General features: G+C 32.6%; 1 non-coding gene across 1 annotated transcript; it reads left to right on the plus strand.

Annotated features, from left to right (window-relative positions):
- The first annotated feature begins 28526 nt into the window (after positions 1-28526).
- Positions 28527-28598, plus strand: Trnaq-uug (transfer RNA glutamine (anticodon UUG)). The gene has a single exon. It is a non-coding gene; the product is annotated as a tRNA-Gln (tRNA).
- Positions 28599-72089: the final 43491 nt, after the last annotated feature.

Below are 72089 nucleotides of genomic sequence, written 5' to 3' on the forward strand. Positions count from 1 at the left end.
ATGATAATGATGGTGATTATAAGAAAGACAACAACAGTAACAATACTACGTCTACTACTACTACTATAATAATAATACTGCGCGAAAAATTCGTATCCGAAAAAGAGATCAAAATGAGTAATTGCCGTTTAAAAATCTGCGCTTCCATCTATTTGATCCAGATACAACTTTTTCAGAATTATTAAAAAAATATTTCCAATTTTACAAATGATCTTAAAACATTGAATTTAGGTAAAATATGTGACAAAAAAATCACCTGGCGACCGTAACTTAATTTTGGCATAAAGTGCAGATACCACTTTTGTGCTTTGCACGGCAGATTAATCTTCTATCTTCTATCTATCTATCTATCTTCTATCTATCTTCTATACATATAATAAAATAAGATGTTTGTGTGTGTGTGTGTGGCGCGCATCCCGGGAAAACGGTAACGCCTAGAAAGATGAAATTTGGTATACAGGTGCAGTTTTTGCTGAAGATGTGCACCTCGGGCTTCGATTTTTGATATTTTGATTAGAAAAAAAGTTATTTAATGTTTTATGTGATTTTTAGCACTTTTTAGTACTTTTTACCTCACAGTCCACGAACTAATCGCACCACACAAATATTTTTTGCACTATAGTGTAGGAAATTTAATTTTAAATATGATGAATGAAAAAAAATTTGAAGATAGAGCAATCTTTGTATTTTTTACGAATTTTTGAAAAAACCTTTAATTTGCATTTTTTCCCGGGTTTTACTTTTTTCTAATATCATCCTGCGAGAAGTATCAAAGCCCCATTTCTAAAATTTAAGTTGGTAATAGTAAAAACATTTCGCCCTCTTCAGAAGAAAAAAGTTCTTAAAAATACGCAATAGCTTTTTTTTTTTTTTTACAATTTTTTTAATGCTGAACACTTTATGTCTCTTCACGCATCGGTCGAAAAAAAGCGTTCTTCAATCTTTTATGCCTCTGACGTCACTACTTGGATTTCGATTCGATGTGAGGCATCGAATCTTAATCGCTAAATTGTAATTGGAGGAACGAATTTTCTTTGCATTATGTCAAGCTGTGCTTTTAAGTTCTTGTGTTTTTTTATTAGCGATGTTCTGAAGTTGGCCATGCTGTGACTTCGTCATTGCTAAAGCTAAGATTTTGATCATAAATATCTTTGATTATTAATATTAAAAACTGAATGCATTTTTTGTTTCATTAATTATTTTTATTTGGTTTCAGTTGATACATTGTTGTGTAATATAATTCAGCTCTTTTTCTTTTAGCGGTTTGGTACATTAATTTGTTTTATAATGTGAATAAAAGTTTTTTTTTTTTTTTTTTTTTTGAATTTCAATAAAAACAATGATTTTTATACTTAGGTAAACTCCGGGTACCACAAAGACATCAATTTTTTGTGCATTTTAATAAATAAGTAAGCGCGCTTTTTTTGCATGATTTTCTTTTTGTTAGGGAATAAGATTGGAGGTTATATCAAAATAAATAGAGATAGATGAGAAAATTTAGAGATGGATCGAATAGGTAGATAGATATACATTGAGTGTACAAAAAATGTTTTTTTTTTTTTTTAAAATTTTGTTCTCGAATTAATACTTTTTTTCTTTGAAAAAAAGATTGTTAATTACTATCAGAGGTAAATTTCCATGGATCTAGAAAAAGATAAATCTACAGGTCGATGTACAGTGAGAGATAGACACACCCCGTTATTTAAAGAACAACAACGGGGTTTGGGGGGGGGGGGCGCCGCTGCGATTTGAAAACATTGTTAATTACTGTCAGAGGTAGATACGCATAGATCGTATAGATAGATAGATTGATAGATAGACAAATGCAGAGGTCGATATAGTAGATAGAGAGCAAGAAAGAGACATGCCCGTTATTTAAGGAACTTCAACGGGGTGTCAATGCCCCCCCCCCCACACACACACCATGACTTTGAAAAAACAATGCTTTCAAGTAAAAGTGGAAGTGTTTTTTGTTATTTTTCGACAAAATTTGCATGAAGTGCAAGCAGTTTCTCCCCTCCCCCTCCTTTAAAAATATTCCAAACGACGGAACTGGAGATAGATCTAGAAAATATTTTATTTAAATTAATAATGATATAGATATAGATCGATTGATACCGCCACGAAACTTATTTAAGCAGCCGCCGAAGGCGGCAACACTGACGTAAAAAGGCAGATGAAAATATTGATATATAGAGAAAAACATTTATTAATACCGTCGCTAAATTGTCTATGCAGCCGCCGAAGGCGGCAACCCTGGCGTAAAAAGGCGGACCAGCTGGTCGCCGAAGGCGGCTAGTAATAAAATAAGATGTTTGTGTGTGTGTGTGTGGCGCGCATCCCGGGAAAACGGTAAGGCCTAGAAAGATGAAATTTGGTATACAGGTGTAGTTTTTGCTGAAGTTGTGCACCTCGGGCTTCGATTTTTGATATTTTAATTAGAAAAAAAGTTATTTAATGTTTTATGTGATTTTTAGCACTTTTTAGTACTTTTAACCTCACAGACCCCGAACCAATCGCGCCAGACAAATATTTTTGGTATTATAGTGTCGGAAATTTAATTTTAAATGTGATGAACAAAACAATTTAAGATAGAGCAATTTTTGTATTTTTTATGAATTTTTGAAAAAACCTTTAATTTGCATGTTTTCCTGGGTTTTATTTTTTTCTAATATCATCCTGCGAGAAGTATCAAAGCCTCATTTCTGAAATTTAAGTTGGTAATAGTAAAACCATTTCGCCCTCTTCAGAAGAAAAAAGTTCTTAAAAATAAGCAATAGTTTTTTTTTTACAATATTTTTAATGCTGAACACATCATGTCCTTTCACGCATCAGTCGAAAAAAGCGTTCTTCAATCTTTTATGCCTGTGACGTCACTACTTGGGTTTCGATTCGATATTTACGATGGAATCTTAATCGCAAGCAATGTTAATCTTTTTTTTTACTATATAGCTTACTTCATTTTCTGACGTGATGACCACGTGTTTTTTCGGCAGCGCTTGCTTTTTTTCTTTCTTTCTTTTTTTTTTTTTGTTTTATTTAGGGATTGCATTTATTTCTTTTTCCACCCCTCCCCCCCAAGCTGGACCTTTCGCTGTATCTATATTACGTTACATTTCATAGTTGTGCGCATTAATTCAATAAAAACAGCGAGATTTTTTTTATCTTTGTCAAACGCTACTTTTTGCACACTACGGGGAATTTGAGCTTTTTTTTTTTTTGCTCTACTTAAATAAAAAAAAAAGCGGTTTTTTGAGTGTTCTTTGTTTTTATTAGGAAATGGGCGAGGAGGTCAAAATAAATAGAGATGGATAAGAAAATGTAGAGATAGATTGTAAAGGTAGATAGCCGCCGAAGGCGGCAATCTTGGCGTAAAAATGTGAATGGCACAAAAAAAAAGATAGAGATGGATTGATTAATACTGCTGCCAAATTTATTTAAACAACCGCCGAAGGCGGCAAACTTGAAGTAAAAAGGTAAATGACAAGTTAGCCAAACAGCCGCCGCAAGTGGGTGCTTGCACATTGGGTGTCAATGCCCCCCTCCCTCCCTCACATACACCATGACTTTGAAAAAACAATGCTTTCACATAAAGTGGAAGTGCTTTTTGTTATTTTTCGACAAAATTTGCATGAAGAGTACGTAGTTTGTGTCTCCCCTCCCCCTCCTTTAAAAATATTCCAAACGACGAAACTGGAGTCAGATCTAGAAAATATTTTATTCAAATTATTAATGATATAGATAGATATAGATTGATTGACACCGCTACGAAATTCATTTAAGCAGCCGCCGAAGGCGGCAACATTGGCATAAAAAAACGAATGATAATACTGATTTATAGAGAAAAACATTGATTAATGTCGTCGCTAAATTGTTTAAGCAGCCGCCGAAGGCGGCACCCCTGGCGTAAAAAGGCGAATGGCGTAAAAAGGCGGACCAGCTGGTCGCCGCAGGCGGCTAGTACATATAATAAAATAAGATGTTTGTGTGTGTGTGGCGTGCATCCCGGAAAAACGGTAAGGCCTAGAAAGATGAAATTTGGTATACAGGTGTAGTTTTTGCTGAAGTTGTGCACCTCGGGCTTCGATTTTTGATATTTTAATTAGAAAAAAGGTTATTTAATGTTTTATGTGATTTTTAGCACTTTTTAGTACTTTTTACCTCACAGTCCACGAACCAATCGCGCCAGACAAATATTTTTGGTATTATAGTGTCGGAAATTTAATTTTAAATGTGATGAACAAAACAATTTAAGATAGAGCAATTTTTGTATTTTTTATGAATTTTTGAAAAAACCTTTAATTTGCATGTTTTCCTGGGTTTTATTTTTTTCTAATATCATCCTGCGAGAAGTATCAAAGCCTCATTTCTGAAATTTAAGTTGGTAATAGTAAAACCATTTCGCCCTCTTCAGAAGAAAAAAGTTCTTAAAAATAAGCAATAGTTTTTTTTTTACAATATTTTTAATGCTGAACACATCATGTCCTTTCACGCATCAGTCGAAAAAAGCGTTCTTCAATCTTTTATGCCTGTGACGTCACTACTTGGGTTTCGATTCGATATTTACGATGGAATCTTAATCGCAAGCAATGTTAATCTTTTTTTTTTTACTATTTAGCTTACTTCTACATTTTCTGACGTGATGACCACGTGTTTTGTCGGCAGCGCTTGCTTTTTTTCTTTCCTTTTTTTGTTTTATTTAGGGATTGCATTTATTTCTTTTTCCATCCCCCCCCCCCCCCAAGCTTGACCTTTCGCTGTATCTATATTACGTTGCATTTCATAGTTGTGCGCATTTAATTCAATAAAAACAGCGAGATTTTTTTTATCTTTGTCAAACGCTACTTTTTGCACACTACGGGGAATTTGAGCTTTTTTTTTTTTGCTCTACTTAAATAAAAAAAAGCGGTTTTTTAGAGTGTTCTTTGTTTTTATTAGGAAATGGGCGAGGAGGTCAAAATAAATAGAGATGGATAAGAAAATGTAGAGATAGATTGTAAAGGTAGATAGCCGCCGAAGGCGGCAATCTTGGCGTAAAAATGTGAATGGCACAAAAAAAAAGATAGAGATGGATTGATTAATACTGCTGCCAAATTTATTTAAACAACCGCCGAAGGCGGCAAACTTGAAGTAAAAAGGTAAATGACAAGTTAGCCAAACAGCCGCCGTAGGTGGGTGCTTGCACATTGAGTGTCAATGCCCCCCTCCCTCCCCCACATACACCATGACCACTTTATGTGAAAGCATTGTTTTTTCAATGTGAAAGCATTGAAAAAACAATGCTTTCACATAACGTGGAAGTGCTTTTTGTTATTTTTCGACAAAATTTGCATGAAGAGTACGTCGTTTGTGTCTCCCCTCCCCCTCCTTTAAAAATATTCCAAACGACGAAACTGGAGACAGATCTGGAAAATATTTTATTCAAATTATTAATGATATAGATAGATATAGATTGATTGACACCGCCACGAAATTTATTTAAGCAGCCGCCGAAGGCGGCAACATTGACATAAAAAAACGAATGATAATACTGATTTATAGAGAAAAACATTGATTAATGTCGTCGCTAAATTGTTTAAGCAGCCGCCGAAGGCGGCACCCATGGCGTAAAAAGGCGGACCAGCTGGTCGCCGCAGGCGGCTAGTTAAAAATAAAAATAATAATGCTGATGATGACGATGACGATGATGATAATGATGATGGTGATAATGATAAAGATTGCTAGAAGGATAAGAATAATAGTTTTAAATAACACCACTTCCGTCATCATTATTTTTATTAATTATTATATGTATAGATTATTATAATTTAATTATTATTGTAATTAATATTATTATTAATTTTTCTATTATTATTTACTAGCCGCCTGCGGCGACCAGCTAGTTCACCTTCTTACGCCATTCGCCTTTCTGTGCAAGCAGCCACCTACGGCGGCTGTTCGGCTAACTTGTCATTTACCTTTTTACTTCAAGTTTGCCGCCTTCGGCGGCTGTTTAAATAAATTAAGCAGCAGTATTAATCAATCCATCTCTATCTTTTTTTTTGTGTGTGCCATTCACATTTTTACGCAAAGATTGCCGCCTTCGGCGGCTATCTACCTTTACGATCTATCTCTAAATTTTCTTATCCATCTCTACTTATTTTAACCTCCCAGCCATTTCCTATAAAAACAAACATCACTCAAAAAACCGATTTTTTTTTATTTAAGTAGAACAAAAAAAAAAAAAAAATCCCCGTAGTGTGCAAAAAGTAGCGTTTGACAAAGATGAAAAAATCTCGCTGTTTTTATTGAATTAAATGCGCACAACTATGAAATGTAACGTAATATAGATACAGCAAAAGGTCCAGCTTGTGGGGGGGGGGGGATGGAAAAAGAAATAAATGCAATCCCTAACTAAAACAAAAAAGGAAAGAAAAAAAAAGCAAGCGCTGCTGGAAAAACACGTGGTTATCACGTCATAAAATGTAGAAGTAAGCTATATAGTAAAAAAAAAAGATTAACATTGCTTGCGATTAAGATTCCATCGTAAATATCGAATCGAAATCCAAGTTGACGTCACAAGCATAAGATATTGAAGAACGCTTTTTTTCGACCTATGCGTGAGGAGACATGATGTGTTCAGCATTAAAAAAATTGTAAAAAAAAAACTATTGCGTATTTTTAAGAACTTTTTTCTTCTGAAGAGGGCGAAATGTTTTTACTATTACCAACTTAAATTTTAGAAATGAGACTTTGATACTTCTCGCAGGATGATATTAGAAAAAAATAAAACTCAGGAAAAACTGCAAATTAAAGGTTTTTTCAAAAATTCGTAAAAAATACAAAAATTGCTCTGTCTTCAAATTTTTTTCATTAATCATATTTAAAATTAAATTTCCTACCCTACAGTACAAAAAATATTTGTGTGGTGCGATTGGTTTGGGGTCTGTGAGGTAAAAAGTACTAAAAAGTGCTAAAAATCACATAAAACATTAAATAACTTTTTTTCTAATCAAAATATCAAAAATCGAAGCCCGAGGTGCACATCTTCAGCAAAAACTGCACCTGTATACCAAATTTCATCTTTCTAGGCGTTACCGTTTTCCCGGGATGCGCGCCACACACACACACACAAACATCTTATTTTATTATATGTATAGATTGTAATAAATATTATTATAATTTTATTTGTTTATGATTATTGTTAGTTTTAATATTATTTTGAACTAGAAAATTGCCCTTCATGGTATTTACTATTATAAAATTGTTTCTACATTTGAACGAAGCAATTACCTGTTTGGTGATATTTTGATAGTTGAAGTTTTAACCTTAACACCAGTGGATTAACCCCTAAACTCCAGTAGATAGCGTTAATTGTTTTGGTTTCGTCGTTTTCCTAAACTGAAAGTCTTACCAGTAAAACAATGAAATTGCCGGATCCAGTTCAGCCTTGTCACAATAAAACCTTTCCCTGCATGTTAAACATTACCAAAATATATCATCAAATTATCATGCCGTGGCGTGAGTATTATTGTTATAACACGCGGGTTACTCGATCATAGGCTATTATTTATAAAGGGTAGTAATAAATATTATTCCCTTTTTATTTAACACTAGAAAATCGTCCATCAAGGTATGACGGGTGAAAATTGCTTCTACTCTTCTGCATTTGAACGAAGCATTTGCCTGTTTGGTGATATTTTGATGGTTGAAATTTTAACCCTAACACCAGTGGATGAACTCTAAACTACAGTTGGTAGCGTTCATATTGTTGACCATTTTTTCGTTTCTTCATTCCCCTGAAATGGCACAGTCTTACCAGTAAAACAGTTAAGTTACCGGATCGAGTTCAGCTTTGTCACAATAAAAACCTTTTCCTGCATGTTAAACATTACCAAAACACATTATCAAATTATCATGCCGTGGCGCGAGTTTCATTGTTGAAACACGCGAGTTACTTAGATTTTGCATTTGGCTATTATTTATATGAGGATTATTATCATTTTTATTGTTATCAATTTCGTATTTACTTCTAATAACTCTAAAGACTAATGAAATTTCAAACATGATTCAAAATATGTGACGATAAAAACAGAAAATGCTACTACAATGCATTCAAAAGCTGAATTAATCCGATACAAAATTGCAACACAATTTAGTGAAGTCAAATAGTGTCAGTTTTCAAAACAGTTTCCAGTTCGAATTCCAGGTACTAATAACACAAACCTACCCCTAATGTTAGCAGAGATTTGAATCGACATTTTGTTTATTTCGTAATAAAAGAACTAATGTGAACTGTGGTAGATTTAAAATCAATTTAGTTAGTCGGTTTTTACTTAATTAAAATATGTGAAAAGAAATAACACTGAGATGATTAATTTAACTTGTTGTAACATTTTACCAAGCAAAATAATTGTTACTTCAGAATTAAAAGGTTTTCGGCATCAGTGGAGGAACGATTGAGCAGAACGTACTGTTATTTTTTGGGTAAAAATATGCTGCAAAAAATCGCTGGGCTTTAATCCTCTTTAATGAAGCATTACTTAAAAATTTAATTAGACACTACAATATTAGTGTGTGTGTTTTTTTCAGAAACAACATTAAAATTCAAGAAAAAAGTTTGAAATTTGCAAAGAGCGCACTTTTTAGCTAGTGTTTCTATTAGTGAAGTTTTTGCACGTCAGAGGTCTAATTGAAAGTATTTTTTTTATGGATCTTTTTTTTCCTGCTCTCAAAACAACACAAACATTTTGAATAGACACTTTACGCGTAATAAATAATTTTTCAAAATCATAAATGTAGCTCCTTTTTCTCTTTCGAAGCCTCGAGGAAGTCACGGATAATGTTTTTTCCAACTGCAACCAGCCATCCGAAATGTCAGATATCCAAACTTGGCATCTTAGAAGTTGGACTGCCGTATAATGTGGGCGTGAGTTTTGTAAACAGCATTATCCCTGAAAACTTCCACTAATGCTATGTGACCCTTGATTCTCCGAAAACAAAAGGAAAAAAAAAAAGTCCTCCACTTAGAAATGCATAAGGTTCTCTATCTGCGAATGATTCAACCCATGCACAGCCTTTGTACCTCTAGTGGGTGCTACAGGTTGGAAGGGTCAACTTGAGGTCACAGCAAAGAGATAGTTCTTTAAGGTTGGGTAAATTGTTGAGGATATAACTTCCTATTTTTCCTGCATCCGAACAAGAAGATGAAGTATTTCAAACAAAGGTGTGTTCCTTCTGATGTCAGAGGGGGTGGAAAAGTCTTGATGGTCTCATAGATAGGAGAGACTTCTTACTGACGATTTGATAACACATGGCAGGATAAGTGAATATTAGGTGCTGCATGAAGCACTTCGATTAGATAAATGTCTGTGTTTAAATGATCAACATTTCAAGCAAAGCATAAAAGTGCAGCTCTGTTAGAATTTTTAATATTTTGAAATTCTTCAGTTAACAAACAAATCTCCTGATTGTGCCTATCTGTGGTTTGGACTACAAAAGATGGTTAAATTATTTTACTCAAACAAACTTTTCTGTACTTTTATTGTTTTTTATTGTTACATTGTTTCATTATTTGAACACGTTTTTAAAGCTTATTTTTAAGCTTAAAGTTTATTCTGGCAACACTTAACTTTTTTTGTAAATTATTATTTCTATTTTAAGTATGATAGACGTCAGTGCAGTGTCCGTTAAAATTTCGAGTTACAAGCTTCTTCTTGTGAGTGTGATTTTTGGAAAAATTAACGACTTTATTTGTAATACAGTGAAACCTGTCTATAACAATACTGTCTATAACAATAAACCTGCCTATAACGATATTTTCCTTGGTCCCAAGCAGAATGGCAGCAATAAATAATCAAGCTGTCTATAACGATAACCTGTCTATAAAAATATCATTTTTAGGTCCCAACAGTATCGTTGTAGACAGGTTTTACTGTACTAGGTAATTCATTTAGTCATATTATGCTTTGAAAGCATACCACGCCGCATACAAGCCGTGATAGCAGAAAAAGGTGGAGTTTCTAAATATTAAATAAATATTTTTTACCTATTTATAGTATCAGTCAGAAGGTACTTCACGTTCAATATGTTCAATTAATATTTTAAATAAACTCCAAAATGTGTTCAAATAATAAAACTATGTAACAACAATAAAACACAATTAAAATACAGAAAAGTGTTTTTTAGTATAATTATTTGGCCATCCTCTGTATTGTAGGAGAATTTAATGTACTCTAGGGGTTTAATTGCTGCTATAAAGATGATTGAATGATTAAACGTTAAAATAATCCTTGATCTGATTTTCTTTCACCACATAACAAAAAATAATTCTTTTCGTTTTTAAATTCAAAAATACCAGGTAACATATTTGTTCACTAATCTTTTCTTCTCGATTAGAGACTACTCATAAATTCATTAAAAAAAAAAAAAGATTAAACTTTAATGATATGCAGCCTATGCATCAAATAACAGAAACATAATTATTTCTTCTCCAATCCGTCTCAAATATATGTACGATCAGTATAAATATATTTCAATTTGACATACTTCATGTAAACTTATTTCCATTAATGTTAGTCTATTCCGCTTAATATTCTACTTTACGTTCTTACAGTTTTATTACAGACATTCTAACGCGTGATAGATTCAGTAGGAGATTTCTACTTCCAATGGTGGTCAAAAGATTAATGGTATTTTCTTTTTATCTGGTTGATTTCCATAGAAGTCCAACTTCTTTGGAAGTGGTGTTTTTGCTTTATCAATATCAGATAATGAGTGGCTAGCTTTTGGTCGTTTTGATAAGTGTGTGAAAAGTATAATCACATTAATCCTTGTGGTATTCCTGGAGGCGTCAAAGGAGTAATGATTGTACTTTGTTTTTAATTTTATAGAACTGACACCTGCATGGAGTGCTCATTTTTTACTGAAATTGATTAATCGTTTCGAAGTTTTTTTGTGTGCCGGTGCCGATTAAATGGACCACCTTTGGAGTAGTAACTTTCGCGTCCCTTGTATTAATGATAAAAAATTCGTTAACTTGGTACTGGTGACCGAAATGTAGTAACACGAATGTGGGCACCAAAGAGTTAAAAGCGTGTGATATACAAGTTTTTTTCAACCTTTTTTGACTCACGGACAGGCAAAAGCTTTTGAAAAATTTTGCAAGCAGGCGATGTTATTTTCCTCTTTTCCCACCTTATCAAAAAAAAAAAAAAAAACTTGCATTTTTGGATGATTACAAATATGCGATTTTTTTAACGAACTGATGAGGTTTTTCCCATTTTTCTCCTTCGCAAAAAAAGAAACTTTCCACCCGGGGACCATCAAATAATTAAGAAATATTTTTGTCGAAGGCTGACAGTTTTCTCTCTCTTTTTTATATTTTAAATACTAATGAGAATGAATGAATAATTAAATTTTTAAATAATACTTTTTTTTAGTGTTAAAGAACTGTTACAAAAAATATTTAAATGTTTGGAATAAAGTAAGAATTAGTTGTTATAATTATGCATTAGTGATAAACATTGCTTTAAAATCCAAAGTAACTACTAAAATTAATCACAACACTCACGTAAAAAATATCATATTATGATGTTTTCTTTTTTCAGTAAAGGAAATTTTGAACGTGGACGAACAAAATTTTTTGTGAAATTTTTTTGTGGGCGGACCACCGGTTGAGAATTACTGTTATGTACTATATCTACACGCATGTACTTTCTCTTTCGTTTTCAACATCGCGATGACCTGTCAGTATTAAGGGGCTGTCTATAGATAAAGTCATGCTTCGAAAAAGGAGGGCACAGGGGAAATTTACGACAGTTTATGATAGGGGGAGGAGGTGGAGATAAGAACTGTGACAACACATACTTTAGTTTAAATAAAAACGTTAAAAAAGACACATTGTAATAATTAATATACATGGTAGGATCCAAAAGCCTCCGTTTAGAAAAACATATTTATTGAGTTTATCGGTGCAACTGACTAATTTTAAAAATATTCACATCCTGCAACAATGCACTTCTGTAGGCGGCTTTTCCAGGGTTCAAAGGCCTCCCTGAAGTCCTATTCCGGGCAGGGGCGGCATTTCAACATTTCATTTGGGGGAGGTCGAGTTTTTCAAATGTGAATTATCTCAGTATGGAATAAAATGCATATTAATTAACAGCAAGGGATCATAAACATACTTTGTTTTTTAAAGTAAGGTTATTAAAGTTATTTAACTTTTAATGACCACAGTTGAGCTATTTCACAAGATATCTTGATACTACCGTTACGTAAATTTTAACGTGCGATTTTCGAAACCTAGAAGGAAATCTTATTACTGTATCTCTTCAGTACCCTATGTCATGCTCTTTTGACAGTATAGCTGAAGATGAAAGTCTTTCTTGACCCATTATGCACCGAAGAAAATTCTCTAATCGCCTGAGACACGAGAATGATCTTTCACAGCTAGCTGAGCTGATTGGAATGGTTGAAAAACAATTAAAGCAACAAAGTAATACTTCCTTTTAAATTTTTCTCTTTAAAATAACCCACGCAACTTTAAAATTTGTGCTAGTCATCGTTTTTCATCATTGAATGGTTGATTGGCGCAAGAAAATACTTTTTTGCTTCTTACAATAAATTGTACTTGTAAGGGAAATATTTGTCTCTCTTGCTCAATAACCGATCCCTATAATATCGAACTTAATACTAACAAAACAGATAGATAAGTATTTATCATCAAATCTTGTGTTAATTTCATTTGAAACTGAATGAATCTATTATTATATGCAAAATATTAATTCAATCTTATTACTTTGCGTCATCATGTGGGTTTTTGTCCCTTAAAAAGGAAAAAAAAAATTAAATAGATCCGTTGTAAGGTCTGAAAAGCTCTGAAAATGATTCATGAATTTCTAAATTATTATCCAAACAACGAAAAACACTTGTTCGTGTCTGGAAAAGTTTCCAGCTTCATCAACTTTTACTGAGAACCAGCTGGAGATTTTCTTTAAAATTTCTTTTTACATATGATCATCAATTTCTGCGTTACGTAAATTTTCCCCGTTTTTTTTTTTTTTTTTTTTTTTAAATCTATATGCGCAAAATATTTAGGGGTGCAACTCCCTATTTACCACCCCTGGTTCCCGGGTATCTACAAGGGCTGCTTTGACATGTGCTTGGATGTCCTAGATGAAGTCGAAACGTTTTCTTTTCAGAGCTGGTTTTAATAGTGGAAACAACAAGAAGTCCGGAGGCGACAAGCCCTCTGACTTTAGGAAGGCTTGGGCAGCACGGGAACGTTGACTCGGACCTTCTTCAGCCAGAACTTTTGCTCAAGATTTCCACATTTGCAACTTTTCCGTAACAATGCGTACCGTTGTCTCCGATAAGTCCAGGGCTTTTGCTACTTGATAGAGATTCAAACACCAGTCCGTGTTCAAAAATTCACACACTCGTTGCGCATTCACGTCAGTACGGACCGACGACGGGCTTCCAGACTGGAATTCGTCAGTCACTATTTCCCGGCCTTATGAGAGGCCACATGCCACTTTTCTACTTGCGAATTGGACATAAACTCAGTTTCAGGGGCCGTGGTAGCCCGATCGGTAGAGTGTCGGATTCGGGGCCGGAGGGTCCTGAGTTCGAACCTCGATGGTCGAAGATCCACCGTCGTCATTAAAGGGGACTGAGCGACGTTAAATATGCTCGTGGTCTCAATGCCCTCCAAGTGAAACGATACCTCTGGGGGTGCTAGCACCAGGTAGCTATTAGCTCCTGGTCTAGTTCTAAATTCTCATTAACTGTTCGATCCGGTGATGGTGCCGCCATCTATCGGTATAAAAAATAATGGAGGCAAGGCACTTAGTATGCAGTCCTCGACATAAATACAGTTGTAGTCAGTTGTGACTCGGAATCGGACTCAGTTTCAAACGTCTTTTGAAACATTGCGAACGTTTGGGAAGGAAACCGGAAGCAAAATTTGATCGCTTGGCTTTTGGATCGCTCTGGCGAACTTTCTATATCGTCGTGTCATGCACCTCCATATAGGGGTTACTGTTAAAGCCGATGGTACCGCACCGAAAGCTGGGAGGCAACTGATCTGCTTTGCGCTGTGAAGCTAACAACCCCCACCACTATCGCTGTCATGCGGAGCGAGCTGCAGGGTGTGCATGCGTCAGTATAACGTGATGCTCATTACTTTTGGATCATACCTTGCACTTTTCTCTTCTTGTTGGAATAGACAAGATTTTATTTTGTTGTGATGATTTTGCATTCTGATTGGTTTTATTTTGTTTCGCAAAGCATATGATTAAGGTTTAAGTTAAGAAGAAGTTAAAAGTTTAAATTCCAAAAGAAATCTTCTTGGGCATTTGCTGCTTTAAGAGAAAAAAAAAGTGATAGTACAATTTCACCAAATTCTGAAGCTTCTAAAAGAGGTAATTTAAAAATTATGAGAAAATAATGTAACTGAAGCAAAAGAAAATAAGAAATGTTTAAGTACATTTTTCCTTGAAAAGTAAAGTTAGATAACAGCATTTTATCGCAAAAAATTTGCAGATTACTGCTGACGCGTGTGTCGGGGTTTCAGGAACCCCTTTTCACGTCTCTGCAGTAGCCTGCAAATTTTGTGCAATGAGACATGGTTATGTCTTATTTTTCTTTATTTTACAAAAGTAAATAGCTCAACTCTGACTTCCTCTCACTCTTGTTTCGATAAAATCGACAGGAAACAAGTAAACATATTTAACAAACAATTTAATTTTTTACAATTTTTTCCACAATTCAAAATTTAATAAAACTCATATTAAGCCACCTTTGTCGCATTAAAATAACCTTCATGTTTTAAATCTATGAACAAATTTTTGTTAAAAATCAAAAATTCATTTTGAAACGTTCTTTTAAAATTCCATGCTGAAATGTTTAAAAGTTTCTATCCTTTTTCTTCTTCGACGGTTTTTTGAAGCTTAATAGAAATAATTTTGTTTGTAACCTTTTCAAGATGCAATGATTCAAATTTGACCCTGGGTTTCTTTTCTTTTGAAAACTAAATAATCAAGAAACCATAATTAAAAAGCTTTTTAAAAAGCAATGTTACATTAAATCGAAACGTTTTTTTTTTCTTTGAATTATTAATTCAAAACATTTATGGTAATTGCCTTTTTCAATCATAATGCTTCCTTAGTCCAAACTTGTCTAATGCTCTGGAAGTGAAAAAGACTTCATCTTAACTAAAAATGTTAATAAATAGGAGTAATAATTAGTCAGCTACAGTCGTAATTATATAATTTTATCACAAATGAAAAAAATTGACCAAATGAATGAAAGAAATTGAATGAAATGAAGGAAAGAAGGTATATCATCAGATCACCTGTTGCATAAAAATCAAAACAGAATTAAAAATTTAAAAAAAAAAAAGAAAAAGGAGAAGGAGGGACATTTTTTTTACCCTTTCTAAAGTCGAAAACAATTTTTCAGAATAAAAATATAATGAATTGAAAAACAATAATTTTCTTTTTTTTCAGCTATTCTTTCATTCTTTCTTTTTCTTCTATTTTTGAATTTTATTTATTATTTTCTGAATATTTAAAAAAAGGCAATCAGCTCGTTATACCCTAACTAATAATATTCCCAACCTTCTCACTAACATGCTATCAGCGTTTTAATTTTATCAAAGTTATTTAAACCCACGAAAATTCTCGAAAGGACTTAAAGCACCATATATATATATATATATATATATATATATATATATATATATATATATATATATAAAAAATTTTTCGGAATTCAACAAGTGACGCCCCCTAGTTTTGTGACACTATAACAAAAAGTAACGTGTGCAAAATTTGAACTCGATCGGTCAATAATAACACGTGCCCCTAGGCCGTTGAACTTCAACACTTCTGATAATTTTCCCACAAATCTTCCGAGTTTTTGTTTCAGACCCAGTACATCGTTTCTCCTAGGTTTACAAAATATTTTTACACTGAGGTAGCACTAAAATTAATTTTTTAAGTTACTTTATATCATCTAAAGATTTTACGTTGAATAAGAATGAAATAATGCTTTAGAAACTTTCCTTAATCGTACGCTTTTCTCAATGTATCTCGAAAGTGTGTATTTTTTCCGATAGTCTTGGACAGTCTGTAAAATAAATTGCTTTGTGACTCATATTTGGTAAATTTGTTGTGAAATTCTTCTATTGATATTGTGCTCTTCTTTCAGTTGTAACATTCACAATTTTAAGTATTTTAACGATCTCTGTTCCCTTTAAATAACTTCCTTCACTTTGCCGTGAATCAGGATCAAATAGGAAAAAATCTTTTAGTATTTGTAACTTATCAAACAGTTTTATTGACTCGTAATTGATTCTATGAAGAGGAAGATCTTTAGTAAGAAAGTATTCCAAATCATCTACTGTTATCTTAAACAGTCATCAGGCAAGTCTTCCTTATCACAAGCATTTTTTGGACTAGTCTTTTCCTAGCTTCAAAGTTAATTCCTTCATCCAATCCGGACAAAGCTACTAGTTTATCCCCTAAATACCATAAGTGATTTATGAATTTTCCAATCACTGCTTCTGCTGTATGTTTGTCGTCATTTTGTACGCTGCTAGTTTTTCAGACATATTATATTATTCAAAGGGACCTCGATTGGGTTGCTGTGAAAAACCATATCTTCATACAGCATTTAATTGTAAAACAGCATTGAAAGGCTTTCTTTTCATGTAAGTTCAATTTAAATTGTTTCCTAAATATACAAATTTTCAAACAAAAATTCCTTTTGCCATCCATGTGGCTCAGGGATAAGCTCCAAGTTGCCGAAAATATATCCCTGCAGGAGGAAATTCACCAGGAAATATTATTACAAGTTAAGAGAATTCTCTGTAATCTTTCTCAATTCCGCTTTTTACAAACAATAATATGCCATCAACTTCGTCTTTTAGACTTTAAGTGGTATGTGTACTTGATTGAAATGTTATAAATTCTGAATGATGGAGATCTTTCCGCAAAATTTTGAAGCGCTTAAATAATTGAATATCTGATCTAGAACTAAGAAAGGCAAGAACTTCTTTTAGGACACACTCTGCAGTACGATTTCAAGTGCATGATGATTGCAATCCAAATGTAATATATATCCAAATGTAATGTAATATAATTTTTATTTTAGCTATGGAAAACACAGTAAATTTTTATGTTAGGAGTAATCGAATTAGTTAGGAGGATTTTTCGAAATTTATATTTTAAAAATTAAAAATTGCATAAGCATTTAGGTATGTTTATAACTAAAAAACAGCGGATTAAAATATAATTGCAATTACTTATATTTATAGCATTGAAACCTTGCGACTCGATTTGCAACACCTATTACATACACAGGGAATTTTGTAAATCAACACCATCAAAGCCTGGAGGAGGCAATTTGTTGTTGTCAAAGATCATTCATTAATGGCCTATAGAATCCCTTGTGTCCATCTTGATGGGAAGAAACGTTCCCCTGCCGCTTGGTTGGAACTAGCGCAGAAGAGCGGTACGCTTGACCCAAGGCCATTGGTGCACATTTTATTCTCTGTAACATGTTACATTTTACAGAATGAAAGTGAGAGAATGATCGGTCTGGAAGTAGCAGCACCTATTGAGGTTCAAATTTACTTTAAATATAAAACGTTAGAATATTTTTACATAAAAATGAGGAAATCCATAATTTTTTCTTCGAAATTCAAAAAAGGGAGCCCTAGGGGCACGTGTTTCATGGATTGACTTTAAATTTTGCAAGGATCATTTATTTGTACAATGGAACAAATTGAGGGGGCGTCGCGTAAAATATCTGCAACTTCAAAAATAAGGACCACCCTAATATATATATATATATATATATATATATATAACAAGAGATACAATTTAAGACAAATTTAAAATAGAAATTCAAAGAAATTGAAAAATCAACGACATTAAAAAAACTGAAAGAATAAATACAAAAGTGTACCGTAATGCAAGCGCAAAGCTGCTAGAAACAAAAACGGTACAAACATATTCACACAAACAGTCAAAATACAAATGAAAAAAAGCAAATGAAAAAAGCGATGAAAATGAAAAATTCCCTACTTTTCTAATGTAGCTTAAATAAAAAGATTGAGGGACTTTATTATAGTCTAAAGTGCTTTTCATTAAATTAAGATTTTTAGAAACAAAATCATTTCTGTTGCATATAGTTTTAATTCTGTTAATTTCATTAATCAAGGTATTACGAAAAACTTTAATAGAAATATTTGAATCCCATGAAATGAAACGATTAACATGGAATTGAAAGGACATTCGTTTATCAAAAAGATCAATATGCACAGAATTATCCGAAAGAGAAATGTTAAGATCCAGGAAATCAGATTGATTGATATTATTATTGGTGTGGATAAGTTCTAATTCGGGAGGATAAATACTTTTGGAATCATTAAAAAAGTTGTGATAATTGAAAATAATGAAGTCATCGACGTATCTGAAAGCCCTAGGAGTGGATAAGGTGAAGTTTTTTTCAAAGTGGTGTAAGTACAGGTTGACTAATACTGAAGAGAACTTAGATCCCTGAGGAATACCGTTGACTTGCAAAAAGCAATGTTCACCATTGTAAATGTAGTTGTTAAACAAACAGTAATTAATTAAATCGGACCATCCATTTTCATTAATGTCCAGCGTGTTGCTAAAGTCATAAAAGTATGACATAAGAACTTCTTTTAAACTAGAAATAGAAATACTTGTAAAGAGGTCTTTGAAATCAAAAAAATAGATACATTCGATTGTATTATATTTCAGAAATTCAAGAACAGGTTTATTATTCTTAATGATCCAAGTGTGGCCGTCATCCAGAATTTTATAAAAAATTGAGTTTAACAAGTTAACAAAAATTTTTCCTGGGGAATTCATATAAGAGTTGGAACCACATGTTATATAACGGAATTTTAAAGGATTTTTATGAAATTTGGGATATATGGTGATATACGCAGCCAACAATTTTTCAATTATTTGTAAAAAATTCTATCTCCAATTATTAGATGAAGAACTTAAGAACTCCTCCACATACAAAAAAGTTAACGCTTCGTATAACACCATTGCAAAAAAGGTTATTGCCCTCAACAAAAAAGTTAATATTAAACACTCTAAAATTATTTTTCCGTATATCACCATATATCCCAAATTTCATAAAAATCCTTTAAAATTCCGCTATATAACATGTGGTTCCAACTCTTATATGAATTCCCCAGGAAAAATTTTTGCTAACTTGTTAAACTCAATTTTTTATAAAATTCTGGATGACGGCCACACTTGGATCATTATGAATAATAAACCTGTTCTTGAATTTCTGAAATATAATACAATCGAATGTATCTATTCCTTTGATTTCAAAGACCTCTTTACAAGTATTTCTATTTCTAGTTTAAAAGAAGTTCTTATGTCATACTTTTGAGCCATTCCATTTCAGATCAGGCAGGGTCTGTCACATGACCATCCCCGATTTTTTTGAAAAAATTACAGTAGTTACAACTAAGGGACATATGAAATATCCCAAAAGGATTTTGCAAGAAAAAATTTTTTCCTTCAGTTACAGCCTATTAAAATTCTGAACAAAATCCGCCATTTTGGAAAAAAACGGCAAAACACTCCATTTGAAAGGGACACTATTTCAAAAGTATTTAACCTACTTGATTATTCTTTTTTCTAAAAAAAAATAAGGACTCATATATCCTCTAGACATCGTTTTTGAAAGTTTAGTTAGGTTTTTTGATAAAGAAAAAAAATCATTTTTGCGACAAAAAAAACTGCATTTTTACCGATTTTATGATTTTTTTCTCCATGGAAAAAAAGTTTTTTTTACTAAACGGAGATGGCAGTCTGAAGCCCTTATATGATAGTTTCATAACATATTTTATTTTAATCCTTGGATGCATACAACCTCGGAAATAAAATTTGAAATTTTGAAAATTTTCAAAAATTAGCGATTTTTGAAGTCATTTTACTCAAAAATACCATTTTTTAAAAATCTAAAAATTGGCTCATTTGAACCCCATATAATGCTTAACAAGGGGATAGACACCGCATCCCGTATTTTTTCCCATAAAATGTTTTATGATTTTTTGAAAGTGATCTTATCGCCCATTGCATGCATGTAAAATAAAAATGTCTAATAATTTCAGTAAGTGAAATTCTGACTATATTAATGCCTAATAGCTACAATAACGGTGCACTTTATCAGGAACAACTAAAATCTTACTGACTTTTAATAATATATCAGTAACAAACCGCTTTTGATGACCCAGTCAATTCGTCTTTTTGTAAGACTCTGTCTATAGTCTTTAGATAGAAGAGCCTTTAGTGATTATATTAATGTCTAATAGCTACGATAATGATGTACTTTATCAGTAACAGTTAAAATCTTTCTTTTTTTTTTTTAATAAATATTAGTTTATTTTGTCTCCAAAGCTATGCATTCACCGTTACTTTCATATTCAGCAACGAATCATATTTTTTCTCTTTCAATACTCTTTCTCTTCAATTCAATTACGCGACAGGGGAAACCATCAAAGGGAAAAACAATACAATGCATTTAAAACGATTAATTTTAATTTCGTGCTTTGGTTGTCATTGGCGAATGTTGTCCCTTATTTTTTAGATCCTACCTCGTATGATTACTTTTATACGTAAGAATATGTATACTAAATTCAAACCGCAAAACTCACTTGTAGTTTAAGAATTTAAAAAGCCCACCTGTTTTATGAGAGAAGTAATCAATTGAACATGGTTGTAAGTTGAGGTAACCAAACAGATCACCAAAGGTAGCTATTATAACCCGGGGTCCAATTTTTAACAAAAGAAGTACAGGATCCCTATAGTCTTCAAAACTTATTTTAATGCTTAAGTGGCCTGAACTCGGTCAAAAATACAAAATTTTGAGTGAAACAAATAAGAAAGTATGGGAGCTCAGCTCCCATAACAATTAGGCGCTGATCAGAAGAACAATACATTCATATAACGAAGCACAAAAAGACGAATTGACTGGGTCATCAGAAACGGTTTGATTCTGCTATATTATTAAAAGTCAGTAAAATTTTATTTGCTGCTGATAAAGTGCACCATTATAGTAGCTATTAGGCATTAATATAATCAGATTTTCAGTGACTGAAATTATTAGAAATTTTTATTTTACATGCATGCCATGGGCGATAAGATCACTTTCAAAAAATCATAAAACATTTTATGGGAAAAAATATGGGATGCGGTGTCTATCCACTCGTTAAGCATTATATGGGGTTCAAATGAGCCAATTTTTAGATTTTTAAAAAATGGGTTTTTTGAGTAAAATCACTTCAAAAATCGCTAATTTTTGAAAATTTTCAAAATGTCAAATTTTATTTCCGAGGTTGTATGCATCCAAGAATTATAATAAAATATGTTATGAAACTATCATATAAGGGCTTTAGACTGCCATCTCCGTTTAGTAAAAAAACTTTTTTTTCATGGAGAAAAAAAATTATAAAATCGGTAAAAATGCAGTTTTTTCGCGGCAAAAATGAATTTTTTTCTTTATCAAAAAACCTAACTAAACTTTCAAAAACGATGTCTAGAGGATATATGGATCCTTCTTTATTTTTAGAGAAAAGAATTATTTAAATAGGTTAAATACTTTTGAAGTAGTGTAAATTTCAAATGGAGTGTTTTGCCGGTTTTTTCCAAAATTGCGGATTTTGTGCAGAATTTTAATAGGCTGTAACTGAAGAAAAAAAATTTTTCTTGCAAAATCCTTTTGGGATACTTCATATGTCCCTTAGCTGTAACTACTGTATTTTTTTCAAAAAAATCGGTGATGGTCATATGACACTTTTCATACCTGCCTGCCTGATTTGAAATGGAATGACTCTTTTATGACTTAAGCAACACGCTGGACATTAATGAAAATGGATGGTCCGATTTAATTAATTACTGTTTGTTTAACAACTACATTTACAATGGTGAACATTGCTTTTTGCAAGTCAACGGTATTCCTCCGGGATCTAAGTTCTCTTCAGTATTAGCCAACCTGTACTTACACCACTTTGAAAAAAACTTCACCTTATCCATTTTTAGGGCTTTCAGATACGTCGATGACTTCATTATTTTCTCACAACTCTTTTAATGATTCCAAAAGTATTTATCCTCCCGAATTAGAACTTATCCACACCAATAATAATATCAATCAATCTGATTTCCTGGATCTTAACATTTCTCTTTCCGATAATTCTGTGCATATTGATCTTTTTGATAAACGAATGTCCTTTCAATTCCATGTTAATCGTTTGATTTCATAGGATTCAAATATTTCTATTAAAGTTTTTCGTAATATCTTGATTAATGAAATTAACAGAATTAAAACTATATGCAACAGAAATGATTTTGTTTCTAAAAATCTTAATTCAATGAAAAGCACTTTAGACTATAATAAAGTCCCTCAATCTTTTTATTTAAGCTACATTAGAAAAGTAGGGAATTGCCTAGCAGAGTGAAGTATAGCGCAATTGTATTATTGCAGTAAGGTCACCTAAGCTATGAAGGTCTGCCAGGAGCTATCCTGAATACTTCTGATGTAACTTCCGATCCAATTTCTACTCCAGGTTTTTTCAACTCCACGGTTTTCAATTCCATGTCCCGCTACTGACGTGTCCTAACTGCATCTTTGCCTGGCACGTGCAGGTCAATTTTAATTTCAATGTGCTCATTTTAGCTCTTGGACTAGTTCTAAATTCTCATTAACTGTTCGATCCGGTGATGGTGCTGCCATCTATCGGTATATAAAATAATGGAGGCAAGGCACTTAGTATGCAGTCCTCGACATAAATACAGTTGAAGTCAGTTGTGACTCTTGAATAGAATAGAATAGAATGTGCTCATTCCGTTTGGATGCACTCCGGAACTTTCTTGTGCTCTTTTATCTTAAGGTATGTTCTCTGATTCCTTTCTCTTCTAAGGCTCTCGGGGAGGTTAGCAAGCTAATGGGACCTTCCCTCTTGCTAGACAGAAAGGGCCTTGTGAACTTTAGGAACAATCCCCCCCTTGATAAAGTGTTGGTCCTGGGTTCACCTTTTTAATTTTCCATTTTGATGTTCTCGCTTTTTTTCATTTGTATTTTGACTGCTTGTGTGAATATATATATATATATATATATATATATATATATATATATATATATATATATATATATATATATATATATATATATATATATAATATACATATAAAAGTGACTTATGCAAAAATTCCGAATTTCTATAAATTAAATGATTAAAAAAAACTTATTAGAACATTTATTTAAGAAATTTCTCATGCCCTTTTTTTTTTGGATTTACGAGGAACATCTCTTTCGCAATAACAAACACTGAAACAGTTGCCATAGGCATAATTATTGCAAATGGGCTTCGTGTTGATTCGTAAGTAACAGGAATTCCGTCTAAATATGTAAAAATTCCAATAAATATGCAAAAAACGTTAAGGAGTTGAACTCCTAAGAGACCCAATGCAAATCAAGCCTTAAACTATATAATTAACATTATTATTACGATTCCAAGTTCAAACTTTATTCGAACTTCAATGTCGATTTTTTATCGATCTCATTTTTTGTATGCATTAAAAATGTGTGATATATGTGTGTAAAAGTAGGTTTCGATAAGAATTTGCGCAGGCGCACATACTCTCGAACGTATAGAGCCGGGGTGACCAGATCACGAGGCGGAGTATAAGAGTGGCACGTGACGACTTATCAAGAAAATTCAGAAAATTGTGTCATTTTATACACTGTTAAAACTACAGGTTGCATTCGGCACCTTTCAGGGGTGAAACGCTTGTTCACCAGCGGCGCCTAATACGGAGCCGAAATTGCACTTCTAACTAGGGTGAAAAACAGGCACCTTTTACAAAATAGGCAGCCGGGGTGAAAGGAATGAACCTTCGGAGAGAGAAATGGCACCCTTACTGTAGATCCCCTCCCCCGTATTGTGTGCGTTTTTGAATACAGTTGTGTATTTTTTTTTAATAGTTTTGTTTTGATTCATGATAGTCTACGTTTTGCACACGTTTCACATTGCATGAATTCAGTACTGGAAATGATTAAAACTTGTAATTACAGCATTTGATCATATTTCAGAGTTTTCAACATACACAGTCCAGTCACATGAATGTGACCATCTGTCCAAAGCCAGAATAACCACCTTTCGCAGAGCGGACTGCTGCGAGACGTGCAGGAAGAGAGTCACTTAGGTCCCTGAAGGTGTTGTCTGGGATGTTGAGCCATGCCGACTCTAATGGAGTGGCCAGCTGCGCTGGATTACGCGGTTGAGAATTCATGGCGCGAACCATTCGATCGAGATGATCCCACAGATGCTCGATTGGGTTTAAGTCAGGTGAGTTTGCTGGCCAGGGGGGGGACGGTAAACTCATCCTGGTGCTCTTCGAACCACGCACGTACACTGGCAGCTGTATGGCACCTCGCATTGTCCTGCTGGAAGATGCCATCATCCTGAGGAAAAACAATGCGCATGTAGGGGTGGACATGGTCCGCAAGGACAGATGCGTACTTGTATTGATCCATCGTGCCTTCCACAATGATCAGTGAACCCAGATAATGCCAGGAAAACATTCCCCATACCATAATGCTCCCGCCTCCAGCTTGGACCGTTCCGGCAATGGTTGCAGGGTGGTTCCTTTCAGAGGTTTCACGCCTTATACGCCAACGTCCATATGTCCGATGGAGCATAAAACGCGATTCATCTGAAAACGCTACCTGTCGCCACTCAGTGGACGTCCAGCTGCTGTCCTGGCGTGCAAATTCTAGCCTTCGTCGTCAATGAACAACAGTCAGCATAGGTGCACGAACCAGGCGTCTGCTTCGGAGGCCCAGACGCAGCAATGTTCGCTGAATAGTAGTTTGGGAGACACTTTTGATAGCCCCTTGGTTCATTTTGGTGATCAGTTGCTCAACGGTAGCCCGTCTATCTGCCCGAACGCATGTCCGCAACCGTCGTTCGCCTCTGTCATCTATGGCCCGTGGTGCACCACATTTGCCACGTCGCTGATTTTGGACAGTCCCATTTTGCTATGCACGGTACACTTTTACCACGGCGGCACGCGAACAGTTCACAAACTCAGCCGTTTCGGAAATGCTTCCACCCTTGGCCCGAAAGCCAATGATCATGCCCTTTTGGACGTCGGATAAATCGCTTCGTTTCTGCATTACGCCAACGATTGAAATGTTTTCCGAAGCCCTCACATACCCTTTATATACTCTCAACTGCACTGTGCTGCCACCTGCCTTCTGTGATTGGTTATTTAACTCTGACGTGGAAAGTACGTGGTGGTGGTCCAGTCACATTAATGTGACTGGACTGTGTAGTTAAGAAGTGTTCATTGCTTTAATTCATCTGATCGTTCTCTACATCAGTGTTTCTCAACCTCTTTTGGCCCACGGGTCGGTAAAAGCGAATGAAAAACATTGCGGACCTGTGAAATTTTTATCATTTTCTTAAAAATAAATAAAATAAATAATAATAATTATAATAACTCTCGGGACGGTAAAAAACTTGTGAAAAAAATTCTGCGTACTGATGAGTTTTTTTTTTTTTTTTTTTTTTACAAAGTAATATTAAAAATGAATAAAACAATAAATATCTACAGACTTTATTTGGTATCAAAGAGTTGTCACAAACATATTTAAAGTTAAAGACGAGTAATTATTTGAATAATCATAGTTAAGTTAATGATCATTTGTGAGAAATAACCGCACCGAAAGTAAAGTGTAGAGGTACTTATGAATTATTTACATAAAGAGCCAAAAATATTCTGGGACAGTAAAGTTACGGAAAAACAAATTCGTTTCTCAAACTTTCAAAATTTCAATCAAAATAACAATAAAATAAAATGCGCATAAAATTTTTCGACAGTTTAAAATTTTAAAGAAATTCCTAACGCTATCGAAATATTAACCGCTTAGCAGGAAATGATTCAAACACTTGAACGAAAAAGCAAAAGAAAAAGCTAGACGGAGAGAGATTTCTTTTTTATTTTTTGCGCTCGCTGTTGTGTAGTAATCTACGAAGCACAAGAATCATTTTTATTTAGGTTCTCACTTGTTGATTATGGATAATCTTATTCCGGTTATTATTTTGGTGATTAAATGTTGCTTATTGAGTACTCAAGAAAATAATGATATATATATTTAGTAGCGTTTTGAATGATGGAAATTTCACGACAGTAACGGTAAACTGAAAATCAACAACTAACGGTACTACGGTATCGTAACGGACTAACGGTAACTGAAAAGCATTAAACATACTTTTAACTATTTTTGAAAGCCCTAAAAGCTACAAAGTGATCAAAAGCTGTACTTACTTGTTATTTTAAAGAATTATCCTAGAAAAGTTGAGATTTAATCCAATAGTGTACTTCATTCAATGTGAAAGACATAGAAGCCACGATATGTCCATAGATGCAATATATCATTCGTCCGCCATATTGAAGTGGTTGAATGGTGAATGTATGCCGGAAGAGCATGCGCCAGCACGTCATTTTGCGTGCTGTTTTGGCACCCCTGTCTACGAATGTCTGCTGTTTTCGCAACCCTGCTCCACTTCCTGCCTAGTATGGCACCCTTGGGCACCATGCTTTCACCTTACGGGGAATATATTCACTCGTCTGGAACCTCTGGTTATAACAGTGCAGGAACTTTCTCAAACTCTAAAACACTACTCATATTTGAAGAAAAACCCTAGTAAAATCTAACTTGTGTTTCATTTATACTTAATTATAAATATAATGACGTCAAAAATCTGGTTGTTACTATAGCTTTATCAATATGGTCATACGCTGCATAGATCACATTGGCAAAGATATTGGCCCGCGAGCTTTCTGAACTACAACGTTGTAAGTACTAAACATTAGCTTTGAATGAAAACTGTGACATTGCAGACAATGCGTAATTAAGCATATTTGTGAAATGATGATTTCGAAAGAGTTGAAGAATTTCTTAATTTGAGTAAACTAAATATTTTCAGTTAAAATGTAAGAACTTTATTTTTAAGTACCTAAAAAATTTAATTGAAGGTAATCTAAGCAAAATGGACAGTATTAGAAATTGTTTGCAAATTATTTAATACATTGTACTATACATTCAAGAATCTCTTTGCACCAAGGACTGAAACTTGTCTTTTGATGATGATAAGAATAACATTTAGTTATGAGATTTAGCTGTTCTCACTGTTAATATAGAAATCGAGTAAAAATAACATAATTAACCTATAATTATTTTTTCTCTCCTTTTTTATATCTTTAAGTATGATGAAAAATTTTTCGAGTTGCGCGCATAAGTTTTCTTTTAGAAAGTGACTCTCTTCCCAAAAGGATGGCCACCTCTGGTATAGAGAGAGAACATTCACTGTAATCCGTTAAATTGACTACAAAATGAAAATTCGTGTTATTAAATTAGATTATTGCAAAAATTAAAAAGAGTACAAAAATGTAAAGAAAATACTCATAAAAATATTTAAAAAAACATCAATTAAAATAATTTTCTTAAATCTTAGAATAATCTACAGTATATTTTGTATTATTTATAAAATTTAAGTGACGATAGTGAGAAATATTTTTTTGTAATCGTGCTTTCTAGTTAATGTTTGCTACGTAGCTCTGTACAATAGAGAAATGTGGGGCAAAGTGAAATAACGAGGCAAAGTGAAATGGTGGTTGTAATAATCGTTTTTTTTTTTTTTTGTGGTAAGTCAAAACTTATTTTTGTTTTTATAAATAGAGATAAAAATCTTGTTATTATTTAATCATTCATTCACTTATTTTTTTATTCATTTACAATTTCATTCACTCATCTATTTTTTCTCATATATTGATTAATTCTTTTATTCCTTTATTTTTTATTGCTTCATTGTCTATTCATTTCTTCATTCATTCTTTTGTTTACTCATTCATTAGATTAAAAGCATTTTTTATCATCAAACAGAAACTATTTCATTGGAAAAATATTTTACTTTTCTTTTCGCTCTACGGAAAAAAAGAAATTTTGCACTTCTCTTTGAAGGTACAAATTTACTGCCAAAAATTAAAAATAATGTTTTGATTCAAGTTTTGTAATAAAATGCATTGATCTTTCTTTATGTACCGTAATTTTCAAAACAAATTTCACAATTCATCAATCTTGAGAAAAGTAAAAGTTCTTACTATTTTACTTTGCCCCACATTCCCCTACTAAAATTAAAAACATGTGTTCGCTGTAAAACAATTGGCTATTGTGCGATACATGACCGATAGATGGCAGCACAACAAAATATGAGAAATTTTGCCTTGTTAAAAATATTTTCAACGAAACATAATATTTCAAAGAGGGAGAGAAAAAGTGTTGCTCTTTGCATGAAATGTGTTTTGTTGTGTTTTTTGTGAATGTATTTGCTATCGTTGTTGCTCTTATATACTTAAAAATTACATTCCTAATACTAATCTCGGACTTATAGTTTTATATTAAAAAATCTTCCTCGCGCATACGGTCCCATGGTGTAATGGTTAGCACTCTGGACTTTGAATCCAGCGATCCGAGTTCAAATCTCGGTGGGACCTGATAGAACTGTTTTGCCCCTTAATATAAGGGGCAAATTTTCTTTTGTCAGTTCTCTGAAAATTGTTTGATCTTACAGCCTGTTCACGAAATAATTCTCACCATAATTCCTCGAAGGAAGTCATGGAATGCTGGCGGTCGCTATTGAAATGAAACCGCGAAAAAATATTTCCACTAATTATTGGACGTAGCATGATCAACCGAAAAAAAAAGGAAAGCCAGAAAATATTACAGTAGGTGAAAGGAGTTCAACATTCTATTCAACAGAGATGTAAAAGTTTTTTATTTAGCCGATTCGATTTCACACCAAGTTTCAAGACTCTCATATGTATGAGTGTTTTGAAAATTTGTGTGTATGATAGGAGAGATTTTGGCTTTGTTCTTTTGGGGATATTTCGATAATTGGGAATCTGGTGCGGTCGTCTCATTTTTAGCGTAAATAATTTTATTTTGGTAACCCTGCTGATTTATGGTAGCTCTATGTGAATATATGTTTCCGATCTCTTTGTTTGGTTTTGCAAAGAAAAATACCTCTCGCGCAGGCGATGAAGCCAAAAATTGACGCCAATGAAGAAAGATCGCCAGATTCCCAATTATCGAAATATCCCCAATCTTTTGATAAATACAAGCCCAGATCTACATACCCGCAGACCCTGCAGAGAGAACGAGGAAGAGGGGGAAGGGGTACGTCCTTAAGGGGCCCACCAGTTCAACAAACTGATACAATTTTTTTTTAAAAACTAGCACTAAGAGCTTTTAACGTTGCAAATATACACTGATGGCCCCTGGGGAGAGGCCACACAAATTTTGCTGCAGGGGGCCCAAAATTTACAACTCCGGATATGGATAAATACATTTAAATTGGAGTTTGGTGTTACCTAAAATTACTAATCTTTTGTCCGAGCGTTACTTTGTCTTCTTCCTGTCATCCCTAAACGATGAAATCGTAAGTATTCTTCATTCTTGTGTAGTCAAGGTACCATTTGAACCAAATTTCGCTAATTTGGAAAACGAACAGCCCAAATTTCGGAATGAATTGACAAAAACTTTATCACATGAACCCCTTTTAAAACTCATACATAATAACTTAAGGCATACAGGCATTAACATAAAGGCTATTAATTATTTTATTTTTTATGCCGTTTTAAATTTTATAATAGAATCACTGTCAGTATTCTGGATTTGAGTAAATAACGAACCTATCATAACTTAAACGTTTAGTTCATAGGTGTCAGCACTACACAGATAAAATATATTTCACCTTTTTCTGTTGACAGTCATGCTGCCATCTGTTCTCTAAAGTGAAAAACAAATTTCAACTAATGGAGTTGCAACTTTAAAATTTCTGAAAACATTTCTAAAAGTAAGTTTCAAATAAATTACAAGAAAATATAATTACCTTTCTCAGCGTGTACCATTTATGATAACTGCTCAATTTTTTTCATATTAAAGTTTCAATTGCGTCACTAGTCAATTATAACGATGCTATACAATTTACGTTTAAATAATTTTTAACTTATTGAAGATGTTTATTATATTTAAGTAAGAAATATGAGTTAGAACTTTTTTTTTAGAATTGTCTAAAAGTAAATAAGCTCCATTAACTTATAAATCTTGTGAAGTTAGGATTTTCATGTTTAGTTATTAAGTTCAAATGGAAGACGCTGAGTGATAGCTGATCAAAAATCCGCATTATCAAATAAAGAAAATTATTTCACGTTTTTTAACCTAGCGTTTCGACTAAATAATGAGTCCACAGAGCGCCTTTCGATCGATACGTTCAACACGTCAGATAAGATGATTTAGATTATTTATTTTAACTTGAGAATAAAATAACGGTAGGAAAATAATTTTTACAAACTGGTAGGAGGTTGTTATTCGAATTTCAGGTAACTTTCGTAGATATAGTGTTGTATGCTAAAGATATGAATCTTTTGAGTTGTAACGCTTTTATTTCTTTATTTTTTCTCACATTGTACGTGATTTTTTTTTTCTTCTTTTTTCATTCATTCTTTCTTTTTTTTTTTTTTTCTTTTAATGTTAAATTTCAGGTTGAAGGATCCAACGTTTTTGACTAATGATGTTCTGCAGTGCTCAAAATTAAGCATTACTATTTTATGCTGGAGGTTAATATTAATATTTTTAGTTTTGAAATCAAATGTTGAAAGTTTTTTAATTGAAAATGATTTGTAAATTCAAATCCGTTATTAAGTATTTTTATCCTCGTTTTTCACTTGAATTTTTGTAATTATAAGCCTTTACATCAGAAAAATTAGACTAGAAAATCGCTCGTCAAGGTATGATGGTTGAAAATTGCTTCTACATTTGAGTGATGTTTGGTGATAGTTTGATAGTTGAAATTTTAACCCTAACTCCAGTGAATTAACCTTAATATCCAGTAGATAGCGTTCATTGATGACCCCTTTTTCGTTTCTTTGTACTCCTTAAATGACAGTCTTACCAGTAAAACAGTTCAGTTATCAGATCCAGTTAAGCCTTGTCAAAATAAAACATTTCTCTGTATATCAAACATTACCAAATAATGTTTTCAAATTATCATGCCGTGGCGCGAGTTTCATGGTTGATGACGTCAGCGTTACTTGATTATTGAATTCGCTCTTATATAAATGAGGATGTGTGTGATTTTTCAATGAGTCAAGCTGTGTGTGAAACTTAGTACTGAAAAATTAATTTAGAATTATTATTTATTTTTTTTAATTATACAATGCTAAAACACTCGAACTCTAAACAATACTTTATGTGAATTCGAAGCTTGTATTTATCAATTTATGACAAAACTAACAAAGCAAACGATTTCGGGCAAAGCTAACTTGGCAGCATTTTAAACTCTACGAAGACTCTTACCGTGCAACTACATACACGCCAGGCTAGGTTTGAAGCAACTATAGTAGATTTCTTTCCAAATGACTTTTACAAAGAAGAACTGAACAAATAACATTGAAAACCCAAAATGCATTTGAAGCAGTGAGAAGCAAAGGGCTGTTAGTGGACATTTTCACACTTTTAGTGGACAGTTTCATTTTCAAGCACTTTCAAGCTCAGTCTCAAGCTTGACATTTTCAAGCTCTACTTACTACTTAAAGATAAAGTAGGCTTTCATTGATTTTTTTTTTTTCAGTCATGCTGTGTAAAAGAACCTACCAAAGCTATAGCACAATATCTTGCCCGATGACAGAGGAGAGGTTCACCTACCATTTTCACCCGTTATCTCCAAATTTTTAATTTAACAGCTTACATCTCTTTGCTTCTCACGGCCACATTTCAGGATTACAGCGACTTGAAATATGTATTACAAACAGTAGGGTTTACTGGCCTTGGTTGCTCTGCGGTAGAAGCTTCGCTTCGTATGCCAGAAGTCCAATGTTTCATTCCCAACGCTGCTCTTGGTGTTATTTCCTCTCTGTGTATGGTAAATATTTCTTATGTTGTCTTTTCCGTGCATAAATAAAGAATTCCATCTCTCAAGATGATCAATTCGTAATGTTTGTTAGCCATAGACACCTCAACAACAACCAGTGGCGTAATCAAAGGGATCGAGGGGGTCAGAACCAGCCCCGCCCTCCCCCCCCCCCATGAGGCAAAAAATTACGCATGCATTGCCTGAAATTGGGCTTTTCAGCCTTTAATTTGAAAAAAAATCACACGAAACCCCCCTCCCCCATGAAAAATTTCTCGCTATGCAACTGACAACAACAAAAAGAGGATTTTATAAAGGAAAAGTTATAATTTCACTCCTCAAATCAACAAGTTATTCTCGGAAAACGAGGTAGGGAGGATAAAATTTATAATAACGGTTAGTGTTCTAATTATGCGAGTTGAAAAAAGAGATTTTTATTTATTTTCCAATGAAAGTACTTTTTTAGCTATCTAATTATAAAAACTCTAACCAATGTGGTGGATATCGAGATCATTGATTAGTGAAGCAATTTTTATATAACTATTTTTATGAGTTAAATAATTTTTTTTTTTTTTCAATTTTGGTTCAATTATAAAACATGGACACAAGAAAAACAGCAAAAACAAAATATCATCGATGTTAGAAAAACATAACGCTAAAAATTGAAATTGCATTCATGTTTGAAAACGTCAGGCATCGTTGCTTCATGCCTTCTTTTAAAGATTTTCATACAATTTGTGACTATAACTTTGCTTGTCATATCCACAAGTTTTTTTTTTTTTTTGTGTGTGTGTGTGTGTGTGTGTGTGTGTGAAAACCAGATGCTCATCAATCAAGCGTGCTTATAGGAGCCTAGTTTAAACCTTTCTGCGCATGCGTGAATTTTTTTTTTTTCCCTGTCTCTCAATCGTCACCAGATGCTCATCAATCAAGCGTGCTTATAGGAGCCTAGTTTAAACCTTTCTGCGCATGCGTGATTTTTTTTTTTTTTTTCTCGTCTCTTAATCGTCACTCACTGGCTGGTGGAGTTTGTCTGAGTTAGTGTGTAGGGCTCTCGTCGAATATTTTAATTTCAAGAAAAATCGCGGAACGATTGGAACAGCGGACCTGCATCATTTTTTTTTTGTTTTGTTTTCAGAAATTGGATGACAGTCAAGGAGATACCATTCACAAAATGCACACAGCTCTCTTTTACGATTTCTCAGCACATATCTCACGCTTAATTTCGAAACTTTTGACGAAAACCATATTCCTGTAGTTCAATGGGCTCCATACTAACCTGATATGGCCCCTTGTGACTTCTGGTTCTTCCGCAAACTCAAGAGGCGATTTAAAAATTATTGCAGCTTCAATCATTTCGTCATGTTATTTGAAATTAAAAAAAAATAATAAAAAAAATACAAGTGCACTCTACTTTACGTTAATCAAACTCCGTTTGCTAGCGACTGACACTATTGGCAGGCGGGGCATTGCGGAGAAAAAAACGCAGTGCACGAAATCACTGGAAAACGAGAAAGACAGAAAGCGAGAAGAGCGAATGTGTGTTTTTCTGCCACGCAAAGAGTAGCTCAACCTAATATTTTACTTATATTTTGTCCCTGTAGTGCATTCACATTGAAAATTTCCCAATTTGTGTAATATGCTTTGCGTATGCTGATTTGATTTTGTTTAAAAAAAAAAATCACTATTGCTTTCCTTGGTCTGCCAAGCTCGGTAAGACTGATTTACATCACCAAATAAAATGAAGAAACACAATTTTGAAATATGGGACGCTTATTTTGCTATATTACAACTCATTAGTTATTCAATGCAATATATTGCATTGAATGAAGTATAGACTTCAAATAAATTCGCTTAGAACCAATTTAAAATAATTATTCCAAGCGTTCGAACCGTCACACATATTACGAACAACAATCTTCATGAGTAGTTTTTCATGGCTTTCCAATGATATCAAATATAAAATGATACTGCTTTTTTTTTCATGGTAGTTTTTTTTTTTTTCATGGCCGTGTATTTCATGTAGATACTGCAATTGTTTCATTTAAAAAAAAAAATTCTTTTTCTGAAAGTTTAGAATTTTAAAACTAGATTTCGATCACTTCGGATCATTTTAAACTTATTTTCTTGCATTGTCATGCAATTGTTAATTATTTTTTAAATTTCTAGCTTCTAGCTCAATGAAATCAGTTAAAAATCCGTCACAAGATTCCAGCCGAACAGACACCACACAGATTTTGTAAAAACATCATAGTAAAAGTAAGGAAACTAATGATGTAGCTTTACCAGGTGTGCATCATTGGGCACTTTCTATACCGATCGAGTACGTTCGACGTCAGAACTAGTTAAATGCGTGAGCCCGAAAGTCTTGCAATCGGCCGCTAGCAGTTACCATTGGTGAGGTGCTTGCTAGCGATTTTCAATCCCAGTCAGAATTATGTCTGTGGAGGGGATGCTACTATCTATCGAAGTCAAAGTCTCCTCCAGATTTGGGGACCTCACTCTCAGGAGTAGATCTCTTTTGCCTTTAATCCATACTTGCTGCGTGAATTTTGTTTGAGACTCACAAGTGGATATAATAACAACGCAGCATAAGCTTTTGATCGATAGGAAGCTCTGAAGCGTTAAAGAAAAAGATAGCAAAACTTTCAGGAAAAAATATAACCTTCTTATGTATCCTGAAACAAAAATGGTCTGTGAATTTTTATTTTAGACTAGTGGTACCCCGCACGACTTTGCCCGCAGTTGAAAATTAAAATTTCATTCGGTTCGCCTGTACATTTACAAATAATGGATGACGAATTTCTCGCCAATTGGCTATGTTCATTCGCTCTCCCACTCCACGTCATGATAATTTCGTAATTTACTCGTTCATCTTATGATGGTTTTGTTCCGGAAAATGTTCTTAAAATTGAAATAGAAAAAGAACAAAATCGAATTTCCGAAAAATCGTTTCGAGGTGCACACCCCCATGCTACAAACTAACTTTGTGCCAAATTTCATGAAAATCGGCAGAACGGTCTAGGCGCTATGCGCGTCACAGAGATCCAGACATCCAGACATCCAGACAGACTTTGATCCAGACAGACTTTCAGCTTTATTATTAGTAAAGATATTAGAAATTAAGCCCATTCCTAAATGACTTGCGTTTTTTGAAATGTTAAGTTTTAATTTGGTTCTAATTCCTACCTGTGAGCTTTTATTTGGATAGTAAAAAGTTTCACATTAAAAAGTATAGAAAGAAAGAAACTGTCTTCTTTGATTCAAAGAAATTAAATTTCCTTGAAATATAAAGAGTTTAGTTCATGGTAAAGTAACATCGCTTCCTTCCTCCCCAGTATTACGCCTTTTACCATTTAATACCGTTAACTCATTGCTACTAAATTGCTTAACGAATAAAGAAACAAAACTCATGCTGCTGATCAAATTAAGAAATCAATGACGCATAAAAGTAACAAATTATTAATGTTTATGGCAGAATTAAAAAAAAAGCTCCACTTTTTTGGTTTTGCCAATTGTTTCACTTATCACTCGACTCCGGATCGTATGCTCTAATCATGAAATATGCATGCATTTATGGGCTAAAAATGCCTAAAATATGTACTAAAAACTAAAAAGTATGTGATAAAAGATAAAAAATATACCCTTTTTTTTTACTCTTGCCGAGAAAGTTGTCACGTCTGAATGAAAAATCGCTTTTGTATTTTTATTTTGTTACCAAGGTCTTAAATACATATTAAAGCAAATATTTACCCTGAAAGTGATATGCACATTAATTACTTTAAGTGCAATAAATCCCAACTTGTTTTTTTCTTCTCTCTCTCTTTTTTGTTAAAAATTCTTCCTAAAAATGAAAATATCCTTACAGTTTCAAAAAAATGCATTTTTAGCAAAGAAGAATCTTGTGAAAATTGCAGTTCTATGATTTATTCATTTTTTTAAGGCATTTTTATGCACTGAAGACAAAATGATTTATAATAGATTTCATATGTACATATGCATTTGCATATTACCTGGGTTACTATGAATTACTTATTACTTAAATTCAACATTCTTACTTATCAACCGTAAATTAATGACAATGGAGATGACATCAAATTACTATGGAAGAAAAAAGAAATCAGTAATTTACTTTCAAAAGTTACGAGCTGAACTGATTGCGTGCACAAGAAAATCCGCATTTCGGATTGGGTCACATATTTCCGTTAATGTATATCTGAAACTTATTCCATTTAGTTCACTGCGTTATAAGTAACAAAATACTTTATCATAAGGGGGGGGGGGAATGAGTGACATAACTTTAGGATTTTTAATCTAAACGGTAAAATCCAACAAGTCAACTTATCTTCTACTGCGAATTATATCACTTATTTTTAACAGATTGAGGCTTAAATTTATAATGATGTGCAAATATTATGGCACTTGTGTGAGTCAGAAAATCTGTAATACGAATTTATATCACTTATTGCTAATAAATTAGGGCCTTAATTTATCATAATGTGCAAATATTACGGAACTCATTGCGTAAGTCCGACAAAGGCGTAGTACGGATTTTGTCACTACTTACTCCTTGTTAGTTGAAGTTACTAATTGTATCAGTTAATTCTCATTAATTATGTCTTAAGTTATCATTCCTTTTAATGTGAGCGAAAGTTAGGAATCAGACATGTTTTAGTTTTAAGGATTTTAGTTTATATAACAGAAGATGTTTTCACTATACAGTGGAACTGTAGAGTTTTTTTAATCTTTAACATTTAGCACCTAATTACTTGAATTTCACACTTAATAACCAGGTTATACTGAAAATAACATTCTAACGAAACATGGACTTTGTCACTAGTTACCTTTTGCTCATTAAAGTTACTAATTTCATTGAATTATGTTGTGTGTTATCAAACCTTTTAATGTAAGAGAAAATTAGAAATCAGTCACGTTTCTCTTTTACAATTTCAATTTATGTCACAGAAAATTTTCACTGAGCAGTGGAAGTGTTAAGTTTTTTAAAAAAATTAAGTTTCTTGAATTTCTCACTTAAGAAATGTGTTATACTGAAAATAACATTAATTTTGAAATACGGACTTCGTCACGAGTTACCTCTAGTTCATTGAAGTTACTAAGTTGTGTGTTGTCAATCCTTTTAATGTGAGCGAAAGTTGAAAATCAGACACGTTTTGGGTCATTTCCCCTAAACAGCGCAATTTGGACAATGTAAGGAATGGCATTCACTGTGACAGGGGAATGACTTTTAGAAGAAATAATGCATTTTACTGACGGTATTATGATTTCTGTGGGAAAAGGAAAGACTATTTTTGTGAAATTTAAGAAGATCCAATGTGGTTGTGTTCAAAAAGTAGTTATTGTGGTCATTTGTTTCCCTTGCATATGACAGGGGAATGACAAAAATTAAAGTTAACTTATATATTATCATAACTGGAAACAACAAAAATCAATATCACAAAACTAAGGTGGAAAAACTCTATACAAACAAGAGTCAATCACTCATTAATTATTACAAAATTAACTTAATTATCAGAGACAGAGTAGTGACAATCATTAAAAATACTTAACAAGATGTAACTTGAGATCACTCAATTATACTTGACTCCGTGTATTTTTTCAAAAAGAACCAATAAAGATTATTTCTATAATGAGACTATAATTAAAAGACTAAGCAATGGGTTAATAGAACTATTACCAGATGTGAGAAACATTCATTCCAATATTCGACAGTGGAATGACAAAAAAAATCAAAGGACATTTTTTCTATTTTTTTCAATGTAGTACAAACCTTGAAAAGTCTTGATTTTTCTATTTTACAACATTGCATAACCGTTGTTAATAGGCTAAACAACAATTTCTTTACAAATATGCATGGCTTCCTGAGTCTTTAGAGCTAATTTTGCCTTAAAGTGGAGGTAGGGATACGCAGGGAATGACATTTATAATTTAAAAAAAAATATTTAAATGCACAATAATAATAGTTTGGTTTAGCGTATTTTACAAACATGAAAAACATGTTTAGGCATTTTGGAGTCCATTTTATTTCTATACAAGTTAATTTGGTATTTTTGAAGCAAGGAAAATAAATTAGCAGTTTAGAGAAAATGACCCTTTTAGTCTAAAGGATTTTAATTTATACAACCGAAGATTTTTTCAGTGGACAGTGAAACTGTTGAGTTTTTTTTTTTTTAAATTTTTTGCTGTTTCTTGAATTTTACACTTAAGAATCAGGTTACAACTAAAAATACTATATCTTACAACTGTTTAGTGATAAGAAAATGCAATTATTTTTTAAGGCTTTTATTTCGCGAAAGTAAGACGTTCTGAAATCGTTCAAGGATTTGTTTGGCATCAAATACAAAACTGCTTCGTAACAAATACTAAGAATGAAACCTGATACAATCGCCAAATTTTAAAGTTATTTTAAGTTACAAATTTACTGAATTTCTGTTGCGAGCTTGCAAAAATATAACACAATTTACAGTAGTGCAGGATGTCCGAAACGTCCTGGACAGATTTTTAAAATCATGGAAGAGCAACAAGTTGTTGTATGAATATGGGTTTGTATGAGAATAATTCACACCATTAAATGCCCATAAATTAAATTGTCCTGTGAAAAAAACATACCCCGAAATATTTAATACTTCAGTGAAGTTAACTAAAGATTTTGCCAGTTTTGCTTCTTGAACCCCATGTTTATTAAAACGACTTTATATCTATGTAGGTACTTTGCAAAGTATTTAAATACTATTAATCAAAAAGTAATCTACTGAAATATACTTTGAGATATTACGAGCTCAAATGGGGTAAATACTAAAATGTGTTTTCTGGTTCTGCATTTTACTAGTGCAAAAGTGCTGCATAATGAAGTATACAGATCTTTTGCAACTGAATTTGCTTTCAAGTTCATTTCTTGAGTGAGACAACTTTGTATTTTTGTTGATACTCAGACTAGTAAAAAGTTTCTGTAAATTAATTACTGTAGTTGAGTAAATCTAACCTGACAGCATTGTGAAGGTTTGAACTATTGTCAGCTAAAATATACACTGAGATATTTATTGTTTGAATTGGTTTTTGAAAAGTTTTGTTTAGTAAAACCCGTGTTCATTATGATTTTTCTAAACTAAAGCTCGTGCGAACTAACCAATGCTGTATTTCTGCAGATACTTTAGAAAGTATTTACTACTTTTATTAATTACATTATTATTAATTTGAGGGATTTGAAGAGTTTGCTGCATTTGAATTTTCCTTATTTATTAAACATTTGAGACTTAGAAAAGTATTTGAATGACACTAATTTAGTAATCTGTCAAAATATCTACAGAGTTAGTTATAAGGTGTTGAATAAAGAACTAAAGATAAACTCAATGTGCAATTGAAGAGTTTGAAATAGCCGAGTCTTGCTTAATAGACCCAGGTTAATTTAAACGACATTGTATGTCTGTTGGTGCTTAGAAAACTATTTAGTGTCACCATACAAAGTATAGAATAGCAAAAAATTAAATTCTTTCGAATACTTTACGAAGTTTCGCACCCATTTACCATCAGTGCACTTCGGAAATGTTCGCTGATTAAATCATTTCAATTAAGAAAGGATTAATTAAAGATTTAAGTTTTCCGATAAGGAGAAAGAATTTCTCGAGACCCTCCCTTTTATCAAAGCTTTTCAGAAAACTCCTTCTTAAAAATTAATTTAAGAACCCTGTATATATAATCAATCTGCGAACCAGAATTTGTAATTAGAAAGCAGCCTTTTTTTTCTCCTCTCGAAAAAAAATTCTTTGAAAGTTTCTTTAAAAAAAACTTTACCATTTTTTCTGATACTTTTAATTAAAAATAACAAAGAGCGGCACTTGCTTTCATAAATTAAAAGGAGCATTTACTTGAATAAAAATGAAAATTTGCTTAAATAGTATAAGTTTCATCACAAATGAACTTAGAGGATGTGTACATGTTTCATTTTAATTGATGTAAGAATTAAAAATCAGTTTTGTACAATGGATTGAAAATCTTAATGAAAGGTTAGAGTTGCTTAAAAAAAATCCATAGCGAGCTTTTTAAGTTAAGCTCTTGTAGTTAAGCAGTAGAATAGTAAAAATGATTGTCATTCTCAGGAGTGTTGAATACAGAGAATTAGAAATTTGCAAATGATTGTTTTGGGGGCGACTGTAATATAAGAGAAATGTTTCGAAATATTACTCTTTATACCGCAAAACTGTGGTTTAATGTCGTATTTTCCACTAATTTGATACTCCGGCGAGCAAATTAATAATAAATAGTATTAAAAAAATGAATTTGCTTCTGGAACATTAGTTTCCTCAGTAAAAAAAGTTAAGGATGGCAGTTTCGAAATATTTTCCTACTTTTTCTATTTTAACATTATCTTTTCTCATCTCAAATTTATGTGCTCTATAATATAGTTGATTGTAATAGTTTTGTTCACTCATATTTTATCATTCGGCAAATTTCGAAGTTTCATTCAGAAAATTGAAACTGTCCCACTCCAAAAAAAAAAAAAATGTTCTGGGCACCCTTGTGTACAGCGCTAGAATGGTTTGAAATGGATAACGTTTATACAAAAAAAAAGGATTCTGTGCAATTATATCAGACCTTCAAAACTGCAAAAGAACAAATATAATTTTCCAGTTAATAATTGCCAAATCAGTTAAAAGTATTCTCTTTCAAAGCTGCGCATTTCCAATACACTCGGTTTTGCTACAGTAAACGGAGAGACTACGCTAATTTTTTTTTCTTACTTCCCCTTTTTGCCAACCTTAATCCTACCTCATTATTTTTCTGAAAAGTCTTCTGGGCAACCGACTTTTTCTTCAGATTATTTTGCTGGATTTCATTGAAATGGGGTTTTTCAAAAAGCCTTTTGATGAGTTTATTATTTTGCGGCTACATCTTTTCTGTAATGAGGCCGGGTTTAAGGAAGTTTTTTAAATCAAAGTTTAAAATTTCCTTAACGAAGCACTTAAAAATGACGAAAGAAAAAATAGGTTAAAGTAGTTATTATCTTTATTTAGTAAATTCTATTATTTAATGATAAAAAGTAGGGAAATAAATTATCTATTCGTGTAAAAAAATGCGTTTGTATGTACGTGTTTCCCATACGCAAATTTATATTATACACCGGACCTTAACCAATTTCGGTTTATTGTGTAACTCTCCTAGGCAGAAACAAAGGATTTTTCAGTTAATATAATGTTACTATTTAAAAGTAAGTTACCGCCCCTAAACCAAGGCTAGGACAGAACTTCACGCAATACAGTTGATTCGTGCTACAACGCAATTCGACTTAGGCGAAATGGCTATAACGAGAGTTTTTCACGGGGGACGAGTTTTATTGCTAATGCGAATTCCTCTCCCACAACATGAAACTTTTCCGCAGAAAGCAGACGATTAATTTATCACTCTTTCTTCTTATTTTCTTCCCCTTTGTTTTGACGAGTATCCTGATGTGCATGCGGTGTTAGAAGACTGCTAACTATCTGATCGTGCAGCATAAATCATTATCATTTTTTAAAGTTATAAGTATAATTACCATATCTAATGTACAGCACTATTACAGTGCAGCCTTTTATTATTACAACATACTGTACGTACCCCATACTGTTTTATTTTATCTCTCTTCCACTGATTGTGATTTTCTGCATCGTAACAACATGTTATGTAATAAGATCAGTGCCGTCGTTACGGGGTTCAGTCTTCCCCGGGTGACACCCGACTAGGGCGTGACCCCCGAAATGGAATTGCAAGTTTTTGTAAAATATTCATACTTTGATTAAGAAAATTGACCACAATATTTAAAATCATAGCTACTCTATCAAATGCAGCTGCATCACTACGAGGGGGAGGGGGGGGGCGCTTCCACTAGGAGACTCCTTTTGAAGTGGGGCTGATATCAAGTTGGTCACGGCTTTCTGAAGAGTCGTTTAATTGCGTTTTTGAGTTTCTAGTTCGGAAAATTGTCGGACCTTTCTACGGTTCTAAAGATGGCCTACAAAAGCGTTTTTAAGATTTGAGTTCAAGTTAGAAAACTCCCAGAGTGGACTCCCGAATCTCTTCATCCCCTAACATTATCTGGATCAAATATAGTCTAGAATGCCTTTTTAAGACTATAAATTAGAAAATTTTCCGGGGGTGGGCGCTCGAACCTCCAACATCACCAAGGATTATCTAAGACCGCATTTTAAGAGCTAAAAATTCCGGGAGACTCCCCCCCCCCCCCAAGCTCCTTTTTCCTAACATACATGGAGATAACATTTGCGTTTTTAATGTTTCAATTTCGAAAATTGAACGTGGGAGCTCTTGCGAACCTCTTCTCCCCTAGCGTTATCTGAGCTCGTCTAAAATGTTCTTTTTAGACTATAAATTTGAAATTTTCCCAGCCCCTCCCCCTTTCCCGTTTTTTGACCACGGAGAGAGTATTCTATTCAGGATTAGGTTCATATCGTCAATACTTAACCTTTGTAGTAACTTCCTCTTAAATCAAAAACTGAACTCCTGTTATCTTTTCCTGTGTTTGAGATACTTTTGAAATAAATTGAGTGGTCATCAATTTCATGCATCCCTTTACTTTTTTGACCTCTCGACGGCCAAAAGTTGTTTCTGAAAATTGTATGAATTTCATGTTTTCATGTACACATGCAACCTTTTTTTTTTTTTTTTTTTTTGCGTTTGGTTTGAAGCGGGTGGTGGGGGTTGGGGGGAGCGATATCCCAAACGAAAGCCTGGGTGTAACCCATGCAAGGTACGCCACTGATAATATAGTTTTTTAAAATACAGTTAAAATTCAGTAAGTTGTTTAAAGGTTTGAGAGTTGTTTACAAATGCGTTAAAAAATTAGGTATGTATATAAACATTGCGTGTACATGCCCTTTTCCACAACGTGAAATTTCGACTTACGCGAAGGGTCTTGAACGCATCCCGCGCGTAAACCGAGACTCGACTGTGTACCAGACAGCCCGGTTATCACATCCTGAGACTGCAGTTTCGTTCTTATTAGAACCCCTCAGTCTGGAATAGTGAACCAAAAGTTTTATAGAGCGGGTTTTTTCATCCTGCTAGAATGTGACCGAGTTAATCTCTCGGGTTACAGTGTGGCGAGATCTCGAGACTCTACTGTATTTTGAAAGACTTCTTTATGGGTTTACTAACGAATGCTGATTTGAAGTTGTTGAAATCTCATGCCTTAAATTGTAGTATTATATGAAAAAAAAAATTTGAGAATTTTTTCATTTATGTTATAAATACATAGTGTTTTCCAGACACTTAAAAATACTAATTGTCTGGTTCAAAGTTTCGCTCGTCACATTTTTCACATGGTTCTTAGTTACCCTAAGTGGCAGAATATACATTGAATCAGGTTAAAAATTCATTTTAAATGGTTTTTATAATAATTATTTCTTATTTTGAAATAATTATGCAATACTGAATAAGATTTTATTCAGTTTTATGCATAGATAACACTATTACTGAATGATTCGGGGAGTTAATTTTGGGAAACATCTGAGACAAAGTTAATTTGAAAGACGAAGTGATTGGTAATATTCAAGTTTAAATTTTTAATAGAATCAGTGACGCGCATAGAACGTTTGCAACAAAAAATTTCGTTCTTTCGCAATCAGTGTAAAACCAGCTGAAATAAAAACATAAGGCAAAAAACTGAATGCAATTAACCCCAGAATGTACTGATAAAATCATTTGAAGTTTCGATAAATGTAACCCCTTTACATACGTCTGGAAAACGGTCCACACTTCATGTAGAACCCCTATAACTGGAGAGGTCGACGCAACCGCCATTTTGGAGCAAGCGTACAACAGGGAAAGCTACCTTTATTGGCAATCATTCGCCAAATAGGGAACGAGAGAGTCGGAGAGCGAAGGTGAACATTGGCGAAATTTTGGAAACAGTTGGCGTCGTTTCCAGGCTGCCAGTCACTTCGCGGGCTAAAATAATAATTAGTCCATTTATTTTTTTCTTTCTGCATCTGCTGGAAATTTGAAGAGCTGAAAACTTTCTTTGGTGATGTTTACACAATTAATAGCCGAACAATCACCCCTTTGACTTAATTTAACACATGCTAATGAAATGTAAACATCAGCAGCAATGCTATCGCTACGAAGCATTGGATCAAGTTTGCTCCAAAAATGGCGGATGCGTCGGCTCCTCCACTATAGGGGCCTCAACTTCATGCATCATTGTAGACTGACGTCTCCAAGATGTCACTCAATTCTTGTGCAATTGAAGGGCTCGGCGCAGAAATGTGACAAGCCGCAAGAAGTAACTCTTTGATCCAAATTTTTGTTTCTCATAACTAGAATTGAAATAGACATAATCATGGATTATGTCATTTGGAGAAAAACATATCTGGTTTTTACCTTTGAAAAATTCTACAAGTATTTTTTGTAAGTTGGAAATTGGCCTATTGAAAAATTCACATCCTGTGACATATCACATTCTTGCCCCGACCCTTCAATTTGTAGTCCGATGCTTAAATGACGTCATTCATGTAGTGTGCAATTGTGAACTGACGTTTTCGTGACGTTATTCATTTCATGGGACAGTGTACTGCCCACCTCTCGCAAGTTGAGCTTCGCTGCCGGACCGATTCAACGATTCTATTAGTTGAAATAGGGGTGAAGAAAAACGGCTTAAGAACTTGCGGATTTAGTTGGCATTGTCATTGCCCATTTGGCGAACACTGTTACCACTCAGGTAAGAAGTGGCAAGCGGTGCAGGATTTCCTTTTTTTTTCCTTAAAAAAATTCCTACAATCACAAGGCTTTGGGGGGGGGGCATGGCCCCCATGGCCCCCCTCTAGATCCGCCCCTGACTCGTTTCATGGAACATTGCTAAGGTTTACACAGCGTATTGAGACTGACGCCTCAGAGACGTCTTTCAATCCATGTTCCATTACAGACTCAATGTTGTAGAAACGTTATTGTGTCTCGCATGGACGCCCATAAGCAAAATTTTAAGGGGCGGGGGGAGGGGGCTCAGTTATCTTATCCGTGGTTTAGCAGGATATTTTCGATATGGAAACCAATTTCAATACAGGTTAGAGTTATTAAAATTTTACATTTTCAGTGACTTATTCATTAATGGCTGAAAAAGAAATGTTTCTACATTTTTGCAGAGGAAAAGTACTTTGCGCAAGGAAGTTATAATTTCTAGGAAGGGGGGGAGGGCATGAGTCCCCACTTGACCCCCCTCATCATATGGACGCCTATGGTGTCACGGAGTTAAAACTTGTTTAAACATAGATCGTTTGCAGAAAAAAATTTGTTTCTTTCGCAATCAGTGTAAAACCAGCTAAAATAAAAACATAAGGCAAAAAACTGAATGCAATTAACCCCAGAATGTACTGATAAAATCATTTGAAGTAGAGAAATGTAACGCCTTGGCATTTGTCTGGAAAACGGACCACACTTCATGCATCATTGTAAAAACTAGAAAAGATTTTTGATTTTCTTAGCGTATATTTTAAAATGGTGATTGAGTAAAAAAATTTATAGTTAGATATTACTTTTAAACTGGACAAGTAATAAGAATATGCAGCCCTTTTTATTTTCCTCACCTGTCGCATAATTGGGTGCATCTTCGTAAACAATATTTTTTTAAATCCTTTTCTGGAACTCAACTAAGATGTATTGCTATAAAAATAAGTTTTGGAATCTAGCTGAGTGAAAACGCAAAGCTCTTTGCAGAAATGAAGAGAAAAATATATTTTTTACTTCGCTCTGGCATTCTCTTCGCATGAAAGTTCTGTAAAATGACATAAACAATTTAATTTACCTAATTAAGGAAAGATTAGAGTTATATTTTTCTCGCAAAGGCGAAAAAGGCGTTTTTCTTTTGACTATTATCCTTCAAGCAGAAATTAAAGAGCCGATTTGTATTCATTAGGAAAACGTACGGTAATTTTTCTGCAAGCTTTTATCATCCTGATTATTCTTAAACTTTTATTTGCTTTCTCATTAAATTCTTAATAGTTTAATCTTTTGTGATATTTGAGCTTATTTAATTATAGACAGTTTTAATTCATTTTGAAAGTCTTTTCTCCTGTTGGAAGGAAAGAAAATTGTTGGAAAATGTAATGCTTTCAGGAAAAATAGCATGTGGGAGGATAGAGTAATGAAACTTTTTTTTTTTGATACTCTTAGTTTGTGCTTGAAAGAAAAATGGTTTGATCAACACCCAGTTAACTCAGAAATTAGTAGTTTGACTCCTCACACGGTTCAACGAACTCCTAGCAGAATTTTTAAATTTTCGTATCAATAAAGGGCAATTTAAAGTGAAAATCAGCCATGAAAGTAAACGAATGAGAGAAAATAATTGGAAAATGAATTGAACTATTAAAAATAAATAAATTTATTAAATAAAGTTGTACCAATTTGTAAATTTCGTAGGAAAATTGCCGTGACTAGATTCGTACCTTTAAAGACAAATGTATCTTAAGAAATTTTGTTATACTTTTTACTATAAATCGGCTTTGGGCGGTCGTTAGCTCAGTTGGAAACAGCGTTCTGCTAATAACTCGAAGGTTATGGGCATAGTATAAATCCTCCCATAGGCCACAAAAAATAAAGTTTTTAAGTAACTAATCTTCCTTAGCTGAGTTTTGATCCAAACTTCCATGAATATGTAACTTTAACTCACAGGGGAAGGATTATAAACCACAGTTGTGTTGCATTAAAATCAGAAAAATTATGGGGGTATGTGATAATTTCTTAATACTTCATCAAACTTCAAGAGCAAGAAATCATTTTAAATATTTTTTTCACTGCTATCAACGAAAAACAAACAATTCACATTTTTGCCGTTATTAGAAAAAACGAGCTGATGTGCGCATCACATGACTTCCTTTTACTCCAATTTAAAGCCTCGGAGTGAAAAAGAAACACTTTAAATATTTTCACCCCAAGTTTGTTGCGAACCGAAGCAAAGAAAACGTTTTATACAGATAAATTTTCGCAATATTGGCAGTTTTAATGTGATTCAATGGTTAACTCTCTAAATATGGTCAAATTGAAATAAAATTTAAAAAAAAACGCCAAATTTGTCGCCAAGTTGGCGAAAAAACTTGGCGACAAAAAGCTTGGAAATATATTGCCAAGTGTTTGCCAAATTATAGCACTTCTTGAGTTTACATTGAAATTAACAATTTTACCCCAAAAAGGTGTAAAAGACTCCCTTTGGAACATCCGAATGCAACCAAAAGAGAAGGTGCACAACTAGACCCCACTTGGAGTCTAAGTACCAAATTTAAACTTTCTAGGACATACCGTCCTAGCACAGTCGGACGTCACGAGAAAACTCGTTGTAATTAACTTGGGGATCGTCAAAATGGATTCTTCAGGTGTCTATACGTTCTTAGTCATGTATCCACGTGTGGTCGGGTTGAAAAAAGAAATCAATATTCATTCGGGGGCAAGCAAAATGGAAATTAAGGTCGATTTTTGAGTGAATTTTTTCGCAAATACAATACTTCCTTTTTTGTAAAAGGAAGTAAAAAACAACTTTAGAAACTTGGTTTTTAAATTTCTACCATTTAGCGCAAATGTTTCGGTCAACTAGTAGCTACGATGAGTAATGGATTCCTACATTTGAATTATAGAGTTTGTATTTGATGAACGAAAATAAGGCTACGGTTTTAAACAAATGAAATTATTTTAGAAATTGATCTGTATAACGATTCTTTTTAAACTATCAGGGACGTTAATTGTTGATCCGTTGGTGGAAGACTTTTTGATCTGTCTGTGTTTCATAATCTAAACGATCACTTACTACGATCCCGTTTTATCTCCTAATATTAGCCTCAGCATTGCTGCAATACAATCAAATTTCTATCAATTTAACATAATTAGTAAGTAGGCGATATATCAGATATAGGCATTTAAGTGTAACAGTTGTTTCAGATGAATACTATTTGCCCGTTGAGCTGATTTCATTGTTTTCGTTAAACTTACAAATTGGAAAAAAGTTTCCATATTTAAACTACTAACATCAAAACAAGTAAAGTAGAATCAAAGTTTTTTTTTTTTTTTTTTTTTTGTTTAATCTTTAGCAAACATCGCTAACAAGCATCATCTAAATTACTAAGTAATAAAATAATAATAATAATAAAACATAAAAGGTAATCCAAAAAGCTGTTGCCATTTTTTGGTGGGTAAAAAAAAGCAAAACTCCTGATAAAAGTAATGATTCTGAATGTTCTAGCTACTGATATTGACATAAAAAAAAAACAATAGTTGCTGTAACTTAACTAAATTTAACGAAAATACTGTTACAACGAAGAAACATTTATCGAGCAATCAAAGAAGATTGCTTACAGACCTCAATTCGATCCCAGACGGCGACGTAAATAGTAAACTATTGTCTTTGGGGTTTGTCTAACCAATCACATGGGTAAGAATTAAATAATCTTTTACAGTCACGACTCTCTTCAATTTAGTTGAACATCTAATGCACAAAACATGATAAAACCTTGGTTTCTATATTTCGATTCTTTGAAGTCTATTTCTTAACCCTATTTTTTTGAACATAAAAATTCGAAATTCTGTCAAGAACTTAATGGATTTTTTAAAAAAATAACTATATTTTAAACTTTATTGAAAGAAAAATATGCTATTTTTCTCAATATAGCAAATTTTATAACAGCAAAGGGAAACTTTTCATGCAAAACTCATTCAAGAACCCGTGAGATTTCAGTTTCAATTTATCGACGCATCCAAGTTAATAAAATTCCTCAATATATTCTGTAGTTATTCTTAAATGAAACCCTTCGTTTGTAACAATGTACAATTTTACTAAAAAAAAGTATTTATTGTTTCTTTTTTTTTAATGTGGCTCACACAAGTAGAAAGCTCGCGTCAAAGTAACATAATTAACTGCTGTGAAAAATATACAAAAGATTATGTTAAACCATGAACTGGTAATAGACTAATCTGAGAATGACAAAAAAAAAAAAACTGTAAAGAAAACTAAAATGCATGCAAAATTATAACTTTTAGACCATTCCTTGATTGCAAGGGCTTGAATATGTTACAAACGAAATCATACTTTTTTGTTTTCCTCCTAACTTAACTAAGTTTAATTTCGTGCTATTTAAATGAAGATGAATAATCGAAAACATCGTCTTGAATCCAGTATAAATCCCGAATCAAATAAAACAATAAACGTAATTTAAGGTAAAAAAAAATCCTAGATTTAGCACTAGTAAGATTTTGCTCGTGAAAAATTATTTAAAGCCAAATCATGAATTGAAATTGCTCTTGGTAAATTGATAGTTGTATTAATAGGGTCTGACGATTTTTGATGCTCCTATGATTTTTTAGATTGCTCTTTATTTTTAATCTTTATTTAGAGAGACGAATTCGTCGTCATGTTTACAAATCGTCTGCGTTCATTCAAAACTGAGCTCCAGCGGATTTTACTTTAAGAAACGGGTTTGTTTTGTGTCAAATCACGTTTTTTTTGTGGAAGAAAAACGCCTATATCAAACTTAATAGCATTGCTTCATCTAAATACAAAATTCTCATCATTTAAGATTGATAAGAAGTAAAAATACCGTAATAGCATACGCTGTAAATATAATCTATGTGATAAGTGTACGGGTGCAAATCGGCCATAATAACTATATCTTTATTACTGCACACGAATAACCATTTCTTTTTGGATGGGTAGCCTCGTTTACCAAACTTTAAAAATCACCTGCGATAATGTGTCGAGTAGGGTAGTTCAAAAATTCATGTAAAAAAAAAGAAGTCTCTCCTAGATAACAGGACACCCCTCAATATTTTAAAATAATTATTTAATAAAATAATTATTTACGAAAACAGCTGGAGGAAATTAAATGTTTCTAAATTTGTGGCATTTTCTATGCTACGGCTAGTGTTGAATGAAGGGGTCATTGAGCACACTCTTAAAATTTGAGTATGAAGCTAAAACTTTCACAGCATAATACTATTAGTAAGTCTAAAAGAAATGGGGGGTGTCCTGGACTCCAGCTGAAAAAAAGTTATTTTGAACCACCCTAGGCTATATACAGAAGCAGAGGCGTTCACAGAAATTTTGGGGCCAGTCCCAAATGACTTTCCGGACCTTCCTCCATATTGTTTAAAAATTTTGGACTCCCTACTGGCTCGGGCCCGGGCTAACAGGTGTCCCTCCCCCTGTGCACGCCCCTGTACAGAGGTGGATAGAGAGTACCGTTTTAGTGGGGAGGGTAATTCTTCTGCATGAGCCCCCCCCCCCCCTCATTAAACTAACCTACGGTTTTCAGTACGAATTTTTTTTGAAACTTCTTAGATGTCTATAAAAACACTAAATCGAATAGAAATAAGGCACCTAATAGGGCATAAACGTTTTAGTTAAGTTCAAAAGCAATGAAAATAAGTACAATTTCAAAAATTTACTTTCAAAAATAATAAATTGAAAAGGCTACTGAAACTCTTAACATTTTATTCATAAAGTGTTTGAACACAATGTGGACGGATACTATTGTCGACTGTTTAAGGGGGGGGGGGGTGTCATGAACCCCATGACCCTCCCTTTGCATCCACCACTGGCTGGATACCGGATGTATTTCTTTTTTATTTCTTATTTAAAGCGAGTTCAGTAATTCAGCCAGCACTGTACAATCGAAGAGCCATGCCCCAAAATAAATTCCTCGGTGTTTACCCCAAAACAATATCAGCCGGGACTGGGAGCAACTGATGAGGAATTGCTTCATTCAAAACGTAAAGCAAACACTTTGTCTCTTTGCGATTTGCTTCCTAAACTTCCATCTTTCAACGGCTCTATAAATCCAGCAGGAATCCCGAAGGCTTTGCAGACTGTTTGAAAATAGTAGTATCGGCCCCGAGATAAGGGTGTACGTCAGGCTTTAAGTTCTCAAGAGTCTGGCAACAGTAAAGCTGAACTCGCGGAGATTGAAATGTTTCATACCCCAGACTTAAGTATGAGAGGAAACAGAAACATATTTTCCGAGACTAGGAAATGTTTAAAATAGCAAAAACGTGGATTTTCGGAATTTGTCGTCTTAAGGCTTTTTGACAGTGACGTGGGGTCCTGTTTTTTGTATTTGAGGCAGTTTGGGTCTAGATGATAGGACGAATTTGTTTTGGGATGCGTTTTCGCTGTTAACTTTCAGTAGAAAATTTTTTATTTGTTCAACAATACAAAGAAAATTATTTTGGCTGGGGTTAAACTTGGGTTAAAATAACCTTTACTTTCAGAAACATAAAAAAAATTACATGAAAGTGGTGTCAAAAATATTACAGTGAATTTTGTATAAGAAGGACAAATTACTCAATGAAGAAATGTTTGTATTGCTTTAGTTCATTTGAACTTTACAACAACATAATCATTAACTAAATCAACTGTCAAGAATCTCTATTCTAGGTTCTTATCGTAAAACGTTTGAGTTTAGTTATGACCCGTTATTTACGGGTCATAATAAATTCCTGCATCAGTTTTTAACGCATTAGAATCTTATGCAATTAAAAACTGAGCGCAGGAATGTATGTAAGTATCTATGTCCGAGTTACTTCTCCCTAACGCCAGTGAACTGACCATCGAACCAGATATCGATAGATTCGAAATTTTATAGTCTTTATGTTTGGCTGTTTAACATTATCCTCCGATAATAATTAGCGGAGATATCAATTAAAACTGTTAATTTTGATACTTAGATTTCGACATAAAATCTCTATTTTTCGAAGGCTTTCTTCCATTCAATTTATTATTCAGTGCTGCCTCTCAACTGTCCGTAACAATGATTTTATTAAAATTTGTAGCATGAAGAAAATCATTGAGAAGAAGGATCTGTTGCCATTTTTTTTCTGTCGAATATGAACAAATAAAATTCTGGCTTTTGTTTTAAGGCTTATTCTGTAATCGGGGGATTTAAAATGTTTACTTTTTGGTTATTTTATTATTCTTCTTTTTGTTCAAACCTGATAGTTGAACGCGCGTCATTTGATATAACTTTTATTTTCGAGGTGGACCGTGCAAAGCCGGGCGACGCAGCTAGTAAAATACTAAAAGCCCGAATGACAAATTAATGCAAACCATCAATATACTTAACAAATAAAGACGTGAAAATATGCGTAGTAACTTTTAATTTAGTGGTGGTTAAAGTACATTTGAAAAACGTGATGTGTTTTGCTGCACCAGTAGGTACAATAGAACCTCGATTATCCAGCTTCCGTTCAACCGTATCTCGGGTTTATTCGAATAAAATTTGTAGAGTACTAAAAAGTTTTAAATTTACCCAAATAATCTTTAGCCAGGGAGGAGGAAGAGGGAGATAAATTTTCATCCAAAAGTCCTCAAACATAGCAAGAAAATTTTTTGTACATTGCTGCAAAATGTTCAGATGGCAATATTTAAGTGACCTAGTAAATTTCTGCGCCATTTTTTAAAATCGTATTAAAATAAAATACTGCTGCATGAATAATGAATTAATGTTGAGTATCACTTCAAGTACTGAAGAAATAAAATGCAGTTATGTAAAATTTATATTTTCTTCACAAAGAAAAACTTTTGTAATACTATTCATATACAGTTCATTGCTTACCATTGTATACATTACTGCATCATTCTAGCATTTTGCAGGTGCTGTTTGGAAGCTATTTCTGAAATTGTTGAAAGTGCTTTTACTACACTTTACTATTCCATGAAATATTATATATGATAGAAATTTTGTAATGTTGTAAAATACAAATAGGTTTTTTAGGCATATAGAAGTTTTATTCTGCTACATTAAATGTGTACTTTTTTACTAAAAGAATTTAGTTTACTCTCCATTTCTGACGTAGCTCAAAGCGACCCGAAATGGCAGGACAGTTGAAAACCAGACTAATAAATCATTTAATTTAGTAATTGTCGATTCTTTATTTTGTATAATGTTACAATAGTTCAGGAACGTTTGTTCCGTTTTATCCCAAAACATATAATACAAATATTAAAATATGTCAAGCATTTATTTTATCTATTAGCATATTTCTTAAAAAGGAACCGATCACTACGTAATATTTCAGGGGGGGTTAAAAACTGCACTATAGTTAATGTGAAATATATGGAAACATCTTTAGCCGAAATTTATACGACTGGATTTCGTTTTTTCACACGTATTAAGCTAAAATCCAGCAAAAAGAGCCCCAAAATGGCTTTATAAAATTGCTGAAGTACTGAATAAGTAAAATTTGTTGAAATAGCTTGAAAAATTCTTAAATTACTCAACAAGTAAAGTGTGTCGAAGTGGCTTAAAAAGTTGTTAAATTACTAATCAAGTAATAACTTTCCAAATGACTTTAAAAAAGTGTTAAAAGTACTCATCGAGAAAAATTCATGAAATGGTTTTTAAAAACTATTAAAGTACTGATCAGGTAAAATTCGTCGAAATGGCTATAAAAATTATTCAACTAATGATCAAGTAAAATTTGGCAACATAGTTTTAAAAAATTGTTAAACTACGGATCAAGTAAAATTTGTGTTTATGTTTTGATTTATATCGTAGATTATTTCGCTAAGTAATTCGTTTCAATGATCCAAACTTAAAATTTATCAGGCAGCGGGTTTGTTCCTGTTTATTCACAAGTATTTAACTAAATCCAGCTAAAAGATCATCAAATTGGCGTTAACCAACTGGTTAAAGCACTGATCAAGTAATATTTGTGTTTATGGATCGAGTTATCACAAACGTTTTCACCAAATAACCCGTCTCAATGATCCAAACGTAAAATCAATACGCGTTTGAAAAATGTAGCTCAAACACCGCTTCAGCTACCCAATATCCATACTTTTCCGAGAAAAGCAGTATGATTTATTTGCTCATTAATCGAAGCTGTTCTAGCTGAAATTGTTTACAGGGCAGAGATAATCGATTTCTGCACGAGCGACACTGAAATTAAGCAACCCGGGTCCTCCACTAATTAGGTTTGTTTACTTCGTTTCTCTCTTGTACGAGGGCCTAGCTACCGGTGTTTCCGAGATTCAAGTTTTGTGCTCGTTTCTTCTGTTCTTCTGTAAGTAATGAATGAGACAATTTGTGTGAAAATCAAAGAGGTTAATGCCTGAATTACTTTCTCTGCGATTAGGGGTGTGTTTTTTCTTCCGAAGGGTTGGATGTTTTTGATCCTGATTTAAGTGAACTTCGTCTAAATGCAAGATAAGTTATTCGAAATTACTCAAAAAGAGCGTAAAATGCTTTTGAACTCTTTATTACGATCTTTTGTTTTATAACATGCTTTGTCTTAGTTTTTTTAAAATTCGGTTACAAATAATGTTTGAAATAACATATATAAAAGTTAAAGATATCAGTTAGGTGTCTAGGGTCTGTCATCTTAGTAGGTGGTTGATTTACAAGTTTGGGGCCGTTACAATTCGTCTGTGGTAACCCTTTGGAGACCGCAATTAAGTTTTCGTAATTAAGTATTCAGGCCAGGCTTTAAAAAATTGTTAATTTTTTTCTACTTTGAAGTTCTTTCTTTTCTATTTAGAAAAAATTCTGAGATTATTCGGTGTATCTGAAAGTCATAATTTTGTATTAAGTTCTGTTTGTTTTCAGCTTTTTTATTAATACAAAACGGCATATAAAAAGAACTCTCATAAATAGCAATATTTAAAAAGATCTGCAGTAAGAAATATGCTATATCAAGGGTAAGATTTAATAAAAGATACTGACAAAAAATTTTTATGCAAACATTTTTTGTTGGCCTCTCAAATGGATAAAATCATTGAAAAGAGCGTTTTTTCAATTATTTAGTTAAATTGTTATTTAGTACGTTCATTATAATTCAGAAAAGTTTATGTAATATTATGACTATGTAACAAAAAGGTTTCCAAAACTGTTTTATAATAGTGATGCGTTACATAAACGGTGTTTTCTCAATTCAAATCTTTTCACAAAATCACAGTATTTTATATGCTGAAACTTCAAGACGGAATCATGAAAAGAAATAAGTGTACTTGTGAATTAACAATAGAATCTGTTTTATTGAATTGAGAATGAGTTCTGTTATACCTGGACATGATGAAACATTAAAAAGTTGGAATTAGCAGAAATCAAGTTTTTTGACCCTTTTCCATGGATGCTAACTTTTTGCTCTTTTTTTTTTCAAAAACTAGTTCATTGACAAAACCTTATCCCAAAAGTTGTTTCTGATCTCTATTACGAAAAGGTCTAAAATTTCAAGTCCCCTAAAGATATATACCAAAATGAATAAAATAAAAATGAAAGATAAAATGAAAATTAAAAATTATTTCTGAATGGGGGTTTTCAATCTTTCAGGCTCTGCATCCACCTTTGAAAATTCATGGGCATTAATGTTCCCCACCCTACCACCACCGCAAAATTGTAAAGTCAATACATATAGTACAATAGGGAAAAAGGAGAATTTAAACTGAAGCAAGTTGAAATAGCTGAAGCTGATTAGTGAATGAAAAATATATAAGTTACATAAAATTTAGTATTGCAACGCATAGCTTTATTTTTAGCATATTATTATAGAACATTACCTCAAAATAATTTCTAATTTTTTTTTTTAAATCTTGTGACTAAGTGAAGTTAGCGCGTAATACCAATTACTTTCCCGGACATATATGGAAGGGCTGTCACTGTTTATCTTGGATAAATTTTTGAGCATTAGGTCGTGACTGACAAAGAGACCTGACAACTTTCGATGTTTTGCTCAATGTTTTTATCATATGTATGCTAGTGATGAAATTTCAGATTCAGAGATGTGTAAATGAAAACTGCCCTAAAAATTCAAAAAAAAAAGTAGCTAATGTCGAAAAAAGCTACATTTAAACACGAAACTGAGCAAATTTTACCAAGTTTCATTTTTCATTTTGTTTTAAAAAAATATTCACACCTGCCTTGAGATACTTCTACCCGACCCCCTCCCGGAAGCGAGCTCCCAGGCTGAGAACCACTTTTCTAAATAAATTCGTTTCATAATCTGAGACAATAATAAATTCTAAAATTAGGTGATCATTCACAATTTCCGTATTTTAGCGTTTAAAATAATGAATCAAATGCTTCCGCCACGACTCATCGTCTTACTTAAGATCCATTCGCCACGACACATCGCCTTACTTAAGATCCACTCGCCACATAAAGCAAGGGATCATGTAAGTCGCCATCTACCAGTCACAAAGCAGATAAAAGTTAAAGTCAAGTCACGGTGTGAAGTAAAATCAGTAAGAAACTCGATTTCTAAAAAAAAAAAAAAACCCTAACATATCAGTCGCTTGTGTCGAGCTATTTAATTTTTTTTAAAATAGTTGTTTTTAAAAACTCGATGAAAATCAACTAAACATCGGAAAAAATTCTTTTTAAGTAATGAAGCGATTTATGAGGTCATAGCTCAACGTATCAGAGTTACACTATATTGCTCCTCTAAGTTGCGTTAACTTTAGCACTTACAAGAAAGAGAAAAGTTTTTTAAAAAGGCAGTCGCGGGACTTGCTGACACAGAAGCTATGATTTTCTTGAATACCATAAGCTCGCTCTGATAGTGTTGAATTGATAAATTTAACTGTACTAACGAATTTTAATGCAATTTGTTGTTTCCACATTGTGAAGCTTAGGTTATTCAATAAAGGCATTGGTTCTGTCCAGTCCCGCGACTGTCTTAAAAAAAAATAAATAAAAAATTAAAAAAAACATCGCAGTCCCGAATGGGTTTGAATCACCAAACTTTTAGTTAAGTCAAACACGGTAACCGATTGCGCCACGGAGGTTTCCCTCCAGATGATTTGTTTTTTTTTCTAAGTTCATACCCGCTGCCAACAGGCAACAAGAAGCATAGCTTCATAAACAAAATAATTTTGCTTTTTACTTCAGTCTGAAGAAAAATGCAAAAAGCGTGTTTGCCTTGCATTGCAAATGCATACGGAAATCTGGGTTCGAAGAATTTGTTAAATTCATAACTGCAATTAGTTTTCAGACTTCAAAGGTGATTTTCCGATCCTTGTGGTATTATTGACGTATTAGTTTAAGAAAGCAGTCCTAAATGAACGAGGCAAAGATTTGATAAAAATGATAAAACAAATGGCAAGGAACTTTTTTTTCTTTATAAACATAGTCAAAAGAAAACAAATAATCACAATAAGGTACTTAAATTTAAGATTTAAAACTGAAATAAAAGCTAAACAATTTTTCTGCTCAAAAAAAGACCTCCTGAATACGTCCTGAACAAAGAATTTTTAAATTTAATGTAACATACATTGCATTTCGTATTACAAACGTTTGTAAAAAGAATACGTATACATCTCAGGTCAACCATCCTCTAAAATAAGGCTCTTGAAGTAATCATAAGCCATAGGTTCAAATTAAACTGGTAAAAAACTTTAATAATCAGCCTTGTGAAATATTTTGTATTATTTGAAGATTTTGTATTATGTAAATTTTTTACGACATAATGTACGTTTTCACCACAGCTGAAACAAGGCTAACTGAGAATCAGCACTGGTAGTCAGAGCAAGATTGTCTCTGGAAGAGTGAACGTGTGAATATGTGTATTAAACAGTGATCATTTAAAACCGAGTTATGTAGTGAATATACCACCTCTGACATAATCACAACACCACAATAGTAATAATCATGTTTTAATACATTACAATCGAGCAATCCTCTGTTTGTACTAATCATAGGATATATATTCTTAGAAGTGTATTGAGATAACTTGGGGAAAAAAAACTTGTTTCAAAAAAAAAAAAAAAAAAGAGGAAAAAATTTGATAAAAATAAGACCTTTTGGTAGAAAATTTTCTGTTTTTGAATTATGTTTCAAAAATTGATTTTGAAATTCTGTCTAAAGAAAACGAATTTCTTGATTAACAATAGGTTCTTAATGAACAAGGCAAAGATATGATAAAAATGTGGATTTTGTTAGGAACTTTTACTCTTTTAAATTGTAATGCAAAAATAATTTTAAACTCTGTCAAAAGAAACCAAATTAATCCATTAACAATAAAACTTTTAAATTTTTAAGATTTCAAGTTAAAAACATTACGTAAAGTAATTTTTTTTTTCAATATAAAAAATTCTCCCAAAAGAGGCCTAAGGGTGGGATATTTAAATGTGATCTGTAACATAATTATTGTATTTGTTTTGAAGAAAATTCACTGACAGAATGTATGTGTACCTATCTGTCAAGCACTAAGAGATGATTACTGCTTTAATCATGGCGAGAGGGTCGACTGAAATGAAAAGAAAAAAGCGTCTTATGCATAATTTGTTCAATATTTTTTAATTTAATTTTTTGTATTAATTAATCATGTAGAAAGAATGTCTGAACATGTTTGAGCAAGTTAGAATCCAAGAGATGGTTGTTGTTGTAATCTAAAGTTCAGATGGTTGACCGAAGTAAAACGTAAAACCCTTGTTAGTTTTAAATCTTTTTTTAGCATAATTTGGACGTTTAAACATGTAAAATTGCGGTTTTTTCTCACTGCTTCCGGCCGACATAGGTATTCAAAATTATACTTAGTTTCAAAATTGTTAGGTATTTTCCGAATCATTGTGGTGCATCGAGATCAGTTGCGAACAAACTTTTCTCAATGACCAAAGCAAAGATTTGATAAAAATGTGGATTTTCATTAGGGACTTTTACTCTTTTTAATTATAATGAAAAAATGTATTATCGAACTTTGTGAAAAGGAAGCGAATTAATCCATTAACAATAAGACATAAAAAGTTTTAATTGGTTTAGTTAAAACATTATGTAAAGTAATTTTTTTTGACTTAAAAAAAGATCTAATTAAAGACGCCTAAAAAAGGGATATTTAAATGTGATCTGTAACATAATATTTTTATTTGTTTTGAAGAAGATTCATCGAAAGAATGTATGTGTACATATCTGTCGAGCAACCCTCTAAGAGATGATTACTGCGTTAATCATGGGTGAGAGGATCGACTTAAAGGAAAAGAAAAAAGTTTCTTATGTATAATTTGTTCAATATTTTTTATTATATCATTTTTTTTGTTTTAAATGTGTTGAAAAATGTATGTGCACATGTGAGGAAGCTAAAATCTGAGAGATGGTTGTTGTAGTAATCTAAAATTTTGATGGTCGACCAAAGTTAAACTTAAAATTCTGCTTGGTTTTAAATACTTTTTTTTAACATGATTTGCTCATTTAAACATAAGTTTAAATGATATATGTCATAAGTAGGTATCCGATTTTCTCTTAGCTTTAGTTTCCAAATTGTTAGGTATTTTTCGAATCTTTGTGGTGCATTGAGATAAGTTGCGAAGAAACTTTTCTCAATGACCAAAGCAAAGATTTGATAAAAATGAGATCTTTCATTATAAACTGGATGATTCACTTGTCAAATCGATTAACTATATAAAACAAAAAGTTGGTAAAATCGATGAAGAAGATAGTATTATCCAATAAAAGTGAATGGGCTCTTGTGTTGCATTTTCTGCCATCGCAGGATCAGAAATGTACTGAACCAAAAATTTAATATAAATTCACATTCTAAGCATTGATTAAGCACTATTATAGCAGAAATGAGGATTTGTTTAAAAAGTGGAGTTAATCTATTTGGAAACTGATGCATTCCACTTTTACTCTTTTAAATTATATTGCAAAAATAATTTTAAAACACTGTGGAAAGGAAGCGAATTAATCCATTAACAATAAACCGTTAAAAGTTTTAAGATTTCAAGTTAAAACGTTATGTAAAAATTTTTTTTCGAATAAGAATATATTTTCAAAGAGGCTTAAAAAAGGGATTTTCTAATGTTAATTGAAACATAATTACTTTACTTTTTTTTTGAAGTAAATTCTTCGAAAAAATACGAGTGTACGTATTTGTGAAGCAAACCTCTAAGAGATGATGTTAATCATGTGCAAGAGGGTCGACTGAAATGGAAAAAAAAGGTTTTTAAACATTACCGTATCAAAATGTTTTATTTTTTTGGATATTTGCTATTGATTGGGTATATAGAACGATTGTATGCTTACATGTTACTCAAGCTAATAACTGAGAATCTATTATTTTAGTATTATAGAGTGAGACGGTCGACCGAAGATAAACGTAATTACTTGTTTTGTTTTTGAATTCTCATCGACATGACTTGCACATTTAAATTCGTTAAATAACGTTTTTACTTCCTTTTGCATAGTAAACGAAGTATTGTATTCGCGATAAAGATTTCGCTCAAAAATCAGCCTTAATTTCTATTTTGCTTACTTTCGAATGAATTTTGATTTGTTTTTTCGACCCAACCACACGACACGACCCAGTGAATCCTTGGATTGTGGGATTGTTATGCTCAGGCCTGTCGTGCATAATTTGAATAAGTTTCTTTTCATTTGGACACTTCTTGAATTTCCGTCTACCAGTTATCTAACAACCGGGTATTTTTTAAATCATTGGTGAAATAAAATTCAACTAAAGTCAAAAAAGGAATTTCTTACGTATAAATTTTTCAATTTAATTTGAAAATTTATGTTCCTGAAGCTCAGGTTATTTTTACAGCTTACATACTGTCTGGCCACGGATTGTATGGAAAGACAAACATCCGTTTTACAGCCGGAAATGGAAGAATCTATTATTTTTTTACCGGTGTTAGCTTTTGCAGAATCAGAGTCTCATTCAAATGAGCGGAATACGTGCATCAAATTTTTACTTTTTCCCTTATTCACATAGATTCGTCATATCTGGGCATTTGAAAATTCCATGCAATCCGTGGTTGGACAGTACCTCCTTTAACAAATAGCGATAAAAATGTTTGCCATGAGGTTCAAACTTTTGGGTAACGGCACCAGTAACAGATAGTAACAGCAAGACCTGTAACAACAGCTTTAAGATTACTCAAGTAGTTGCAAGCACATTATACATGCTTTGGTACTCAAATCAGAGCCCTTTTTCAATGAGATCTGAATAAGCTAATAGGGAAGAAGGCTTGATCAGATGTTTGTTATTCAAATGCTTAGTACAGTAAGGTCACCAGTAAGAGACAAGGGTCCAGTAACAGACAGTCGTAAGTTTGGATTTAAATAATAAGAATTTTAGCCGGGTAAAACTGATGTTGCTTCTACCCATGAATACGGTGCAACCATCTAGTGCTATCAGAGTGAATTTATGAGTCAATTGGTATTTACAGGACAGTGGTGGAGGGTTATGAACAGTCACCACAAAGTCTACAGTGTTTTATGTTCATTTGCATTTAATAAGGGTTTAAATCCAAAAATAAAGCACTTTTGTACATTTTGGAGAGAAAAGGGAATTCTGTCCATTACATCCTTTTCTCATCCTTTCTGATACTGGGTATCATCAGAGTTATCAGTGTCTGTTACTGAGGGTAGGACTTTTTTTTTCGAAGGAAAGCAAATAAAAATAGAATTGAATAATTCAAAGGATCCAGAAGCAGCCAAACGTTAGATGAGATGTTGTTGCATGGGAAAAAAATAGTTTTAAAAATCTAATTGCATTAAAAGGCTCAGAAAATTGAGTTAATCTGAGAGCGATGTCTTAAGCATGTCTGTTACTGGTGCCGTTACCCTATTTCATGTAACTTTTTTTTCTAACTCAGAAAAAAAAAGGCTTCCTCAATGTGACCTAAAAGGAGTTCTTAAATGTAATCTGTAATATAATTATTCAAATTTGTTTTTTAGTAAATTTATAGACAGAATTTCTGTGTGTATGTTAGGCGAACTATCACATGAGATACAGTTATTGAGATACGTTGGAGTGAGACTGTAGAAAGGAAGCAAATGTTGTTGAAAGAAGTTGAAACATTATTTTAAGGAACTTTTTTTTTTAAACACTCAGAAAAGATCTTCTCTTTGAGACGTAAACAATGAATATTTAAAGGCAATTTGTTGCATATTTAATTATTTTTTCCATTTAAAAAAGACCTCATCAAAGAGACCTTAAAAAGAGATTTTTAAATGTTATTTGTAATATAATTATTGTTTTTGTTTTGAAGTAAATTCATCGAAAGAACATATCAATCGAGCAACCATCTAAGAGATGATTACTGTGGTAATCACGCGCGATAGAGTCGATTGCAATGGAAACAAAAAAAATAAAAAAAAAATCTTACGCATCACTTTTTCAATGTTTTGTGTTAAATTATTTGTTGAAAGAATGTATGTGTACGTGTTAGTGTACGTGTCACATGAGATATGGTTATTGTAGTAATCCAGAATAAGACTGTCAAAATAATGCAAATGACTCAATTTAGAATAAGAGAATAAATTGACCCGAAGTTGAAACATTACTTATGTGACTTTTCTTTCTACTCAAAGGTTTCCTCAATGAGACGTAAACAATGAATATTTAAATGTAATCTGTTAACATTTATTTTATTTTTTAAGTACTGATAGAAAATATATGTTTACATATTAGTCGTCCAACCGTCTAAGAGATGGTTACTTTGTCAATTATGGGAGGAACGGTCGACTGAAATGAAAACAAAAAAGTTCCTATGCATCACTTTTAAAATATTTTGAATTCATTAAATTTGTAGAAAAAATGAAGATATTGTCGAAAGAATTTGTAGAATTAATTACTACATTGAGATGTTTTTGTTGTTGTAATCTAGAGTGAGACTGTGGAAAAAAGGAAACGATCACTTCCTTTAGAATAAGGGATTAAATTGACTAGAGGTTGAAACATTATTTAATGTAACTTTTTTTTACTCAAAAATTGTCTTCTCAATGAGACGTAAATTATGAATATTTAAGTGCAATTTGTAGCTCATTATTTTAAATTTTTAAGTGGAATTACAAATATATGTATGCATCAGTCGAGCAACCCTCTAAGAGATGGTTACTGTGTTAATCATGGACGAGAAGGTCGACTGAAAATGGAAACAGAAAAAAAAAATGATCTTACGCATCACTTTTTTAATATTTTGTGTTAAGTAAATTTGTAGAGAGAATGTTTGTGAAAAGTTAGTCGAACTACTAAATGAGATATGGTTATTGTAGTAATCCAGAATGAGAGAATGTCAAAATTATGCAAATGACTCCATTTAGAATAAGAGACTAAATTGATCCGAAGTTGAAACATTATTTAATATGACTTTTCTATCTACTCCTAAAAGGTCTCCTCAACAACAATAACTTTTCAAATATAATCTGTAATGTATGTATTTCATTTTTTAAGTAGAATACTACTTAAAACTGTATACATATCACTTATATATTGTATACATATCAGTTGAGTAACTCTCTAAGAAAGATAATTACTAAGTTAATCATGGGCGAGAGAGTCGACTGAAATTGAAACAGACGAAAAATATGTTTTTACATATTTTTTTTAAATATTTTGCATTAAGTAAATTTATACAAAGAATTTATTTGTATTTGTCTGCACACGAGCTACGGATTTAAAGAGATTGTTTCCGTAGTAATGAGCACATTAACAGTCATAAACTTGCATTAATGTACCTTAAAAATTATCATTCGAATCCTATAACGGCCTGCTAGGGTGATAACTACAGTCCCTGAAATTCCCAAGTTCCTAGAAAATGTAAACGGTCCCATTAAAAATACCAAAAGAGTTTTAAGGACAATAGTCTTTGAACTTTAAAAATTAATTTAAAAAAACTACTTATCGTATCGCAAATTTTTTCCCCTATGATGTTCATACATGTTACTCTATCATATAAAAATAAAATTGAAAAATCGAGAACTTCCCTATTGGCCACACTGAGAAACTGTGCTGTAAACTACTAATTTCCAGAAATGGAAAAAAGGCACTCAAACCTGTTTTTGGGCGGTGGATAGGGACCACATAAAATAAATCGCATAAAACAATTATTCAAAACTTCATGAGTAGCTATAAAAAATAGTTTTTGCAACACAGTTAAAAAATATTAATTTTATGCGGTGAATAGGGACCGAATAAAAAAAGTCTCACGTAGAAAATAACCTAAAAATTTACGAAATAATTAGGAATTGTTTTTTGAAACGAAACCAAAATATACCAAGTGATGATAATTTTACCGAATCGTCTGACAAAATTTCCCGAATAAGGAAAATTTTGGGAGGTCACAGTGACCTCCCATCGTGGTGCCTCTGTCGTCACTTGAAGATACTACCTCTTGCTCGTTTTAAAAATAATTTCGTCGATTAAGTCCCAATCTGGTTGAAAATTTCATATACTGCACAAAAAAAAAAAAAAATCACACACAGAAAAAAGACCGCCCCAAAACAGGCTTGAGTGCACCACATAAAATTAATTTACAAGGTCATGAACAGCTTGACTGCGTAAACGGTTAAATTTTTACGTAATCAGGCAAATTCCATTATTTCACGCACTTTTCATTAATAAACAATAAATATTTATACAAAATGTAATTTGCATTCATAAAAAATTGCTTATCTCAATTTAAAACATTGATCTGATCCACTCGTAACGACTAACCACTTTGTTCGTTATACTACTGGGATTTGTTTCGTTATTACAAAGTGGATGTATTTCTCCGGTACCACATAAATCGTATTTCCTGCTAATCCATTAATTAATCATAATTTTTAAAGCTTATGCAATGTTAATGTATGAAAATATACATAAACTGCTGGCAGGGTGTAAATGAAACATACAGATTTCATTTAAATTTAAGTGATTTACTTTGGGCAGCTTATTTTTTACTATGTAGACAATTTATTTCTTGATGATCTCTTCCTGTTTTATGGAGTAACTTTTTTTAAATGTTGCAATTAATTAACATTATTTTTGTTCAAAACTTGTCAAATTTCGTGTTAGTAATCTTGAAAATTGATCTTCTCATTGATTTTTGCCTTTTGAGAGGTGTCAAGTGTCTTTAAAATTAGTAGTTTTTTAACTGATCCTTTTATCAAATATTGTGTTTAGAACTTACATTTCTTGCTGAAAGAATAATTTATATATTTACGGATTGCTTCATGCATTACAATAGAATCTTTAGGTCTAATGGGAGTGCGCTTTGTGTATGATATTTAATATAAATAAAAAATATAAAAGATGGATTGAAATTTTTGCAAAACTTGAATTTGTACAAATTTGCAAAAAAGCATTGAAATTAAAAAAAAAAAAAAATCAAAAATATAAAATATTTAATTGGCAAAAACAAGTATATATATTTTTCATTATCTTTTATCCCAAAAATCTCGTATACTCAACCTTTTGTATTACTGTCAGGCTCCTGAATGCAGAACTGCGTAAAACACTATATAATTGTTTTCTTTTTGTTTTTTTTACAACCCCCTAATGAGTAAATTTCATCAAACACAGATGAAAGCATATTAAAAACTCTTTAATTAATAATCGATTAAACTGCATATAAATAATTTATTTCCTGCTAATCCATTAATTAATCACAATTTTTAAAGCTTATACAGTGTTAATGTATGAAAATATACTTAGACTGCTGGCAGGGTGTAGAAGAAATATACAGATTTCATTTAATTTTAAGTGATTTACTTTGGGCAGCTTATTTTTTACTATGTAGACACTTTATTTCTTGATGATTTGCTTCCTGTTTTATGGAGTAACTTTTTAAATGTTGCAATCAATTAACGTTATTTGTGTTCAAAAATTGTTAAATTTCGTGTTTAAGTAATCTTGAAAATTGATCTTCTCATTGATTTTTGCCTTTTGAGAGGTGTCAAGTGTCCTTAAAATTAGTTGTTTTTTAACTGATCCTTTTATCAAATATTGTGTTTAGAGCTTACATTTCTTGTTGAAAGAATAATTTATATTTTTGCGGATTGCTTCATGCATTACAATAGAATCTTTAGGTCTAATGGGAGTGCGCTTTGTGTATGGTGTTTAGTATAAATAAAAAATATGAAAGATGGATTGAAATTTTTGCAAAAGTTTAATTTGTACAAGCTTGCAAAAATTAAAAAAATAATAATCAGAAATATAAAATATTTAATTGGCAAAAACAAGTATATATATTTTTGATTATCTTTTATCCCAAAAATCTCGTATACACAACCTTTTGTATTATTGTCAGGCTCCTGAATGCAGAACTGCGTAAAACACTATATAATTGTTTTCTTTCTTTTTTTTTTTTACTAGCCCCTAATGAGTAAATTTCATCAAACACAGATGAAAGCATATTAAAAACTCCTTAATTATCAATCGATTAAACTGCATATAAATAATTTATTTCCTATTATCACAAAATTTCTTTCATTTTTGGTTCAGATAGCTGCCTCTTTTGTTTTATCCAGCTTCGCAAACAGCGAATTTGATAAAGTATTCTCAAAGAAAACTGAAACAAACGAAAGTGAAAATTTATACTTTTTTCTTCTTCATTTTACTTTGTCGGAAATTTCCTGACTGGAAAAGATGCCTGATAAGAATGACGGGTATTTTTTGCTGTCTTAATAAAGGCTTTTTTTTCTGTCACTAATTATATCTTGCGAGAGCTTAGGGCGTTGTGTTTTCGCATAATCAATTTTTTGCAATTTTTTATCCTTAGTGTCGCTCAAGTGGAAATATTTTTATCAGGAAGGTGAAAGATAAAAAGGGCAGAATTTTTCAAAAAGATAAATCCTTTTCTTTTTAAAAACAAAAGCTTGTATCATCAATCTCGAAATTTGACATACAAGTATGAGTTTAGCCAAGATAGCTGTTTTTTAGACTCCAGTTTTATCTATTAAAATAGCGATAGCGAGATTGGCTCATTAAAAGGGATACTTTTTTCTCAGATTAATGTGGTTTTTTTTTTGCATAATTACATAATTATCGTAGAATATTATGTATACAGATATGTACGTATGTATGCATGGGCCATTCCAATAATAAACGACTATCTTGTAACGCACGTGACAACTAATATATTTAATTAAAGTTAATTAAAAATAATAATGGGCAGAGTTTTATTGCTTGAGGTCCACAAACGTATCGGTGATTTCTTAAACAAAAAATTTTATTCCCTACCTTTCAGGGGTGTTCCTATGTATATTCCATGTACGCCGTATACTCTCAAACATTTTTTAAACATATGGCGTCTACCCTCAAGGTTCAAAAATTTCCATTAAAATTCATATTCTATCATTGCATTTTTAAATGCTCCTAAAGCAAAAATAATATATTCATGAAATACACCGCCAGCTCAGTCATTTCCAGCCGAGGACCGCAGTTTCGTGCTTATTAGCACTCATCAGCCCGGCATAGGAAAGTGACTGAGCTGGAGATGGAAAACCTCTTAAGGAAGCCAAGAGTGCCAAACAAACTGGTAGCTAATATAGAATTAGCAGACCAGACGAGTGACCGAAGCAATGGTTCGGTTCAACTCGAAGATTGAAGGCAAAGGTATATTCAGTAAATTACCGCCCATTAGCCTGGGCTAAAGCAGAAATACATGAAATACACCGCCAGCTCAGTCACTTTCCTATGCCGGGCTGATGAGTGCTAATAAGCACGAAACTGCAATCCTCGGCTGGAAATGACTGAGCTGGCGGTGTATTTCATGTATTTCTGCTTTAGTCCTGGTTAATGGGCGGTAATTTACTGAATATATTCATGTTAACCACATTTTCCCGCAGTTAACCTTATTTCTTCATATTTCTTAACGCTGAATAAATCAACGCATTATGATAGCATACACGTATGGTGCGTTATGGATTAATGAGAGTATACCCTCGGAAAAGTTGATGGGAACATCACTTCTACCTTTTAAATTGTTTCTTACAGAAATACAGTAGCTGTCACGTGCATTACAAAATGACGACTTTTTCCGTGAAATGGTCCGTGTGTGTTATATGTTGATCGTGAATTGTTTAGTAGGATTAAAAATTACATATTAAAATATTTGGCCTAGTACAAACGAATAATCTAAACTCTTTCAGATAGTCAGAATAACGACGCAAAGAAAAGTAGTCAATCACCGTTTCCACTTTCCCTCTAAAATTTTACGTCTCAAGATCACCATCTTCATTTACCGTGTGTAAACTTTCAGTCAAAAACCATCCAGATTTTGCTTCTTCAGATAAACTAACGATAACGTAAGGTGCTCGTTTGCATTCCCTGGTGTGAATCATGCCCCAATTGCAGAACTTACAAATATAGATTCGAAGATTAAACAAATTGATCGATAAACGATTGACCGTAGACAATCGGCAGAGTCGATTAATGATCGTAATAATTCTTTGATACTACCAATTTCTCCATCATATTTTTTCTCTTATAATTTTAACTGTGGAAATAGTTAATAGCTAATTTGTGAGATACATAATTTTTCTCAACGAACCTCATTTTCTCAAAATAATTTCCAAATTTCTAAAAATTTCCTTGAGCCAATTTTCATGTTATTGTTAATAAAATTACATTATGTTAACTAAAGATGAAAGTTAAAGAATATTATTGAACAGTTTGTGGTCAGCAAGCTAATTTAGGAGAACTTTTAATGCTAATTTGTTTTAATTATTAGTTTTCGCTTAATGGTATAAAAATTATAAGGTTATCTAAAAGCACTATGCTAAAGGAGAAAAGTATCGACACATGAAAAATGTTGCTATTGCAACGTTGTATACATGTGGTTATTTATTCAAAACAGAAAAAAAAAATTAAAAAAAAACTTCAACTATCAGTTCGCAAATAAATAAATTGATTAATTAAATAAATAATTTTTTTTAATTAAATGATATTTTAAAATTATTTTTTTTGATGAATCAAAAATTAATAATTTAAAGAGAAAGAAGTAAAATGTATGATGTAATCATATTTATAGTTAGAAGGAACAAAGTAACTGAAGAAAAAAATTGTTTTCGAAAGCTGCGATACGGGTAGCAAATATAAACTTAGGTAATGATCCTTTAATATACCTTTCAGTTTTACGCTTTTTCTAAACTAATCTGAGTTTTGCTTTTACTCTGTACACTTTCATACTGCATGTTATAGTACTTATAATAATCTTCAAAGAAAAATACATATATTTATTGTCAAGAAATGTTTCAAAATAGTTTCTTGTTGAAGGTATGCTTAAAAAATATTTTGAAAATATTTTTTTCGCCGATTAATCTGCAAATTTAGCCGATTATAAATAATTGGTAAAGTGGTCGATGATGACCGATTAATCGGTGCATCTTTACTTGCAATTCTGTTACGTTGATTAATTCTATTTAAGCTATAGCGTAAAAATACTACAAACCTGTTTACCCAACAACTGTGAATTATATTAAAAAAATGAAAATAACGAAACAAAAAGGCTTTTTAAAATGACATGGAGAAAAATCCCAATACCTAAAAATGAAGTACCATATACCTCGTACCATATCCTCCAGAATAAAATTAATGCAGCAAAAGTCTCAGTATTTGTTACTGTAGGCAGTTATCCACCCATACAGCAAATGGAACACCCATAAAAAAAAAGCCACCGAAATGATTTAGATTAATTAGATCAAGCAAAACTGGGTGGCTTTGGTTTTCCTGAACAACGTAGAGGCTGATTTTTTGGGTGTTAACTTTTTAGGTTGTGAACGTTTTATGAATAAATTGTGCTTCGAGTGTTTTATACAGTTTGGAGCATAGTGAGCCAACTAAGTTCGGGACCTCCCTCTGACATTTAATTATTTTTTATTGTTTTCTTAAGTATATTGCTTTCAATTCATATTTGATGTCTTACTTGTGCGGTGACGGAAATCCATTTGTTCCGTCGAAAGAAAGAAGTTAGTTGTTAAACTTTGAATTTCATTTCCTTGTCTCACTCCTCTTAAATGTTATAAGATATACTCAGTTGTACTAATTCTTTTGATTAGGTTAAGTAAATGCTAACGGGCGATTCTAGAAAAACTTTCCTCTGCGTAACGCTATGTTTTTCATTTTTTAGAGCTAACCAAAGCCTTAAAAGAAATACTGTTGGGGAATAATACAAGCTTTAATATACTATTAAACCATACCAGTTAATCCTATATTTATTTGATAGTTACTTGAATAGAATAAAAACTTAGCGTTACGCACGGGACATTTTTTTGAGAATCACCCTAACCGGTATTGGTGAGCCGCAGGGAGTGAAAAGTTTTAGTAATATAAAAAAGTAGAAAATATGTTTCACGAACCATCCACTCCGTTAAAAAAAAAAAACCTCAAGGTGCAATTTGAGGATTATTTGAATGAAAACTAAATTAAATGCATGGGAAAAATTACTTAGACACATTACATTCTATTTGAGCCTTACAAAAATTCAGTGCGGCTCATTCTCTCCGAATAAAAGCAAATTGCATTCGATCCAGCCATCGACTAAAGGTTTCAAATCATTACAACTTACCAGGAGAGAACAAGTTTTATTAACTCGTCTTCGCATCGGTCATACGAGGCTCACCCATAAATACCTCTTATGCCTTGAACCAGCTCCAACTTGTATCAAATGTAACGTCAACCAGACAGTGTTGCATATTTTATGCAACTGCCCAAATTTTAACCAAATAGGTTTTAAATATTTTAATAATTTTAATCCATCTCTGAAGGAGTTGCTGGGGGACCCATCCCGTCGCAATTTGTACTCCTTCCTAAAGGAGATTGGCTTCTCCTTTTTAATTTAGTTTTTGTGTCGTCAATATGTAATTCGGTCCCTTTCCTTGTTATTCAAGGTTTTTTTTGTCAACATTGTTTCATACGTTTTAAAAAGTTTTTAATGTTTTCATGTTTTGTATTAGTTATTTCAAACTACTGATGTTTATACCTTTCTCCCCAAAACATGTTTAATTTTATTATATCCTGACTTAATATTTCTGTATAAATTTTAAATTAAAAAATCGTTTGGCGCAGTATAGCCCTCAAGGGCTCTTGTGCCATTAAAAATAAGCAAACCAACCAACCAAAAATTCAGTTCAGATTTTTTATTCTTACAAAGAGTTGGAGGATAGAGTAACTCAAAACTGTTCCTTTGCTGTCCAGCTTAATTATCCTCCAAATTTTACAGATGCTTACCGTTACATGTAAAGGTATGCAGTTTATTGAAGACAAATATAAAGCTTCTTTTTGCTTTATGAGTAGGGAAAAATTAAGCTTTCATCTCCGGTAAAAATAGATTTAATTCATGATAATTTTAGTTACTCAAAACTGTTTTTTGTTGTCCGGTTTAATTATCCTCTCAAAATTTAAAGAATTTTGCCATTATCATTACATGTGAAGGTATGTGATTTATTACACTAAGGTAAAAGTAAAATTAATCCAGTTATTTTTTAAAAAGGAAAAAACTAAATTTAATATTTAGCAGAAATAGATTAGATTTATGACTATTTTAGATACCCGTAACTATTGTTTTGCAGTCCGAATTAATTATTCTCTAAATTTTAAAGGAGCTTACCTTTATTATTAAATTTGAAGGTGTGTAGCCTATTATACGAAGGCGAAAGTAAAATTAATACATTTCCTTCTGAAGAGTAGGAAATTAACTTTCAATCTTCAGAAAAATTATATCAGATTTAGGGTTACTTCAAGTATTCTTCATACAAAATATACTTCATAAAAAATATTGAGAAATTGCTATTTGTTTAAAACGTACTCAGTGCAATTTGACTTTTAAATCTCTTACATTTAAGACATTTTTTATTGGAATTAACCCATTAAGGTAGTTAAGCTGAGAAGTTAATTATTCTTATTTAAACGTATTTTCCCTCAGAATCATCTCAAGTACTTGAATTTGAGAGGAAAAAAACATTCGAGTTATTTAATAGATTTAAAAAAAATGTTGTGGATTGTTAGTTTCAACTTACGGATCGAAAACTTGAGTGCAGAAGTAAAAACAACAAGTAAAAAACAATAATAAATGCTATTTGTACAATTTTTACTCGGTGAAAATTGACTATTTAATCCTCTACGTTGAAAAGAAGTAAACTTTTTTTTTTATATAATTAACTTATTAAGTCAGTTAAGCTGAGAAATTAATTTTTCTTCTTTAAATTGACTTACTCTGAATTAAATCTTGTGAAGGGAAAAACATTAGATAAGCATCAGAATCACTAAGTAGATTAAAGGAACTACAGTTATCTTTACTAATAATAAAGCTCAAAGTCTCTCTGTCTGGATGTCTGTAGGATGTCTGGATCTCTGTGACGCGCATAGCACCTAGACTGTTTGGCCGATTTTCATGAAG

Source organism: Uloborus diversus, chromosome 7 (genome assembly GCF_026930045.1).
Source record: "Uloborus diversus isolate 005 chromosome 7, Udiv.v.3.1, whole genome shotgun sequence".
In the NCBI taxonomy this organism is placed as follows: Eukaryota; Metazoa; Arthropoda; class Arachnida; order Araneae; family Uloboridae; genus Uloborus; species Uloborus diversus.